Here is a 65,149-nt window from a genome sequence, read left to right on the forward strand (position 1 = left end):
AGGGAGGAAGGAAAGCCCTGGAGGATGCTGTTCTACCTCTTTCCTCATCTCCCTCCTCAATTCTTGGCCCTCTAATTGCCACATGGCACCACCCTCTTAATTCTGAAGGAGAAAACCCTTCCTACCTTTCAGGTGTCTATGGATCTAGCTCTGGTAGTGTGTGCAAAGACTTCCCATCCAGCTGCCTCCTGGTATCCAGCTGCAACAGCCCCAACATCCACAGGACAGACCTGGGAAAAAATAAATATATATATATATCCTATTGCTTTGGGTAAAAGAAGAAGAGTTAAAAAACAACTGCACAGCAAAAGCAAACGAAGAGCATGTATTCTTATTCTACTCACCTATCCCATGTTTTCTGGAGGCTTGCATTCACGTGTGACTAGGGGTTACTGGCCAGCATTTGCCATGGTTTCGTGATTTTGCCAAGAGCAGCAGAGGGTTACAAATGCTCCTCTCCCAGAGCCCAGAAGCCCAGCCTCTCCCCTTCATGCCCTGCTTAGGACCTGCTGGGAGCTGCAGGGTTGCTCAGCATGGAGCACCTCTCGCGGTGACCCTCACAGCCAGATTTGCCAAGCGGGCACCCAGAACCCCATCCCTCTGCAGCTCTTGTGGAGTTAACTGAGCGGCAGCCCTGCCATCGCATTGTTCCACATGTACGCCCTGTTCCGAACCTGCTTCGTCAATATTGGCTCGCGTCTTGCTGAGCAGGGTGGGACCTTGTTTTTCTAGAATAACAAACCGATCTCGCTGTGTGCTGGCGGTGTGCAGGCTCTCAGAGGGCTCCCAGAGACCCGCTTTTAAGCCATTTCTGAAGGTATGATTTTTGTTTAAGTCGCCCAGTGTTGAGTTAGGCACCTGGGAGGAGCTGGGGGTGGGATGTTTGTGTGGGGAGCACCTGGCCTGCTGGAGGCTGCCATCCACATGACAAGGAACGAGTGACAGCCAGATTTAGATGATGGGGACATTAGACAGGGAGATGGACGTGCCATGCCAGGCCTGTCCTGCCCCATCTGTGCGATGGCAGAGAGGCCGTGCACGTTTTTGGGGTTGGGCTAACTCACCCAGCAGTGCTGGGGCAGCTCACAGCAGACCTTGAAAGGTGAAGCTGATTTGGAGCAAGTCCCAGGAGTGCCAGGCTGAGTGTGATGGTTCAGGAGACACTCAGCCTCGCCGCTTTTACTTAAATAGCTGCTTTCCTGCCACGTAATACAGATGCACATTCTTAAAAATAAGAAACCTCTCAGGAAAATGACAGCCAGCCACAAGCTTTAAGGTCTCTGCGTCTGCAGTGCAGAATCAGGACTAATTGATATATGCAATTGTTTGCCTGTTAAACTACAGGTTCTTTTACTTTTGTGCTATGCTCTTCCTGAGGGTTATACTGTAGGTGAATTCCTCTGGATGCCATAGAACTGCCCTTCAGCCTGCTGTGATTCTTTGAGCATTTTTATGGCACAACTACTTATTGCAGGTTAGGAGTGAGTTAAATTTCTCAGCCAGTTTTAAAGGCTCCCCTTAGTCCATTTTTTTTTTTTTCAGGGAAGTGTTTATTTAGACTGAGATTTAGCTCTCACCCACACAAGGATGTCTCTGCCAGTCACTTCCCGTTCATTTCTACTGCTTCATCTCCAGCGGAGGTGGATGGGGTACGTTATACAGAGCATATACCCCAGCAGCTGCACGTGGCCCTGCAACAAAAGTACGGATAATACAGTCAGTCATGAGAAATCATAGAAGAAAATAGCTGGTACGAACAGCAACACCTTCTGAGGTGAAGAAATCACACACATTTAGGGATTCTGTGCAGAAAGCTTCACTAAACTGATTCCTGCTTTCAAGCTTGCTTTGGGCTGTGTAAACCAGCAGTAATTTCTTGGAACAGACCTCATCTGAAGCTGGGCTCTGTTTCTTGGCTGCTCTTGTTTGCTAGAGTTAGGTGAAATGTTTGCTCCCTGCAAAGATTAGTGTTCTAATCTCATCTTAAGTAATCATGAAGAAAAAAAAAAAACAAATAAAAAAAGAAAAACACACACACAAAAAAACCCACCACCAAGTGCTATTCCTAACCAGAGCTCTATTGTGAATGTGTGTAAAGGCCTAGGGGGAGGGAGCACTCATCCCTGCTCCTCTCCAGATGGATTCAACCTTCTCCTGAGAAGGGAGATAATGCTCTTAAAGGATATTTACCCTAAGAGGACTGGAAGAATCCCTTCCTCCAGTCCTCATTGTGGTTACTTAGGCTAAGCAGGATGAAGGGCTATGGTGAGCCATAGCCTAATGGACCACTGCCATCTTTTCTCTTGGAGCAAAGGAACAGAGATGGAAGTCCAAACTAAGCGGTTTGGGTTGGAAGGGACCTCAAAGATCATCTAATTTCAACCCCCACCACACCAGGCTGCCCAACCTGACCTTGAACACCTCCAAGGATGGGGCAGCCACAGCTTCTCTGGGCAACCTGTGCCAGTCCCTCACCACCCTCTGAGTAAAGAATTTCTTCCTTATATCTAATCTAAACCTACCCTCTTTCAGTCTGAAGCCGTTTCCCCTCGTCCTATCACTCCACTCCCCGATAAAGTGTCTCTCTCCAACTGTAGGAGGCAGCAGCGGTATGTGGAGGGCAAGGAAGCAGGCTGAAAAGAAGCTTGCAGGGAAATCACAGGTGTGGCGCATTTCCAGCAGTCTTTCATCTTGGAAGACCGTAAGCTGCTTTGTCAATTGCTCTGGCCAAAAGCAGTGAAATCCAGCAGAAGCCTGCCTGTGTGGCAAAGATGAGAACAGATCCGTGATGATGCAGCACTGATCCAGCGAGCACAAACACACATAAATAATATTGCATGACCAGCAACATGACTAGTTCTGTGCGTGTGGGCCTAAGCTGCAGTTTATGTATGACTTGAATACAGACCTTTTCCTTCCCAGCCTGCATCCTGCTTGGGTTGTACAACACGGAGAGGCAGTGCTAGCCATGCTAACCCCTTTTTTCCTTCTCTCTCTCTCAGAGAAACAAGGCATGACAGAGGACAGCTCCATCTCGCTTACCTTGCACAGCTTACAGCTGCCCTTTTCCAATACCTGGAAGTATGGGATCTTGGCAATAGCCATCCTTTTGCTCCTGGTGGCCCTGACCATCTTAGCTTGCCAGGTGTGTCAGCTCTGGAAACGCCACAGGGCTAGAAAAAGTAAGTACTGGGCAACAGTGCTCAGCAGCCACCAGGGGCCTGTTTCTGCTACCTTTTCCTCTCAAAAAGCAACTTCCATCCTGGACCAGATGCAGGAGCTGAGCATTGCTTCACTAACAGTTATGTCCTCAGTTTTTATGCTTCCAACTGCAAGCATTTCTGTCACAGTCACTGTACCACGCACCATGCCCACAGTGCCCTGACGCGAGGCAGGTGAGGGACCAGGTTCCACTTGCTGACATGATGTGGAGTTGGGGCAGGCCATCTCTCCTGGCTGTCACCTGTAAGGAGACAAACGGGGCACACATTTCAGGACCCCACAAGCATGTCTTGCACATACAGTTATAGTAGCCTTGCTTTGCCAGAAAACCAGCTGCTTCTTCACCAGGCCAGAAATGTATGCATGGCTTCCCCTGTCCCTCCAAGCCCATCTGTTATCGCAGGCCCCAGGTGATGCCAGGCTCACCAGCTCTTCCTCGCTCTCATTCCAGCTCTCCTTGGCCTCCTGTCTCCCAGCCTCAGCAATCCCTCTCTGCTTGGATGGCTTTTACAAAAGAAAAATGATGAAAAATCCAATCCTTCCCTTCCTTTCCCAGTTGCATGGTGTCATAAGCCATGCTACTGAATGTGAGTCACCCCACTTCTCTTGTCTGGGAGCATCAGGCCAAGTGCCATCTGAGCACAGCTTGCTCGACAGCTCCAAGCTGCATTTTTATTGTAAACGTGTTGCAAGGCTGTCCCCAAAAGTCTAAAATATAGGGCATTCACACCAGGAGGTTGGTGTGAAAGTCTTCTCTAAAGACTTTCAGAAATCCCAAATAAAAATCCAGTACTCAGACTTTCAGCCTCCAAACATCATCATCTCCATCCAAACTGGACATCACTCACTTGGCTTTTCTTTATTCCCACAGAGAAGAAATACCACAGTGAAGACAGGGTGAGGATAAAGGCAGAGAATGGCTTTTGGGGGAAGAAGATGCCACCTCTCCTGCTTGACACCTCTAAGCCGAGCAATGTGGATTTCAAGGCAAGTACACTGATGCTAGGGCAAGGTCGAGAGCCATCCCTGTTTGCAGAAACCCCACAAGAGGTGGGCTGACTGACAGCCTCTCAACTCTGCTAGAAAACAAGATGCAAAACCCTGTGGCAAGAAAACTTATAAAGAGAGACTGTCTCCAGCTGAAAGGAATGGAGGAAGAAAAATACCGCTCTTTCACTTAAGTAACAACCTTCATGTGAGGTGCCAGGGCCAGACCTGTCTCAGGGCCACAAGCCCACTAGTCCCTGTTTCCCAGGCATGACCAGACAGTCCCAGAGAGACACAGGAGGAAAGGGGGGGAGCAAAAGAAGAAAAACACTGACACACAGTGACCCCAGTGCAGTGGTTTTACGGGTACTACAGTCTGCCCACAGCCCCAGTGCACTCAGGCCATGTGTGTCATCATCCCTCAGCCTCTCAGTGGGTACTGGGAATGCCCTGGGTGAGTTTGGGTGACAAGTTCAGATTTAGACATCTCCTAAGTAGGGCTGCTAGGAGATGCTCCAGCTCTGCAGGCTGCAACCAGGTGTTGAGGTGTGCAGCAGGGACCTTTGCAGCTAATTCAGGTGTTTTTGGGGCAGTTGTAGAGCCCATGGAGTCTGTTGTTGAGGGAAGTGAAGAAACCCGCCGTGCCATTTCTGGGGAAACTGGTGGAAAACCTCACTTGATCACAAGTTTCACTTCTCCTTGCTTCTCTTTCATCCAGAATTTATCTGGTTTTCTTAAAGAAGCAATCTGTGGGCCTTTCCCATCCCCTCTCCCTCCCCCACAACCCGCTTTCTTCCCCACTTCCAGCCTGTGCCTCTGTTACCGGAGGGATGTGGTTTCCAATAAAACGAATTCCTCAAGTTCCTGCTGACCTCCCTGCAGCTGGCCAGGCCTCGCTGCAGAGCAGGAAGCAGAGCAGCAGTGAGGCAGGCGCAGACGGCTCTGCAGCAGGCAGAGAGCCTGCTCAGCAACAGCCCCAAAATACCACCAGCAGCTGCTGAGTACAAAATGGCTATCGCAGGGCTGCAGCTGCTGGGCTCTCACTGGAGAAAAAAAGCATGGCAAGAAGGGAAAAATGTTTAAAGAGTGGCCATCCTGCACGGCCAGGTGGCTGTGCTGATGCCCATGCTCTCGCCGGTGCAGTGTGGCTGTTGGGCTCCGCCGTGCAGGGTGCTCAGCGTCATGTCCACAGCGCTCATTTTCAGAGAAAATGAAAGCAAAGAACACTTTGAAGCTGCTGGGGATGCCCTAGAGAGGCCCCTGTGGCACAGAGCCCAGCAGAGGATGCTTGCAGAGCAGTACCTGGGGGTGGCGGGAGCTCGAATGCAGGTCCCGAGGGCAGCAAAGCTTCTTCGACCTCTTTCTTCCCGTGGTCTGAACCAGCCCGTGAGGCTGTGCTATGCCAGGGAGCTGGCCTGTCAGGCGCTGGCATGACAGCACGAGCAAAAGCACTAGGTATCAACACACCTTCTGTGTCTACCATTGTAGGAAAAAAGAGGAAAATTCAACACCACCACACTTTAAAAGACCCATCTCTCTCTCTCTCTTCCTCTCATCCTTGTTTTCCTTAGATGACGGAGTTACAAGCAGAGCCGGGCGAGCCACATTCCTGCCCCTCCTGCAGCACCACTGAAGACCCGAGCAGTGATGGGGGACCCCTGCCCAGCTCCCGGGGCAAACTGAAGTTCTCTCTCCTCTACCGCAGAGAGCAATGTGAGCTGCTCGTGAGCAGCCTGGAAGCATGGGGGCTGCCAGGCCGTGGGCACACTGGGTCTGCTGTCCGGGTCCGACTGCTGCAGGAGGTCCCATCCCGCATCCCCGGGCTCCAGTGCGTGGTCCAGGAGTGGAGAAGCCGGGTGGTGAAGAGCTGCAGCAAGCCAGCCTTCAGGGACCATTTTGTCTGCTCCCTGCGGGACGCCGAGGTGGAGAAGAGCACTCTGAAGTTGGAGGTGGGCTGGGGTGCGAGCCCTGGTAGCAGGCATAGAGGTCTTGACCTCAAGCCTCTTGAGGTGTCTCCATCTCTTATCCCTCTGAAGAACAAAAAAAGGGGTTGGTAACTCTCCAGGCTCATTTACCAGGTCCTCTTGGATGACAGCCAGCTGAGATGTTGGCTCTTTAGTGACAGAAATAGGGCCACGGTCACCAATGTCATGTGGCACTGACAGACAGAAGGGTCAGAAAGCCTGGAGATCCTAAACACTTTTTTCAACTGGTTTCGTGGGCATTTTAAGGCTGTAGGGATGGTTTTATTTCCCTGAAATCTGTATTTGCTTGTGTTCTCTTGTCCTTTGTCACAGCCATCCCCTGGTCTGCATGGTCCTGCAGTAGGGTATGGCATAGAGGCTGGGGCCTGGGGTAAACGCATGGTTGCCCCCTGAGCTGAGGGATATCCCACAGTGCTGGCAGGGCAGAGGTAGCTGATGGGGATAACTTGGTGAGCAGATGCAGCTTGAAACCTCTTCTACCTAATTCTTCCTTACCATGGTTTGATAGCTTCAGACTTACCTCACTTAGAGCCAGTTCAGGTCTGCCCCTATAACACTACAGTGTACCCATGAATGCCCAGGGATTTAAAATGTGCCTTGGCAACAGATAGCTGTGAGACACCCTATACACTGGGGTGTATTTGAAATGCATGCTGAGGGGACAGCAGCAAAGGCATCACCAGTGAAATCCACAGCAGACAGGACATTTCCCTGCCAGTCCCACTGTTCTACCCACAAGCCAGCAGTCAGACATGAACCAGCAGTCAGCTGGGGCAGGAAGATGAAGTCTTTGTGCTTTCTTCCTTTTTCCACTTTATACCACGGAGCAATTTCTGTTTCAGAAGGCATCAGTGGGCTAGACAGACCGCTGGTCTGAATGTGAATGGTGATCCCCACGTGTTGCTGCAGATCTCATGTTCCCTGACTAATGTCCAGACTCACATTACTTCAAAGCCCCTCTGATTTGGCCATTACATTTTCCTGTCTCGGTTTTGTTTACTCCTCGTTCAGTTTTTGAGTGCCCCTTTCACAAGCAAAAGCACTTGGCGGGTTTATCAAAGGAAACCACCGCAGCAAAGCAACAGCTCGACATGGCTGCAGCGGAAGGGCAGGAGCACACTACAAAGGGGAGAGCTGGGCTGTGCAGGCAGAGCAAGAGGTGGAAGGAGAGACGGAGGTGGAGCTGCAAGAGACCTCAGGGGAGCAAGACTGCTAGCTGCTGAAGTGGTTTCACGCTGCTCCCTTCCAGACCCTGGCAGATCTGTGCACTGACATTGAACTATAGGCTCCTAATGTGGCAAAGCGACAGCAGTAAATCTGTTCCCCATCAGGCAGCAGTTTTAAGTGATTTCATTTGAAAACTAAAACACGCCTGCAAAAAACATGTGCGCAGAGCCATGGCCACACACTGTGACCGTGCTCCCGAGAGGGAAGCAAGCAGCAAGGCCTGGGAGCTCAGAGCAGAGCAGGGAAACGGCTGCATGCCGGAGAGCAAACTGCTGGGGAAACAGCTGCAGAGGGCAGGCACAAATCAGGACTGAAGCCACGTGTGAGCACATGCAGAAAAGGCCCCGAGCTGGCCCCGAGCAAATGTGGGCAGCTGTCAGAAGACACTTTCTTGTGCAAGGGGATTCCAGCAACCACCCGGCCAGCTGGGAGGGAGCAAACCTTGCACAGAGCAAGGGCAGGATTCAGCAAGGCCAGAGGGGCCAGGCTGTTAGCAGAGGTGGAAGCACTCCTTTGGGTGATGCTACTACATCTGAATTTTGCTTCTTGCCATGGGCATCCTTTGCTATCAGGACAGCCTGGCTCCCAAAAGCCTGGTGCAAGGTTTGCTCCCTCCCGTCCCACACCTCACCCGATGGACATGCCTTTTTCCTCTTTCCCACAGGTTCAACGGTTTGACAAATACTCCAGAAACGCTGCGCTGGGGGAAGTCAGGGTTGCCCTGAGGGAGCTGAAGGCTTCCCGAAGCCTGGCTGTGTGTGCAGAGTTGCAGAAGACCACAAAGGTAATTAATGACTAACACATGGCCTTACCCAGTGTGCCCACACACTGCCAGGGAGCTGCATGTCAGTACAGCCACCCCTTAGTTTTATTAGTGGAAAAGCCCAGCCCTGCATCCCTGGGATCCATCTGTGGGATGCAGGTGGTAACAGACCCCTTCTGCTCCCAGCACTCTGCTCAGGTAGGCTCTGCAGGAAGGCTGGGTGCGTGGAGTTTCAAATTGCCTCTTAAAGGTGAGATCTCCAGGGAAGGATCGAGGCGTATTGATGACCAGGCTTATATTGCAGCACCTTTTCCCTCCTCTACCCACAGAGACAAGAGTTCACAGCGCATTTGGTTTGTTTAGAGACTGATGGTCCAAAAGGAAAACACGTGATGTGTTCCAGTAAAGAATTAATAATGGTTTTTAAATGATAGCTGTGCGTTTTAAATGGTTGCTAACAACAGCAGGGCATAATGTAACAGAGAAAAAGTGGCATCCCAAGTCCAGCAACCGGAACAATTAACTATAAGAAACATTGATTTGTTGCTGGTACATGGGAACTTGTTGCAAAATGTGAGCAACATGAATTTAGTTGCAGTCCTGCTTCTCATAGCACCCCAAAATGTCACAGTCTGCAGCCTCTAGCATTTCCTGTAGCCCTCTGGAAAAAAACACTGTGGTACCATAAGAATTAGTATTTTAGTACCATGAAATCAGCACAAATTAGTCCGTACGGTAGTACCTCATCTCTCACCACCCCTAGGAACAAGAGAGAGCTGAAAGCCTCTTTCGTATAGCCCAGAGCAGCTTGTTTAACTCTGCTAAGTGATGGTTCAGGTACTGATGCTCTGTGGTGACAAACCAGTCTGTGTTTGGTGAGCCTGAAACTCAGAACTGCACCCAGGTAATACAGATGAAAGAGAACAGGGGCCCTTTTGTTCCTCATCAGGAGAAAGAGAAACTGCTACACCGAATGAATAAAGAACCAATGCTGGCAATTGCTGAAAGTTAAAAAACTAAAAGTCAGTCACAATAAAAATGCTGAAAATCAGGGTACGGCCAGAATGCTGCAGTGGTCCTGCAGCCTCGGTTGATGGGCCACTAAGAGCACCCTGGTGAGCTGCAGAAAGGTTGGCGTGTGGTCCCGGTGGCAGCAGATTGTTGCACTGGCTGCTCACTGCATGCCCTTGTGCCCTCCACAGGACATCGTGGGAGAAGTGCTCGTGTCGCTGAAGTGCCTTCCCATCTCTCAGAGGATAGAGGTCGGGCTGCTCAAGGCGAAGACGACTCCCCCTCGCAGCACTGCAGGTAAGAGTAAGGGTTTTATATCCCCTGTTGGCTGGGCTTGTTGCTCCTCTCTGTTCTGCTGCCTGCTACCTTTATCTCACCCACTCAGAGGAGCGTGGGGGTGTTGGAGAAGCAGGTCCCTTTCATGCCCGTCACACCCCAGCCTTGGCAGAAAAGCGCTGCTGAATCAGTCCCCAAGGCCCGTCACACTAATGAAACACCCAGCTACTTCTTTCAGGCAGCGCCTTTCCTCCTCTTCCCTCCATCACAAGACTTGAATTCCCTTTCTCTGCTCTGCACAGACCCCAAAAGCTGGATTTCATTACAGTCCTGTTGCCCTCAGTATGGAGCAACAATTTGCTTTTCCTCTTGATGATGCCCTAGGGTGAAGAAAGTGCAGAGGTACTATGGTGCTCCTCGGGGTTGTAACCAGAGCACCGCTATCATCCTTCAATGTCCACCAACGAGATGACACCTGAGATCAGCCTTAGAGATGCTCTGCATTGTAGATAAGCTGTAAACAGCTCCTTGCCCTGAAAAGGCTGAGGTAGAGCCACCTTTTTTTCCTATAACCCAACATTTGATGCAGGCAACCAGCCCGACTCAGCCACACTTCACATTTTGCACCCTTGTCTTATGTGGATTTCTCTCCTGCACCAAGCAACAAGTTGGAGGACGAATGGAAAGCCACTTTCCCTCTGCAGCTCTCAGCACATGAACAGCACGAAGGCAGGCAGCTCCTCCCCTTGCCTCACTTTGTGTCCTGCTCTCCCTCTTTGCTGTATTCCCAAGGTCCTCAGTCCTTGGGACTGAGAGAAGCACAGCAGACTTTGATATCCCCAGGCTGCTGTCTCCTGGGCTGAACTCTTCCCATGGCCTTACGTGCTCAGATCTCTTATCTGAACCTCTAAAGCCACACTTTTCCATTTCGCTAATTAAATACAGCTAAAGCAATGGCAAAGGCTCCTGTCTGCTGTTTCATTCTGAGCCTTGCTGCAGGTGTTGGGTTTAGCATAAGCATTTGTAGGACTAACAGAAGTAAACTTTCCTCCATCGTCCTGTTCCTACTAACTTCAGAGCTTGTTACACAACTGCAGAGCTATTCGGAGGTTGTCCCTGTCAATTGTGCTTTGCCTTTTGCAGGATCACATAGGTCCTACTAGCTACTTACCTAGTAAGATGCGATTGCCTTGGCCAAGTGGTCTGATTTCCAGCATTGCTGAAGCCAACCGAGACAGACAGATGCTGCAATGCTCCCAGGCACCTCTCTTTCCCTTTCTCTTTCCCTCCCAGATGTATATGCGAGGATCGATGTTTCCTGCAGGCACCACAGACAAAAGCACCAGAAGTCCAGGCCGCGGGCCCACACTCCGCTCATCATTTTCAACGAGACTTTTCTGTTCCACATGCCTGAGCCTCCAGTGTGGGACTGCACCGTGCTTGTCTCCATTTACCAAGTGGGCTCTGACCCCAGGCACCTCATCGGACAGGCCACGGTGGAGAAGAGCAGAGCGAGGGAAGCGTCCGACCACTGGGACCTTGTGAAGAAGTCCATCCAGCAGCCCGTAGCTCAGTGGCACCCTCTCCTCGTTTAGCAGAGCACTGGTTCCTCATGCTGAAGCTGGCCAAGTTGTCTTTCACGAAGACAAAAGAGCAACGCTCATGGCGGGCATAGCTAAAAGATGGGTCAGAGCCTGGAACTGTTGATAAGGCAGAAATAATGATCTCTTCCGTGTTTGTCTCCCTCCCACTCCGTGCTGCTGCTCCTGGCAGGGAGAAGGTTCTCTGCTGGTCCCGTATCATATTTAATATAGCAGCAGGGTTTTAGCACTGCCTTGGGCTGGAGGTTTGCCCATATGGAAGGAAATAACTCCTGCCCTGAGGTGCTCACTGCTTTGGGTGGAAAAAGGGGATGGGGAGGAAAAAGGGGATGGGGAGGAGGAGTCACAGCTTAACATTTCACCTGTCTCCCTGTCCTGGTCTGATAAGAAGAGAACCATTTGGCATTTCCTACACTTCTAGCATGTCCTTCTGACTAATTTCCCAGGCTTTCAGGGTGGCACATTCCCTCACGTGGATGGCAGCAACCATCCTCCCTGCCTGCCTGCAGGCAGGTGTGGTTGGAGCTCCAACCTTCCCTTTTTTACATTTTTTTCTTAGTGACAGTCCTCAAAAATCCTACCTCTGCTCCAGTCACAAGACACGTAAGATGTCACCTTACGAGAAAGCTGTTAAATGTGTTTCTGCACACAGCGTGACCAAAAAAGTAAATGGTAATTTAGGTCACAACGACTTACATGGTGTGGGAAGCAAGTGAAATGAGGCCAGCAAAAAAGAAGAGAGAGGAGGATGCGCTGGTGCTGATGTCCTGCAGCCACCAAGCCTTGCACTGTTCCTCTTGTGTTTGTTTGCCTTGAAAGGTTGCAGCACAGACCTTTAGTTGTGCTGCTCGTGCAAGCAATTACTGAGTGCACATGGCCAGCAGGTCTGAAAGGCCCAAGCAGCTACAAATTTAGGAAGAAAAAAGTGGATTATAAATAAAGAGATACTATTTCTATATGAATATACACATTATACAAAGACATACAGGCATGGATACAGGTGAGCAAATAACTCTGCAAATCCTACCAGGAAAACATCACCAGAGCAAAGCACTGTCAAACAGCAGGGCCATATCGTTCACTTACTTTCCCCATCTCAAGGCCAACCTGCAACAAATAAATCAGCCTCTAGCTCACAGGTGAACACGCCGCTCAGAAGACTGTCAGTGCAATGAGTCAGTGTGTTTATACTGTTAAACTATTAAGATAATTTTAATCCTTGAGCTGTCAAAGCTTCTATAATTAGCCTCCAGCAACTTCAGATTTGGAGCTATTAAAATGAATTGGAGATTTATTTCTGTGCAATTGCTCATCCTGGCTGTTGGCAATTTGGCTGGTTTGGGTGTGCCTGTGCTAGCAGGACTCTGAGCACGAACCACAGGCTTGAGTCCTTGCACAGCTTCTCCAGCCTACCCACGGCAATTACAGACAGCAGCGTTCTTGGTGTCGGAGCAGAATTCCCTGCTGAATTGAAAGGAGAAGTGTTCGTCACCCACAAGTTCCTGAGGAAGGATGGTCCCACAAAACACGCAGTTACAGAGAACATCCCAAAAGCAGCACTGACACAGACAACAGCAGCACGAAGCGCCGGGGATTTCATGTGCTTGAATGTCATCTGAATTCAGAGAGAGATCTTAATTACCTGGAAATACTTTTTTTTTTTTTTTTCTTTTTTTTTTTTTCCAGTCTTTTTGCTTCCTTGGTAGGAAATTTCTCTCTGACAGAGTAAATACTACAATATGTGCAAGTAGCTGTGTGTGTCACTATCATTGCCCTGCACCCCAAGTAGTTACCGTGTCTGAGCAGGGCTTCAGACAACGTCATGCTGATGCTTCCCAAAGTCCCACCAAGCCCCAGGCAGCCAGTGGGACATGCAGTGTCCTCACACCCCCTGTGCCTATGGGGAGCAGTGCCCCACCAGCCTGTACAAGCTCCCGGGGACCTTAGCTGTATTTAAAAAATGAGCTATTGGGCAAGACACCTTGCAGAAATGAGCAGTGGCTCCCATGCGGGCAGGATGCTCACAGGCTGCAGGGCTGGGAGTGTTGGCAGGGCATGTCCTGCCTGGCAGAGCATCGTGCGGGGAGCTGACACAGAGCTGCGGAGGCGGCCGGGCACAATAAATACCTCGGGAGGGAAGGCCAAGGACACCTGCGCCTGCTTACCGGAGTTTGAGGGAAAATAATCGAGAGTACAACATCTGCTGTTTCCTCTCCGCTGCTCTTGGGGCATCGTTACCAGGGTGACAAAGAATTAAGTGTTCCCGTTGCCAAAGCAGTGGGAAGTGCCTGTGCTGGCCGCTGCCTGTCCTGTTCCCTTGGTCGCATGGTCCTTGGGGACAGCAGCCCCCTGCACCTTTGGGGTTTGTCCCCCCGGGCACCATGCACAGCCCCATGAGCTCTCCCTGGCACGTGTTTGAGATGCAGCGGCTGGGGAGGGAGCATCTTTCTCCTTGAGAGAGTGCTGTGCCCCTGTGCCCAAGGTGGGGCCGCTGAGAACTAAAAATAATATCAGCTGCTCATGGATTTGCCCACGGAGAACAGCCACCAGCCAGGCAAAGTCATTCTGGGGGTTGGAAGTCCTGCACTTTAGTGTAGGGGCTAACAGCAATGCATTTGGTCCACCTTGCTCCAGCACTGCGCACAGAACAAGCACCAACCTTCACTCAGGGGTCTGAGCACCCACCAGCATTAAACTGGGCACCTCCACAAGCCCTTTAGTTCTGTGTGGCACCGGGTGCCTGGGCTGCCGAGCCCCTCTGGGATCTGGCTTTTGTTTGGGGTGCTTGCTCGGGTCTCAGGCTCGCTTCGGGCTCTTCCCTTCCCCACTGACGCAGGGGAAAGCCGTCCCCCCGTGCCTCTGGCACCCCTCCAGCCGTGCCGTGCCAGGCTTTCTGGCTCTGTGCTCCCTGCATGGAGCATGGAGAGTTCAAGCAACAAACACAGAGCATCCTCCGGCCGGGGAGCAGCGGAACCGGGGCGGAATTCCTGAATTCAGCAAACATGATCCGCATCTGGCTGCTGTCATGACGGGGATGTGGCAGGAAAAGCAACACTGCAAACAAGGTGCATGCGTGGGGGCTGAGGCAGGCAGAGGAAGAGGTGTAAGCAAAAGGAGGAAATGCTACACGGGGCCAAATGAGACTCTAGGGAGAGGCTCCTTCAGGTACAAGTGATTCAGCCAAATACAGCCTTAAATTTGTTCTTTGATGAGAGGCAAAGACTTTGCTTCTCAGCCCACAGCCCTAGGAGAAACTCTGAGCTTTGGAAATGAACCCTCCTGTTGCTCTTTCCTGCAGCCAGTCCTGCTCCTACAGGGATGGTCTTGCAACCCAAACACAAATTTCTTTAACTCTTTTCAGAGCAAAGAATAAAATTCGGGCAGCCAAACCTCATAATTCTATTTGAAGCACCCAGCACAGAGACAAAAGGTGTCTGAAGGCTTAGCGATGTCTTTTTAACACTTGAGGTAATTCCTAGTGCATAAAGGGGGGACACTTATCTTATCTCCTGGGGATGATAGGCACAGCTTCAGAGCACAGCACCGGCCAGGGACAGCCTCTCTCGGAGGAGTGCCGTGGTCCCCGGACAATCGCAGCACTATGAGTCAAAAATAGCAGCTCCGTCCTCGCCATGGCAACCCTGCAGACACTGAATTCAGCAGATTTTGTGAATGGAATGACAACCGAGTTTCTCACCCAGGGGACAGGTCTCCGTGGGGCACCTTGCACTTTTTCTGCACACACTGCTGGACACAGGGACCCTGCTGGATTCATTTCTTCCCCCAGCAGCTCAGCAAACCAAATGCATTTTGAATTTCTCTTATTCCAGCCCCAAAGAAGTCTGCAAATCCATCCACAAGCCTTATCTCCGAGGGCAGCAATCTGACTTTTCTTTTTTTTCTTTTTTCTTTTTTTAGCTCAGCAAGACTGACAGCTGGAAAAATATATTTAAGCCAGCATTAACAGGTATCGATAAGGAGAGTCCTGGAAAGGATCCAGCTGGTGTGGGCTGCAGCATGCCCCGTGTGTACACAAGGTTCCTGCTACACCAGCAGCTACGGGGTGGTGGCCAGGACGGGGACGTAAAGCAGAGATAGGTGGCCACATGGGTGGGGGAGCTGCTGAAGCAAGATGTTGATGGCTTAGGGAAAGTTGGGATTATGAACCGGCCAAGGAGAGCCCAACAAGTTTTCTGTCTGCCCTAATACTTGTGTGGGGTGCAGCAATTTTGCGTTTGCATTGCCTTAGTACATTACAGCAGCCACCCAGGGCCTGGGCAGCTGAAAGCCATCAAGGAGACAGAGCAATGTTATTGCTTCTGGATTTCCCCTTCTGACAAACCCTCCCCTGGAAACCCCCTCTGGGAAAAGGAGGCTTCTTTCCACCCCTGGTTTGAGAATGGTGCTTCAAGATCAGCCCTAATGTCACCCTCTAACGTCGCAAAGCCTGCCAGTGGAACCCAGCTCCCTTTGCAATATTTCATAAAAATTAGGTCTTTTCTCCTACCACCACAGCTCCATTTTTAAAACAAGGACAAATGCTTATCCATCCGCCCCCTCCCCCCCCCGGTAAGCAGGCACGAAATGGGACAACGTGCTCCCCAGGTGACATCATGGAAACAGAGCTCTGGATATCGTTTTCCTGAAGCACTTGGATAATGGAGAAATATTTCACGGGCCCTCCCATGCCTAAGGAGTTTCTAAAACGCAAATTGAAATAAAACCCGGCTGACCAGATGCCAGATTCAGACTATCCAGTAGCCTGCACATGTCCTTGCAGATTGTGAAACCCCCTTTTGTAAAATAGGTTCTGCTCTGCAGAAACACCCGGTGCTTGCCATGGCCCAGCTGGAAGTCGCTGCTCGGGGGCTGAGCATGTTACATCTGCCCAAGACCCCTCTCTGAGGCTCAGCTCAGCCTTGCCTGCAACACGTTTCCCCCGCTGCTTCGGGGACTGGTGATGGGGATTCTGCTTAAACTTGTTCCCAGAGAAAATGCAAGCCTCAGCGGCGCCCACGTCTCACTGCCAGCTGTGTAAAGATCTTTGCTTGCAGTAACGTTTTTAGAAATATATATGCACCTCTGCTGCCCCAGACTGCTTGCTACCCAGGTCAGGTAATTGTTGCACTTTGTTTACTTAAGATTAGGCTCTTTCATCTGGGTATCCAGATAGGGAAAGGTTACCTTTTTTCTTTCCTTTCCTTTTCTTTTTATTTCTTTCTAATTTTTTTCCTTTTATTTTTTCTCTTCTGTTCTTTTATGTATTTATGTATTTATTTATTTATTTTTAAGGCTTCCTGCACAGGTGCTGGTGTTTTGAAGACAGCTCTGGTGCCTCTGACCAGTCTGGTTCCCTCCAGAGCCCTGCACAGCACAAACCTGTTCCTCACGCGGCCGTTTCCCCAAGGTCTACAAAAGATGGTGGGATTTTGAGAAAACGCCCTCAGCAAGCAGTCTGCAGGCGCCTTGTTCTCACCCATGGGAAGAGAACTGATCCCTTCCCTAAATGAGAGAGAGACAGACTTGTAGATTTGGGTCAAAACCCACATTAAATGTGTGCCCGCAGGCGTCTTCCAGAGAGTGTCCTTGACATCTGGTTTTAAACATATGTTAGCAAGCAACCCCATGCCTCCAAGCAAAGTCACGGTTCCCAGAAGAACGTCTTAATCATTAACCACAAAATACGTTATTTCCCTGCAATTTAGAAAGCACAGCTTGAGATCGAGATAACAGCAAAGGCCACCAGCACAGGCACACGGGCCCAGTAGCGCCCGAGGAGTGGGGAGAGGTTGCAGAGGGCCTGGATTTGGGCCAGAAGTGGGACATGAGAGGTTCCCTGGAAACCCCCAGCAGCACGGCAGGTGCTGGAGCCCTGGCACAGGCTGCTCAGAGGGGGCTCCTCCTTGGGGATCTCCAAAAGCCACCAGGACGTGGGCCTGGGCACCCTGCTCTGGGTGGGCCCAGGGCTCCCTTCCCACCGCAGTCATGCCGTGGTTGTGTCTGCAGTGAGTCCAGGATGGGACTCTGACTGTACACATCCCCTATGGACTTGTTTTGGTCTCTACTACCTGAAAAAAAAATAAAGGTTTCTCACACAAACGCCTCTTGCTAGTCAAAACGTTTTAACCAAAAGCATCCAGACATTGCCAGGCAGGTCTCTGGTTCAGGGAGGCCTTCAGACCTGCCTGTGCTCACTATGTGATGGTTTTACACACAGGAGGAAGGGTTCAAGTCAGCGAAAGGTACCACAAAATGAAGCATTTAAAACGAGCAACTGCTACCCACAAAGTTGTTCATCAAGATGTCCTCAAGCTAGTTTGTTTCTTTTTCTGTATATTCACGTGTTCAGATGGCCTCCTGCAAGTACAGACTGGATACTTTTTGTTAAACAAATGGACCCAAAACTCTCCTGTGGCCCTGGAAGGCAGAGCTCTGCTTGAGTTTCTTCAGGCTGAGGACAAAGGAGCCAGTGAGGGCTGCAAACAGAGGTCGTGCTGTTGGTTTTCCTCACAAGGGCACCGACCTGGGGGCAGATCCTCTCCTGTGGTTGGCCCAGTATCTTTATCAGCTGCCCTACAACCAGCCTGCCCTGCAGCCGGTCACTCACTGCACACACAGAATTTGCTTTCAAGTACTGAAGCTGAAACCAAGATGCTCCAAAGGACAGGCAGGGCCCAAATCCCACAGACGTGGAGCTCCCTGGGTCTCCAGCAGCAGGCGAGGAAATCTGGCACCGAAGCAAAGCAAAGCAAAGCCAAGCCCTCTGCCTTCTCCCCTCTGTTTGCAGAGCTCATGCCGTCCTTTGCCTGCATCTTAATGCAGATTTCAGATAACTTTCTGCTGGAAATCTGAGGCAGGGAGGAACGGCAGCCCAGTAACTAGTCAGCGCCTGCTGTCTTCATGGCAACCCTGCCGTAATAAACCACTAAACCAGCAGCCGTGAGCCGTGTCCAAACCCAAACCCATATGGCACAAGCCCACAGCCACTCTTGCTTCACATGAACACACATAATGACAATCTAAGCCCTCTGTTTTTAACATTTTACCTTTTTCCATCTAAGTGGGTGGCAGCAAGACACATCTGTAGTACGTCTCTTTGCCCCACAGAAGACCTTTTTTTAAATTTAGTGCTTTTCCAAAGCTAAAGGATCAGATATGAGAAGGGCTATAACAAGGTAATTAAATCTGAAGAGGAAAAAAGAGCAAAGTAAACACTTGTAAAAGTAAGTAGTTGCAACATGAAGCCATAAAGCACATGGAAAATATGGCTACAGCGAGCAAAAGGGCAGAGATCAGCATACATTCTCTGGCTCTGTAATAGAGGGAGGTGAAGGTTAAGCCAAGGAAAGCTGTTGTTTTAGCTGGGGCATGGGGAGAGAGCACTGCTGAAAGCCCTCCTCTTCTGAGTGACATCCTCTTCTTCTGCACTGGGGTTAGAAATTCGGCACAAAGGGCAAACGGCCTTCATGCGAGCTGCCCCCAGTTCTTTAGGGAGGACACAGCAAGAGCCACTGAAATCCCTTCCAGTGACCCCAAAGAAGCTGGAACTGCAAGCAGAGGTTAAGCCCAAAGCTCCCCTGAGGAAGGAGTGGGCTAAGCAGAGCCAGGACAGGCAAAGCTCTGTTGCAATTTCTGGGACAAAAGGTGTAAATAAGCTTGTCGACTCCCTGACCTCCAGCTACCACAAGGGGACAAACCAAGCAGTAACACTTAGCTCCACTAGATCCTGAGTCTGGCTCCCTCAGGACCAGATCTGGTGAGCACCAGTTAAAGCTATTAAAATTATTTCTTTCTTCATCATACACTGGAAGGGTATCAAGCTGCACAGGGTAGTTGCTCTCCAGGCTATGGTGACTCACTGGAGATGGGTTCTGAAAGCTTCCTACACTTCCTGCCCTCTGTGTCTGTAACTTCACACATGTATCTGGAGCCCAGCATATCACCACGTGTATTTCTGAGAAGTTGGCAAGCTTGTACTCGCAGAGCATTCAGCTTTTCCAGAGACAAAATATTAGCTGCTTTCCAAAATAAAGCTGTTTGATGTGTATTTATGCCCATGTTACCAGGTTTATGCTGTTCTGCCACTGAAAGAATCTATAATGCACAAGTACACTGTAGTTAAAGTTACTTTTAGAGCAAAATATGCAGTGTGAACAGAAAGTGATTACTGCATGTATTTGGTCAAATCCACACCAAGATTTCTGCAAACCTCCAGCAGCTAGTGAAAGCGAGAAGCCCGGTTTGGGTGTCAAAAGTCAGTGAGGATCTGGTGTGCCCATCCGCGGGGCATTCCTGTCTGGAGGATCTTTGCTTCAGATCCCCACTCCCGCCTCCTGGGCTCCTTGAAAACCACCCCACGTTGTCACCAGCCTTTGCACAGTGCAAAGCTGGAGGCACACAGTTATGAGCATCGTTCTCACCCTTCCAAGAAGGAAATCCTGTTTTCTAGCACTTTCATAAAGGAAAAGGCTGAGGCATCCCAAGACAAAGACCGGTACTTGTTAAGAAGAGTTTTGGGACACCTGGGAGGCCACAAAGCAGCCAGGCAAAGGCAGAAGCATGAGCCAGTGGTGGGGCACCCTGCTCCCTGGAAGCTCCACGCTGCAGGACACGCTTTGCCCACCCAGGTGGGGAGCCAAGAGGTATTGGAAAGGCACAGCACAGCATTCCCCTGCCACCCCCACAGGTACGCACCAGCCACAGGGGAGGTTTAGGGTCAAACCAGTGACTTATGCCACCAGGGCATTTGTGCGAATGCTATTTACAGTGTCTCCAGTTTCGCCCTTTTCTCCATTCCCTTCCTCTTTTTGGGGTTATATTTACTTTTTTGGGAAGTGAGAACGCAAATTTTGACACAAACAACGGTTTCATATCTAACCTCATTGGACCACGTGTCCACAGTGACTGCTGCTTGGGTATGACGACTCATTTTTCTTTTTTTGACTTTTTGATGAAATTGAATGGTAGAAATTACCATAACCATGTGATCTACATGCTCCTCAGGAAATAAACTTGTACATTTATAGGTGTACAAAACCCTACTAATATAAATAATTTATAAAAGCCTGCATATTTATAAATAAGTGTAGGGAAAGGGAAGGGAAAGAAAGGAAAGGGAAGGAAAGGGAAGGAAATTAAGATGTAATGGAAATTATTCATTTTACTTTCAGTTGCTTACACTTTCAAACTGGAATGAAAAACATCTCAAAGTGAATTTCAAAAACCTTGAGTTTTGGGTCTTCACCCAAAGCATAATTTAATGCAAATAAATGATTTATTTTATTTCTGAAGAGAAACCAGTATTTTTCCAAATTACTCTACCAAAGGATTTATGAAATAACCATTTTCCTTTACAGCTGTACCCTTCTAATTAGACTTTCTTTATAAGGTGACTTTTTAAACCCTTCAGAACTGAGACATTACACACAATCCTCTATAATCTCTTCCTGGGGAAATTATTGTATTATTTAATACTCTTTGTCTCGGGTAATTACAGCAGGCTTCCTTCCGCCTTTCTATTTGTTGTTCTCTTTATTTACATCTGCAATAGGCTTATATGGCCATGGTCTATACTGACTTCCAGTTCTCACAGTTCAGCGTGGTGCAGTGAGATGTAGCTATTTAAATAAAAAGAACACGGGCAAAGAGGGATTTTGTGGCATGGAAAATTCGGGTTGCAATGCCCTTTCCTTTGGCATAGACAAGACAAATCTTGCATGGTCGTTTCCTGACAAGCTGCAGGAGGATGTGCAATGGCAGGGGGAAAAACCCAAATGCAGAGGAAAGTCTGAGAGTTTCCAGATGGCAAACACCAGAGCAGAGTTCAGCAAATTTTTGAGATTATTGCAGGCAGAGCAATGACCTCAAAATGTTTGATTCTCTGCCCAATCGGAGGTTAAGCGTGCTACTTGAAGGTAGGAGATGCCCTCTCCAAGCAAGGGCACAGGCAATTGGTAATGTTTTGACCCTTTACAAGGCTCTGCTCTCTTCTAGGCTTGGTGGGAACTGGCAGTTTCTCACGGATGCCATCACAGGCTGCCAGGACTCCTGAGCTCTGCTGGGCACCATTTAAAATTTGCTACGGTGCCACCTTAGATAACAATTGCCAAATCTGACTTTATAGCACCTTGAAAGCTGTAGGTTTCTAAAATTAGGAAAGGATTAGGAAAGATGGCTGATTCCTGGTCATATTTTATTTTTATAATAAGGGAGTAACAAATAAAAATAGCATTATTTTTGGTGTGGCAGCAGAAACAGCATTTGCAAGGCTTTCTGAGCCAGCAGAGTGGGCTGGACCTTAACTGCTGCGTGCTATTTATTCCCGGCTCTGCCACAGACCGTCTGTGACCTGTAACAAATCACACCACCTCTGCTTACCCTTCTGCCTTTTCTAGCACCATTCCTCAGATGAGCACTTCAGTCCCATGCCAGGCTGAGGCTCAAACCAATTCTTTGTCAAGAAGCTTTCTCCTAAGGCAGCGCTGATGCGAGTCAGACCGGGCTGCATTCAGAGTCCATTGGCTGACCCCTGCTTAATGAGAACAGCAGATACAAATCATATGCGTCTGTTTGCACATTATAACACAATCACACTTAACCCCGAGTCAGTAGGAGCTCTGCATACTTTGAAAATGAAAGCCATAAACAGTGAATTTCACATCAGGAAAAAACAAATGGACTGTTTGCCAGTGATCAGCTTTGTTGCCTGGGTACCAAGTACAGTAGCTCCTTTTTGCTCCCTGCCAAGGCCCTGTAAGTGCATGCTGTATTTTATTTCAGTCCAGAACCATTAGGGCTATTTATTCATCTCCGGTGAAAGCTCCATTTGCTGTTTCACGTTGACATAGGCAGGCAGGCATCAGAGATGATCCTGCCTGCATGCAGAGGGAGCCTAGCCAAAGCTGCCTCAAAGATCTTTCAGGGAGGATTTGAATTGTTAAAAGCCTTATTCTTCGTAAGACACAGCAAACTGGGCTTCTCCCCCCTACCTGCTTTTTTTTTGCAAGTCACAGAAACAATACAGGGCTGTGCTGCACTGCCTGGCAGCTGCTGTCAGCTCCCAGCACCAGCTGTATCTCGCTGCTATAGCTGAATTGTGGTGGAGAAACAGCAGCAGGTCAGTTGCATGCCACCTGTCAGACTTGTGATTTTACCCTTCCTAAGAAGCTGTGATGATTTACCATGGACATGGTCTGCAGAGAAAGAAAACTTGTACCTTGAGGCATCAGCAGATCCAGTCACTGTGATTTAACACAGCATCGCTGCTTAACACAAGAGAAAGTACAATCCTTACTGAGAGCAGCACATTTGATTGAGACATGCACACACAAAGGAAGGGAGTGACATGTTCAGATAACTACTTTTCAGAAAGCAGTTTCAAAGAGAAATGTTAAACAGTTGCATTAAGTTTTTGTGTTAGCATCTTCAATGCTGGGGAACAGGGCTTTGCCAGTGTAGCTTACACTGAAAGTCTCACTTTTGTCAGTTAAAAGCAGGTCCTTTCTCCCGTGTCTGAACTTGCAAGGTGATATGAACACTAAGATAAGAATTTGAGTAGTGAGATGTAAAGTTAAAACAGGAAAAAAAGCTCAAGCACAAGTTTTCTCTGCAAATCACATGGATTAATCAGTTTTACATTGCCTGAGATTAACTGTAACTATTTTGAAGCTATAAAATAATTATAACCACTTTTATGCCAAGCCCTATGAATACAGCTTCACAAAACAGCATCTCATTACACAAGTGCTGATACATAGAATCATAGAATATCCTGAGTTGGAAGGGACCCTTAAGGATCATCAAGTCCAACTCTTGACACCGCACAGGTCTCTGGCTAGTTTAGAAGTGAGCTTTAACCATTGTTACAAGACTACCCCAAATTAAGGGACTATAGGAGAAAACAGCAACTACAGCAGTCTTACATGTTCAAAGGAAAAAATGATCTATCCTTAGCAGGCCATCTATAGAAAACTACTATAGAAAATACAGAAAAACTGCACTTGGAAAAAGAGCCTAAGCAATAGTTTCTGCTCACTAGTTTTGATTTACCTGTGTCCTCACTCAAGCCTACCATGCGCCAGGTGTAAAGAACCTCCCCTCTTTAAAACACTCATTTAAAAGAGGCACAAGACAGCATGTTTTGTTTGTCTTTGTCTTTGGTGCCTCCTCCCCTAGAAGGAATACAGCCCTTTTAGGAATAAATACAGCTCTTTTCAACTAGCTTCATAACATCATTCTGAATTGTTTCCATCCCTTCCATTATCCCCTGCCCTTCCCACTGGATTTACTGTATGCAGAAGCATATGTTAAATGAAGCCTTCAGGAACCTTGATAAATTACCCAGATACTCATACTACAAATGCTTCATGTGGTATGTCAGTAAAACAATACATGCTCACAGATTTCGCCTTTGTTTTTAGCATGGTTAACAGGACAGTGTTCAAACCAACCCATTAGCCATTTACTGTAGTTAATGGGACAGGAAAGCATTGAAACCTAAACCTTTAAACTGAGCTTTAGAGGCAAGTGTATAGGTTTAATCTATACTGCCTTTCTACCTCATTCTTTCTAATAGTAATCAGTTATACAATAAATGCTGAAGATAGATTTACGTAGAGCATTTAAGTAGAAGGGATACCCCACCACATTGAGCCTGAAGTTTAACTTAGTCTGCCTTTAAGGTAATCAAGGAAGTACTTCCAAGCACAGATTAAGGCTAGAAACAGCAAGTGGTTTATCCTGCAAATACAATGAAGACTTAAGAATATCAACTATGGCATTTTTAAGTGCTTTATATTTATTATAAAGTATTAATAGTTGCATATGCAAAATGATTCTCTATACTAGAGAATAAAATGACAGCTTTTACAAGTTATGCTATACAGTACATGAAATGCTGCACATTTTCTTCAACTGCTTGGAACAGTATTTGCTATACAAATGAAAAAGGGTAGACTTAAAAGTTTATTGTATTTATAATACAGTGTTAGAAAGCACAAACAACGTTCAAAATAAAACAAGTTCCCCCAAAAATCTAAAGAAATCTTTAGATGACATGTACACAGATTATACTCAAGTTTCAATATACACATTATTGTTCCCCACAAGACGCTCCACTTTACTGGATTGCTGGAACATGAAAATTGGAGGTACAAGAAAAGCACCTCCCAAGCCACATAAGCATTGGATGGGCAGAACAGCAATTTCCTGAAGTGTTCTCCGCAGTCTTTGGCTCTACTGTTCCTTATAGCCATATACTGTGGCAACAAGTCAAGAAGAGAGATGGGCTCCAATTACAAGTATTGTCAACGTCAATCCAGTTGTCTGGGGAGTAGCTAGAGTAATTCAAGGCACTCTTCCCAGTGCTGCCAGCCCACAGAACCCCCTGTGCAGGACGCAGCATTTTAAGAGACAACCAGGTCGGGCTAAAGCATGTTCTCAAAGGATATGGAATGAACAGTTCAAGACAAACTCCTTCAGAATGTCCAGTTCAAAGTTCATTCATACTTCACAGGCACACCAGCTTAAGAGAAACATTCATGTCTATGTAGATAACACCTTAAAGCATAACACTTCAAGGTGTTTAGCTGTTTTATGGTTAAAGTGGTGTAACATATCAGCAGCTTTGAAGATAGTGTTCACGGGGCATGTTGAATCTAATCTCAACAGTAAGATTTGAAGCCTACTTCACAGTATAACAGTTGTCTCCTTTGCTTTTCCTTCTCATTAAGGGGCAGTGTCTACAATGCGTCATTACAGCTGTTCCGCTTCCAACATTCACCCTAATGTCAGCACACCCCTAGAAAACATACTCAGAGTAACACTGTTTGCTCTAATGAACATGGTATTGACACTTAATTGTAAGCTTCTCCCACAATATAAAATACCTTCTAGATTAAAAGCATTTAAAGATATTGCACTGTTGTATTTTTACTTTTGCCTCCCCACCTCATTCCATGTATTTATGAAACTGTAAACAAGTCATTTCTATACAGCCTTCAGTATTGTACACCTGCCTTCCAAGGAACTGGAATTCAGTGACACCTTCGTTACAGATACAGTAGCCTAAGCACAGTGAAAGTTCTGTCCAGCTGCCCTCTTCATACAGTAACCACCAGGCCGCTCCTCTCACATTCACACCTTCAGCTTCTTCTTCTGATCAAAGTATGCATCAAATCTGGATAATGCATATTCCTGGGGAAATAAGGAACGTTCATACAGTGAACAGTTCTGTTTCTTTATTTGGTATGGGGAAACAGTGAAGATATTTGTGTTACTTTAATCCATCATCTCAAGTAATTAGATCTATTTGAGAAAGATCTCCAAAGGTGGTCTCGCTTCTAGGATTTCCTACGGTCTTATTTCAACTCTAACACTGTTAGCTGCTACCAGAACATCAGAAAGAATAGAAATTTTAAAAGGACAGGATTTCACTAAGAAGAATGGCTTCTGCAACAGTTCCCACAGGATTTTCTACATACCTGAAAGTTATATCACTTTGCAGAACACTAAGCATCTTGTACCATGAATTGCTGATTTGTAAGCAGAAGCTCCCTGCCATTGATACTGTTGCACAACAGACATGAACCTGTTACACATGCACTTGGATAGTGTTCACTTCACAAATTCACACCTACTGCATGGTAGCTTCCCTCTTGCATGGGACCTCTTAGTGCAGAAGAATCACTGCACTGCAAGACAGTCATGCCACTGCAGCATCTGCCACATAAGGCTAGTCTATGTAACAATGGCAATCATTTCTGAAATTTATAGAATCTTAAGTGTTATCACGCTAAGGAAAGAGCACAAACTAGTACCGAGTTGATTTAAGTTTTTTGTTACTCCACTTAGAAGTTTAGTTGTGTCAAAAAGCCATTTCATTTACTCTGATGTATCAGATTCCTTAGAGCATACATTTTTAATTAAAACTTTAATCATAAAGATCTTACCAGGTAACCAAATTCAATGGATGAGATCTTTGCTTGTATAATAGACCACAGACCCCAGAAGAAGTGGGATGCAAGGGCAAACCTGAAATAACATGACCATATTTACCAAGACACCCAGCTAGAGTCACAACACTTATTTCAATATCCCGTTACAAATGATTCCATTAGTTCCCCCACTGAGTAATATTTTATGTACTCCACTAAATGCATGTCACATGTCTAATATTTGACATTGACAGATTTTTCTTTACCATAAGGAAAGAGCTTAGTTTCTCCACCCAATGAGGTATACATGCAGGCAGCATGAAAGTTTCAAGACAGAGCTGAGAATGGTAAGTTACCTGTTAACTTCTATCAACACTTCCTCTTCTAGCTTGAACTTCTCTTCATTGCTCAGATTTTCAAAGCCATCATGGAATGCAGACAGGTAACTGGAAATAAAGTGAAGCTAGAAGGCAAGGAATCAGAAAGTTACAAATTTGTCTCAAAACATATTTGACTTCTTTCAGAACTTAGCAGGCCTTTTCATGTGTTATTTACATTTTCCAAACATTGACACTGTTGAAGTTAGTTTTAAGATTATCAGCAACTCCACTAGTTGCTTGGAAGTTTGGTTTACCAAAGGTATATTAAGACAACTGACATTTTGTTACTGCCAGCTTGTTTCAGTGCTGTACTCCCCAACTACAGGATTTTGGTTTTGTGGTGCATATCTACATGGCAAATCATAAACACTCTATCCTGAATGGCTGCTTGTAATGAAGTTTGTAAGGTTTTAAAGCAAAGACAGTCAGGATTGTATCAAGTATTATACATGAGGAAGTTATAGAAGAAAGGGTTTGTGACAAAGCAAGTCCAAACCAGAATCGGAGGGTTAAGATCTGAGAACTCTGGACTCTGGCTTATTACTTATTTTAATGTGCCTACCTGTTGCTTCTTTGAAGGATATTTCAGAACGCTAGCTTTGAAGAATGGATACTTCTCATATGTGTAATCATACATCCATTCACAGAAGTGATTTCCAATGTCAAAACCTCTGAAAAAAAGAAAGCCTTTATTTACACACTAGTCATCTGTTCTTGCTTAAGCAAGCCTAAAATCAAGTTTAATAGCACAAGGCTACTTAGTAGAACTTGCTGCAGTTTTTGCAAAAGGAGGTAGAGATGAACTGCACCTTTTTTGCAAGTTAAGATCAATTAGTAAAAATGAGCAGTTATAAATCAAAACTCTACCATGAAAGTTTTACATCAATGCAGTCACTTAAAATACCCAAGTATGCATTACTTCTTAGAGCTAAGTCAGATGCGTCTAACATCAGCATTCTTGCAGGCAAGATCATACTGATCAAGCTACTTAACACATCCCACTTTTATATTTTGGCATTCAGAGTTCTATTTATGTTTCAACTCTGCTAACATTTAAACATGTGAAGTTGTTGGGATCATTAAGTCATCCATAAACACACGACTGAGATGACTGAGGTAAGAACAGAAAGCATTTTGGGTAACAAAAATCCTAGGATCACTGTTAGCATTGTTTGCACAGATGAGAAAACCATTCGAAAGAACTTCACAAAGTAGAAAAGCAAAGCTTTTCCTATATATATTAGGTACACACAATCCACTATTATCATCTTGCCACTAGAAAGAAGTTTTGATGGGCAGACAAGAAGCTATGTGTGTGTAAACAGGCCCTCTAGTCCAACAAGCTCCAGCAACTGCAACCATGCTGCTTCTGCTATGCCTACACAAAGCCATCAGGACCAAAGCTGTTTTGACTGGTTACATTTCTTGTCCACCACTAAGAACAGAACACATCTCATTAGAATGAAGAGATACTCAGCAGTGCAGCACTTGCTCTCACTGTGTCTTTTAAAAGGCAATACACGTTTGCTGATCAGAAAAGACTAAAATGGGTTACCGGTAATTATAGCTGCTGTATTCAAAGTCAATGAGCATCAGTTTTTGTTTTTCTGAATTCTCTCTGCCTTCCAGAAGCAAGACATTACCTAAAAATGGTAAGATAATATTAAGCAAGATAGTGTTAAGATGTACAGCATATTCAGTGAAGTCACATGAACATTATAGAAAAGCAACACCACTTTAAGAACCATTGTTCAGATCATCCCAGTTATCCTTTACATCCACACAGATGAGCAAAAGGAGTAGTCAAGTTGCACTGGCTATACACCAGCTCACTGGAAGTTGAGATAATTGAGATAAATACTACAGACCTTGTGAAGCTGAAAGCAAGGTTTTCTTCTGTACAGACAGGGAAGTAGTTTCCCCAAGGGTCCTGCTTCTCCAATACAATGTTTAGCTTGCAGCTAAATCAGGTGACACCATCAGCCTTGGCAGCCCTTGCTGAATTGCTTCTTTCCAATGCTTGAGGTCTAAATTATGCAGCACCTCTCGTATGTGCACAGCACTATTGCTGATCACACAACACTTGGGACAGGAATTGCTTTTTAGCAGCCTGAAAGCCATGGCCTTGATTACTTCACTGCTCTATGTGGCACAACAGGTACCCACTGAAAAGCTCAGCCTTCTGCTGTATGACGTGGTTTAACCATCCTTTCAATTCACTGTCACTACAACTCATCTAAAAGTCACTGAGACTGCCTGTGCCAAGTGATAACTTTTTACTGCCAGTAAATCAATTTATACTAATTCTAATTTCTCCAATAGTTTGCCCCCTACCCATATGTACACCTGTCTTCTATGCCCTACCTTTGCACCAACAGAGCAATCACAGTATTTTTCCCTGTGCCTTCAAATACTTTCCTTCTGCCTTGGAAATTTAATTTGCAAAGCTCACCCCAGCCCTGTCATGCTCAACTCCTCTGGTATCACACCTTGCCCACACCAGCAACAAGAGCCTGAACTCCACCACTACTGAGCAGGCTCTTCAGAACTAAGACCAGTGGCTTCCCCCATACCACCACCTCATGCTACTTATCCCTCAGGACAACCCTTTTCCAGGCCCATTCCTCAGCCTTAGCTACCAAGGCTGGGACCCACAAGAACATGACAGCCCCACATATGGTCCTAGTACAGCATCCTTCCAGCTCAGCCCAGCTTACCCTCCGTACAGGGTAAAGGAAGTCCCGGCACAGCATACTCAGCACCTTGAGCCCTGCCTCCTCTTTCCTCACCTCCTTGGAGAACTGGTTCAGAAAATGTATTATTCCCTCCATGACTCTCAGAGAAATTAAGAACCAGACAAAATCCCATTTTCATCAGTAAAAATTGACAACTGCTGACAATCTTTCCACATCTCCATTTTCACCATTCACTGTACTTTTCCATTATTTTTCTTTCAAAAGGGCTACGGGATATCCTACCCTACTCATATTTCAGACCACTAAGAAAGGTATACAGTCTTGATAGGAATCACCCAAGGCTCCCAGCATCAGCTGACCTGCGCTAACAGCAGGTGTTAGTACAGGTCACACGCTTGGTTTAACACAGTTATGACACTATAACCTGTCTCGGAGGGCTGTTAAAGTCAAAGCATTTTGCCTTGCCAGTGCTGCCAGGGCAGTACCAGGATAATGGGACTACCTCTCAGAGAGCAAACAAATGATCAGAAAAAGGCTGAACAATGCATCATTGATCACAGCCGTTAGTAGCTCACCTTCCTGACAGTCATTGTGGCAAAATACAACCGGTGATGGAGTAGCTTCAAGCATAGCTCTAGAAAACAGCAATAGAGAACCTAGTCAGCAACAAATCCTTACATTCAGTTCAACTTCCAGGTAAAGAACAAGTTTTGCTGTGAGAATTTTAAGTACTATTCATTTCTGTCAAGACACAATTTCCTCAATTATGAGCACAAGATCAGAACTGAAGTTGGACAGTGATCAGCAAGTGATTATCAATTTGTAGTAACATTAGACTCAAGTTGGTCACAGAATCACAAAATCTCCAACTTGTCAAGTGAAATTAATAGGGTATTATGCTGTTCAATGTGTTAGAGCAAACGTACACATTTGTAATAAAACTGTGAGGTGGAAGATAGTAGATAAACTTACCTCAGATTTTTCATTTCCTGGGGTAGATTGTAACTGAGGAGTTTGTTCAGTTTCCTAGTTTTGGATTCTCTGGTAAATTTAATCCTCAGCACTTGATTTAGATACCTGTTAAAAATAGAGAAAACAGTACAGTGTTTACGTCATAGACATGTCTTCCCATATTACAGTGAGATTTAAACTAAAAATAAGAAAGTTTAAAAGAGTGACTAAATGAAACGCCCCTCCACCCCCGAAGTTATTTTAAATTCCATGGGTAACTACAGAACATTTTTTGGGTACTCTGCTTACAAGAAATCTTGTTTCGTGTAGTTTAAAGTAACATAAAACTTACTTTTCCATTGTCCCAAAAAGCCACTTCGGTTCTTTATTAAATGGCATTTTCATGCCATGAAATCTAGCCATCTTCTCAGCTATTTCAGCGGATATGTCAGGTAAGCTTAGTTCCTCAGTATTTAGTTTCCTGCTCTGTAATAAAATACAGTATTCTGTAAACATGGTTGAGAAATACAAGTACTAGCATGAGATAGTACTCAAGCAATACACTTTTCTTCCATCCCAAATGAACTTTCAGAACTGCTGCCTTTGGAAAAGCCAAGTTAACTAGCCTACCTTACTTATAACTTAGTCAATTTCCTCCTAGATCAAGACCTGGGGAATATCAAATCTCACACCAAGAATATCCTCAAAGCAGACTGAGCAGAAGCATTTAAGAACATCATAAGTACCTGCTCTTGCTGCTGTTAGAGGAAAGTGTTACCCTATAGCTTCCAATGCTATGTTTGGTATCTAACAGCCTTTTTATCTTCATTTATTAGCCTCTGCTACAGCTGAAGAGGTTTTAGATATCTCTCCCTGGCAAGAGCTATAATTGGGCTCTCCAACACCCAGTATAACTGTATCAAATTACAGCCAGCAATTACTACAGACTGCCAAGTATTCCATTCCCACATCCCTGCTTTTCCGGGCAGTCCAGAGACCTTCTTGTCACAACCAATTAAAACAACTACCAGCCCAATAAATAATCATGAACAGAACTTACGGGAATAAATTCCTCCAGTCGCCCTTGTGGAAAGATTCCATACAGCTTTGGACCAAGAGCTCTCTCTGCAAGAATGGCAAACATAACACTTTCCAAAACCATGGCTTCTGCCCCCTTCATTAAAAAAATGAAATAAAAAACCAAAACATAACATTAGCTGGTGCTTCCACAACAATAACTTAGGTATATGCTATAGCTAAACTGCTTCAGAGTAAGAAATTTTAGGGCTAGCTTCAAGAGAACTTGGCATTTTACTAACTCAAGTTTCCTGACTAATAACAAGTGGTAATTAACATGGCAGCAATACAAATGTTTTACTTTCAAGTTTAAAACTGGGGAGGAAATAAGCATGACTTCGATACCAATACATGGGCCAGGTCAAAGGAAGACTACACAAAAAGCAGACTATTTTCTCCTCCCTAACCTGTGGGAACTCTGCAAATTTATTTCCTGAAGCAGCTTATCCTACTGAAGCACATCACAGAAACTATAAATATTATTCTTAGCAATTTTAACACAAACTTTGGAGCACTGCCTTACAAAAGGACATTTTAATTATGCAAGTGAATGAAGCAAGTGACTGAACTAACCAGTTTTTCATTCAGAAGAATGAATTAGGATTTGTGCCTGTTAAGCACATTTTAGGTCTTTTTTTTTTTTTATTAAAGGGAGAGAATAGTTTAAACTCCTGCTAAGGAGAGGGTGAGTGGGTGTGAATAAGCATTATTCCTTTGCTATCTTCAAACATGCCTCAATCTTAAAGTTTTCCTTAAATTAATAAACTCGTTCTGTAGCTATCACAGGCCAGACAGCTTTCTTCATACAAAGGCTTTAAAGTTAATAGAAATATGGTGTATGTCTCAAACTACTGAAGTACAGCTTTCTTGACATGTAAGATTAGTTTTAAGTAAACAGAAGCCGCAAAATAATAAATCAATACATCCAGCCATTATATCAACAGGCATCCAGCCGTACTTAAATCCTAGAGGTTTGCTAATTCTTCCCCCATTTGTGCAGCTTGCCTCAAAATCTGACCCACAATTCTTATAAGCATAAGCAGTAAGAGCACAACACAAGGAAAGCTCTCAGGTATTCTGGACTACAGAGCATTTTGCATTACTATCTTCACTGCAGATAGTAATAGACAGTAAATAACTCAAGTTCCACTCCCAAGAGAACTTTGGGCAGTTCCATTGCTTTTTTATTGCTGTCCCCTATACTTGTTATTGTGGTATCTTCTAAAGAAAGTCTAGCATTTCATTACAAAGTACTGGCACAACATTCTGAAGTTTTTATTAGAGTTAAAAATGAAAAGGCCATCAAGAATCAATTGAGAGTGTACGATGCCTTGTATATGGATGCATTACATCCATGTCCGCCACGGCTTTTCCATCTCCTTGAGGAGGAATGCACGCACCAAAATATACTTTTAATCATTTCACATGCACTCACCACTATAGCTGTGAACTTTTCAGTTCACTTCTGAAGCCCAACACTAAAGACCAAAAAGCAAATTAGATGTAGGTTACTAAATGTCTACCCCAGTGCCAACAGACACTAAACTTGTGTTACCAGTACAGCTACAGGGCATTTTAACAATCTGAGTAGAGCAATCCTGTTGGCTGTGTCCACTAAGATGTTAGTTCCTTGTTTCCACATCTTACTAGAAGAATCCATGTTTGGATAACAGCAAGTGGCAAAGAAAAGGAATAACCCGATATGACCAGATTTCTCAATTACCCTTCATCTCTGAGAATACCCTATGAGTTCCTGTCACTGCAATCCATTTTCTGCAGGGAAGTGTTTTTCTGTTCCGATTTCAAACTTATGTATTCCTTGAACCCACCTAGTTTGACACCTTAGCCCAAAGAAACTTCAAAGAAAATGTATGATTCATTAACAAAAAAAAACTCTAGAATGGTTTATAATCCTAGTGTTTTTCTATAGTCCTTCACCTACAGAGTAGAACTTCAAGTCATATTTTAATAGCAGAGCTTAGAGGGGCCATGTTTTTCACAAGCCATGTGCCTGTTCCTTTTTAATATGTTCTTTAATACATCAGGAATGACAACCAGAAAGGGTGAGATTTCCTTTTACTTACAGTTCACTTCTGGGTTACTTCTGCCATGTGTCTGCCTAATCCTGTCATGTAAAACACTCTAGAATTTAGAACATTAAAATAATCCAAAACTATGTGCTTGCAAGTTTGTAAACTTCTGTTTCAGCAGTATTAATGACAGCCTCTCTCCATGAACAATCTGCTTCAAGATAGAAGTATAGGCAAACACTACCTAACAGCAGCAGCACGATGACATTTGAGTTCAAATGCTCTGGGGCCTGGCTCTTAAGAGGAAAAAGGTTTAAAAAAAGCAGCAAAAGAACTGACTGCTCTAAGACTGGTCACTTGAGAACAAGGACAGTGAGAGCTCTGGAGTAATATAATCTACACATCTCTGGTGCCAGGGTTCCTCCTTCATAATATGTGATGGACCTCCACTCCACACACTAATGTCAAATACAGGTGTGGAAATAAACAGCTCTCTCCAGAGTATGCCATGGACTCCTATGATCATATCTCACTGCAATTTTTACCTAGACTCAAGAAAATTATCAAGTGCCTCCTGAAAACAATTAAATTCACCAATCCAACAGTGAAGTTCTAGCAACATGGAGCTCCTAGCAGAAAACAGTCTACCAGCACTGATCACATCTTAGAATCACTATTTTCAGGCAACAAATGAAGACAGCTCTGAAGTTCAAAGCCTTGCTTCCTGTACTGCAAAACTTCTGAGTTGCTGGCACCAGGGTGGGGTTTGTTTTCTTTTACAAGTTCAGGAACATTTTTATTGTATTTTAGTGGTGGTGGGTTGTAAAATAAATAAATAAATAAATCACCTCCGTAACTGAAAATTCAACAAAGCTTCAGAAGTAGTCCCTCATGAACAACGTTAAAGCCAGTTTAAGCTGAGTTGATTTCCACTCACTAGAAAATAAATGCTTGAACTGTTTTCAGATGGTATTCCCAGAAGGTAAAAAGCAGAAAAGAAAAAAGCAGCACTTAAATAAGATGTACTTCTCCCTCATCACTACCAGAACTATTACAGAACTGAGAAGAGACAAGGAAAGCATCTGGCTAACATGCCAAAATGATATTTCTTTGGAGAAATATCAGGGTAGAAATCTAAACTACCAAATTCTATGCTAATCAAAACCACTTTGTGCTCAAAATGAAGTTCTCTCCAGCTCCATATCACTTTCCTCAGAAGAGCTGAATGATTATAAAGTATGGATTAGGTAAAGCAGAGTACCAGTATTCCTCTACCACATAAAGAGCCTAGTACCCAAAACAGCTATAGTGTTATAAGGGTTGGAATCAGTAAAAAGCCATTTAGTGTTGAAATAGGGATGTTTAGTGCAAATGTGGAATGCTTAAATCTTTCTAAACTATGTACAGATACTCACATTGTGTCTCTTCTGTGAACAAATAGATTTGTTTTCTTCATTACTCTCTATGGTTTCTAGAAATCCAGCCCAGACACCAGGCTACTACTAACTACTGGTTCAGAATGAGCAGACTCGTAACATTTCTCTATTTATAAAATTCTGTCAAGTAAGCAAATTTAATTACTTACTTGCAAGTCATTTTCCTTCTGAGACTGTACAGACTCTCCTTTATTACAGGACCTCTATGAATGAGAAAAAACAAACACAATGAGAAGATGAAATTTAACATGATTAACCTGCAACCACCAGAACAAAGGGAGTAGAAGTGCCAGCTACAGTTAACTAGATGCCTCAACATTGTCTTGATCTGTGACAACTACAACACTAGTATCCATCTCATCTCTGACCACAATACTATTTCACCAATTCCAAAACCTTTCGAAAGGATGTGCCACTGAGACCAAGCCACTCCCATAAATAGCCCAGGAGCTGGGTTTCAGCTTTTTTCTTCTTGTTGTTTCCCAGTATTTCAGAACTGGAGTTCAATGTATCAGAAGCTTTGAGGAATGTTTTTAACTAAGAGAAAATTCAGTTCCTCTGAATGACATCTAGGATGACATTCCTCTTGCAGCTAAAGCACTTGTGATAAATTACATAGATTACATAAAAGCTTTAGAAGGACTATTAGTAAAGGCATGTTTTGAGGCTTGCAAAGCACTTGCAGCTACCTTATTTTCCAAAATTCTCATGGCTAGGATTTCTTAATTGTAGACTGTCCAGGCTATATGTGCATAGACCACAATGCACTGGCTGTGCAAGTCTAGGATTTTTCTTCAAATGAAATGCCCACATAAGCATAAGTATACTGCAGCTCTTACTGCTGAATCAAGCAAAACTTTGACCAATTCCACGTATAATGAATTGTGTTAGGTTTGATAACGGTCATTACAAGGCAGTTTGAGTTATTACAACATACCCTCAGTACCCAAACCTTCAGTGGCACATACTTTCAATGGAGCTGCACATTTAAAATTCAAGATGCGATAAAAAACCTTGTCCTTTAAAGGTCTGAAGGTAAGGAGAAGAGAAAGCAAGTATTTGCTTAGATTTAGTGACAGTTTGTGGCTGCTACTTATGTTGCAATTCCACCGTAGACTGTTTAAACCAGACTAGGTTCAGAGGCCCATAAAGGTAGCCTGCATCTCCACCTTCTGAACAAAAGCATTTCATTGCCAGAACCGGGTGCATACCTTTCTGTTCCAACCTTCTAACATGTCCAAAACAAGGGTGGAAGTAGGAACTTAATAGAATACAGTTAAGCAACACCAGCTGCCTTAAATACAGTACAACAAGCTAATGATTTACACAAGCTATGCAGTTACAGTACTTCAGAAGCTATAGAAGAAGTATAGTTAACAGGAAACGATGGTCTTTCAGCAAGTACTTCCCATTCCACTAGGACAATAAGCTTAAAACAAGACAGTAGGAGAACTACTATTAGTTTATATTCCTTTCAGGGAAATTAATAAAGTCAAAACATTCACTAAAGCTAAATGTGTAGCTACACAGTAATATTAAAGTAATTTACAGAGGGCTTCTCTGAACAAGCATGTCCTACATCAATACCACTATTGCATCTTACAGATTTTTCTTGAACAGTCAGAAAGTTACTCACCATCCAGGAGTCTTTCCTGATTAATGGTGCTCTCAGAATGGGTCAGTTCATCAGAAGGTAAGCAGATTAGGCTTTTCCCTAGAACCTGAACTGGCATCCGCTTTACAGAAGTCATACTGTGTAAAGAGCTAGCCAGTTCTACGAGTCCACCTCAAATTAGCGTTGGAGATATCCCAATGGCACCTACCGTGCCATTAGAAAGAGGCAGTTAGGGATGTGCACCGCAGAGTCATCAGAAAAGGAGACTTCTGCAGCATCCCTTCCTCTTTTCTGTTCCCTCAGCACAGAGCGTTATTGTCAAGATGAGAATGAATATCAAGTAATTTGTAAATAACTTGAAAATGTGAATGGGAGCTTGGAGAGGATCAGTCTTCACAAGTGGCCATGTACTCAGCCTAGTATTAGGAAAGCCTCTAGTACATGTGGTCAAGGAACACAAAGTAAAGCAGGTTGCAGTTTTATATAGCAAGAATTTTAATTTAAGAATTAAACTCAAACATTTCATACCATGACATTTTTCATCTACATTTCTAGCTTGTGTTCTTGGCTGAAACTCCAATAGCACGCTAACTAAAAAAATCTGGGAGCTATTTACATCTACAGCAATGAGGACATTTTATTTACCCCAGAGAACAATTAAGTAACTCCAGGTTTTTAATCATTCCCTCTAAACAGAAATATCAACTAGTAAGGGGCATGCTGTCTACATCTTTGGGAGCAACCTATTTAAAATAGTTCAGTGTTCTGTTGCTGCAATAAGGCTTATTCTCAAAGCACATTAATAAATCTCATTACAATCTTAGCAATTGAGGATAACTAGATGCACAACAACATCAGAAGTTGTTTATAGTCTCTACAATTTACTGATCATGTACATTGATTTTAAGGCAGCACAATTCAGGTATGAGATTGAAGTCCTACAAGGGGTGACACTCCACATTACCTGATCTCTGACTAGAAAAAGATGACCAGACAGTGCTTACACTTCTGGCAGCTTGAGAGAAAATAGAGTTCTCCCAGCACTTTCTCCTTATTTTATTATTCTCACATTTCTCTTGTAGCTAGATCAACGCTACATAAAGACACCAAATGGCGTGTGACAGAAGAATTCTGTACAAAGGAGGGAGGAACTTTCACCTTTTTCTAAAATAACTGTTGGCTCTGCCTGCAAATTTAATTCTTAGGTTTTAACTCCACTTTTTTGAATATACTCAGCTGTATTTGTGTTCAAGTTGGTCTAAATCAAGGTAGTGCACTATTTTCAAATCCTAAGGAATTACAACACCAAAAGGAACTGCTTGAGAAGTTACAGAAGCAACCTATGCAGGGGAAGCTTTTTTAATTTCAGAAGCTAGTGGAAGACATTTATTTGAACGGGATAGGAATGCAAATTTTAGATTTAACAATACCTGTTTCTTCTCCTGAGGACTTGCCCTTGATCACTGACGGGAACTGAAACTAGCCTGCTGAACTCCTAGAGCATGAAATATTCACAGTTCAAGTCCTACAAAAGCCACAAAGACATCTCTAATCCTCTTCATTTCAAGTTACCATTCTCTTATGAGGGAGCAGAGGAAAGGAAGGGGCAGTATTTTGGTATTTTGTTATTGCACTAAACATTCAGATGCACAGACAGTAGCTGGTGCTACGTAAGCCTTATTTTTAAACAAATGAAATCCAGTACTAAAGAAAATGAAAGCTGTAGAGAACGCTCCAACTTCAGAGATCTCATACTATACCGTGAATCGTGTCTGTCACCTGGAAACCAGAGTGCTCTAGGCACGATCGCATGGGCAAGCCTGCAGCAGAGAACACATGCATATACAACTAAAGTGGTACATTACCCCCAGAACACCCTTAACTCCACCCAACACAAATATATCCCCGTAAGAGGTGCTTGGTTTCTTTCAAGCCGTCTGCCAGTGCCAGGGATTTGTAGTTACTCCATGCTACAAACAGACATGGACACCAACAACCACAGAAGACGTTGATAATTACAGTTACACAGCAGTCTGCATTTTATTTAGTTAAAAAAAATAAAAGGCAGCAAGGCAGGTATGGGAAAAGATCTACCACAGAACAGTGGCAACCATTTATACTTATTCCGTGTCTGCTCACAGAGAAGTTGAGAGAGCAGAGATGAAAATTAGGTACACTGGTTTGGTATTCCTCATTTATATACAAGATTTTGGTTTGGCTATTGCAAAGTAACAGAGCCCCAGTGAATCGGAGTTCAAGGTTCTTTTGACATGTGTAGAAGACTGGGAATCAATTCCCATTTTACCTTTTGATAGGTGAACTTTGAAGAAATTCACCTTAATTTGTGCTTCTCTGTTGTTGACGCTAGCACATGTTGCAATCCTATTGGCATTTCTAAGACTTGGGAATTTTTGATTGTTCTGAATTTAAGTAGAACCACTGCAGTGATCTGTATGAAATCCAATCTTCAAGTCTGAACGTTAAATACCACTGTTGGAGAACCTTTTGTGTCAGTTGTTTTAACTGAACACAGCCAACAGTTATGCCATTTTGCAATGAGGAAGTTTTACTTTCAATGCTCCCCTTTCAATTTAGCTACTAAGCCGGAGCAAGAATATAAGCAGCAGAGTAAGACATTTCCCTTTTTCCAATGTATGACATATCTGCATTGTGCCTCAAACATTTGAGTTTTAATGTGGTTAGTACTTTAACCTGTCACAAGCACAAATTCTTCTCTTAAAAAAAAAAAGTTCTGCTCAAGGATATACTCAAGAGAAGTCCTTGATTTTGAAACATCCATGCCAGTGCGACCATTCATAGTAATGGCCAAGTCAGGTCAGTTCATGTCCCCCCAGCTCCCCCCAAAACATTCATGCACACAAAAAAATTGGCTTAAACATATCAGCTATGACAGAGGAAGGCACAGAGCCTTCCCTGTGTGGCAGCTTTAGCCAACTGGCATGGTTTATATTGGATGAGTTTCATGTACTGACATTTGTGTCTTCCAAGATTCATAATAAGCAAACTGGGGCTATTTTCAAACTGCAAAGAAAGGTTCTTTTAACAGGTGGCTCGGAGAAAATGATGGATTATTCACTCTTCAGTTAGTATCAGGTATCTATTTTTCATATCTATGCTATTCAGTGTTTTAACTTAAACTCATCAACTGTACCTATATCAATTTGGTATGGATTGCTACAGATCTATAGTATTTACAGCAAGAAATAAGAGGAGCTGCTATCACTGTTTTGCACTCCAATTTCAACAGGAAATAAAATGGACAAGAGTTAAAACATGTTACAAAGGCTCAAACAAGCAGTAACTACTAATACCCAGTGGCAGTTAAAGTTAAGTCATTGAGAACAAAGTCTCAATTTTAACATTAAGGTCTCAGAACTCAACTTGCTAACCCGTGTCCCTTAATTTCTATGGGGCTTTAAGCTTCAGTGACGTTAGTAAAAAAAATTATCAAATCACTCCCTTATGACAACAGGCTTGTCATAAGATTCTGCTTATGCCACCTTGAAATTCATACAAATCCTAAATGAGGCTTTCAAAATACCCCAATAAAACAGTTTGCTTATATTTTAATTTGTACTTAAGGTATAGGGGCTGGAAGAGACAAATGTTTATTGACAAAAATTGTGAACCTCAATGCAATCTGAAAGTTTTACCTTGGGACTTTCTCTGCTTACTTAACCTTTAGTGAACTGCACCAACAAGAGCAGTCATTTCACTGCCACTATGGAAATAAAGGAAGTTAGACATCTCAAAAGATCCTTCAACACCAAGAGCAGAAAGGTTAGAAAGTTATGAACACACTTTCAATTTTCAAACCAAATTAGTTCTCTGATTTTAGAGACCAAAATTTTGTTTTGATTTCTTCAGTGAATAGGGGCACAGAAAAGACAAGTTCAGAAAAACCCTGAGGGAAGAGAAGGGCAACCAAACTCTGAAATCTACATTTCCTTTAAAAAAAACAGGAGAAAAAGGAGAAAAGCTACATTTCTTCACAGCTCTTGGGCAACACAAGTTCTATCACTATGTAAGTTTTACAGCCCATGATCCTACTGAAGCCTTCTACATATCAAGTCAGCATTGCATTAAAGCCATTATTATGAAAAAATGTTATCAACCCTAGTGACTTCAAAAAGTTTCCCAAAGTTTTTTTCCTCCACTTTGCTTTTGATTTCTCTTAAGCCAAAGGACAGACTATTTAAGCTGAATCTAATAAATTTCTACACACTTCTCTTGTTTACCAGTTTAACTTCCTCAACACACGTATGGTGTTGTAGCCAAGGATTCCTTGTTATTTCAAGCCACTAGGATCTTGTACATATTTCTGGTAGTTTGCTACCATGGCAAAGTTAGTATCTCACATTACATAATAAAATACTTTAAAGCCAGTTAAGTGACAATATCACTGGTATTTTTGATAGTATGCTTGATCAAGGCAGCAGATGCAGGAAGAATGGGCTGAAATTTCAAGAACAATCTCCTGCAGATATTGGATCAGTTACTCAAAGCAAGTAACTGATAAAGCAAGTAACTTTGATAGATACTGAGTATTGGAAAATATCACAAATTTATAATAGATAATGAAACCAGACCCTCAAAGTCAAATTGACAACATCCAAATGTAATTTTACAAAGCTGCAATTTTTTGTAAGGTTAAACACTTGTTATGATTTATTACAGAAGAATCAAATGTCTAGCAGAGATGGGTAAGAAAAGATCTGCTGTATAGTCCTATAGTAATAGCCTGTAAGCTTTAGAAGAGATCACCTTTACAAAATTGTCTTGATTTTAAACCTTGCAGTTTGAAACGGATTTGCCAACCATTTCTCCTAAGGCTTGACAAATTTCAATGTTATTTCCGTTTTGCTATTTTTACTGACCAGATAAAAGAAAAGGAACAGTGGAAGATTTTGGTAAACGTCTTAAGTTTCTACACCAACTATGGGGCACATCACGCACTTAGGAAAACATATTTTGGAATGAGATAGCTATATGATATTGATGTTTGTGCTTGATTTTTATTCTAACACTACAGATCAAGTTTTCCAGTAACAGTTACTCATGTCCCTGAGAAAATGCTTGAGCATTGTATCAGTTAAGTTTGACAAAAACTTCAATCTCAGATTTGTAAGTGCTACCAAGATTAAAATTAAGCGGTTTAGTCTCTTGCAATCTTGCTAGTTATGCCAGAGCCCTACAATACTGTACAGAAGCAGATTTTAATAACTTTTCTGAAACACCACAGTCCAAACTTAACACCACGAACAAAACATTACTGATCAAACGGACAGCAAATGAGCCTTCAGCTGATACACGCCAGTCAGGATCTGTGTAGAAAGGAGTGTAAGTTCTAGGCAATAACAAACTATAAAGAACTGCCTTAAGCTAACAATCTACCCCACTGCCACTAAAACATTCCCAAATGGATAAAGCAGCACACTTGCAGTGTGTCACAGATGAAGATCTCCAAACATAGCACAATTAAGCTACAGAAGCCCTCCCACTCCCAAAGCACTCTATGTACTCACCATCTGCAGGATTGCACCATATAAGCGCAGGAGGACTTTCCGTGGTTCGTCTGCAACTGTCTCAATGGTATCAGGTAGAGAGCACTGAAACAGCATGTTGCTGAGGCCACCTCTGCAAAGACAAGGGTGATTAGTGATTATCTAATTTGGATGAGCATGTACGGAGACATACTAACATACCTATACACATGACAGATCTACTCTCATGAGAAACAATTTTCCAACACTACCAGTAACCCATAAGACTTCAGGAAAAAGATGGGCAGCCCCATGCTTCCTAACATACAGCTCACTGTAATCCACATTATGGTTTGAGCTATGAACAAACTGTAGTGAAACACATTACACAGCTAAGATGTGGACTTCTGTTAATGTAAATATTTTCAAGACTCCTAACTAGTCTTGTCAGAAATACTTTTTTGCACAAATGATCGAGATGACAGTAGTTTCACATCATGCAGTGCATACAAAACAATTAAGAGCTGGTATCACTGAGCTGCCAACTACAAGAATTAGCTACAAAGATTTAAAAGCTGACTATCTGTGGTACTGATGCAAGTCATACTGTGCTATCACTCTGACTCATTTTAAGAGTAGAATTAAGTTTTAAATTTGAAACAATTCTTTAAAATAAAGAAATCACCCAGTCTTATCAGATAGGACACAAACTGGGGAGACCTGTGCTTCAGTCATTGGGGGTTACACAAGTACGCTGGCTTTTCATATCATCAGGGAAAAAGTGACAGCATCTTTGTATGCTATGGATTTATCAAACAAAATAGATACTACATTAGAGGTGAATTTCCTTGGTTTCTGGTAGTCACATTACAGACAGTCTAGTCAACTTTTTTTTTTTTACTACGTTGTCTAGATGCATCACCATTTTTCTTAATATGATCACAAATACACTTGCTGCAGCAGATTTTTTCCTATTTCTGCTTCCTCTTACAGTAGAGAGTACCACCAGAATGTCTGGTTTACTTGCAGAACAGAAATGCAAATCAGTTCTACTGCAACACTTGTCTCATAATTAAAGAGACACCCTTCAAAAACAGATACAATCCAAACACAGAAGCTACCAGTAAAGGGATGAGGAAGCACAGATTTAAAAGCCAGGTAAAGAAGCATGCTACAAGTGATATTTATCCCCAACCCGATACTCATCTCAACATTTTTAAGTGATTTTCTGGATTCTCTTACAATCTTTGTGGAAGTAGTAAAGACTTTTAGGGGAAGGCTACCAATTAAGTGGCAGACAGTTATATACGGGGAGATGACACAGAAAAGCTGACTTACAGACCCAAAGCCAATGACTGAGAAGGAAAAAAAAAAATCAGGAGAACAGGGTAAAACAGCAGCTGTGCAACACGCTCAAGAAAGCGGGCAGAGGAGAACCAGGTGGCTTGGCAGGCATTCAAAAACAGATGTTTAGAGAAGTAACATGGAGTAACTTTGAGCCATGAAGGTGAACAGGTAGAAAAAACAGATGGAAAGGGTATCAAATGAAGAGCAAAACCCTACTTTCAGAGGGGATCAACACTGGTTAGTTATACCAGCTACACTTTGGAGTTCACTGGAACCATTCCAAGACAGGTTTTGAAAATCATCTTCCACCTTTTCTAAGTCCATAAGGAAAAAATCAGTATTTAAGTAGGAGGGAAATACATTGGAACTGACTTCATAAAAAACACTGGGCTAGAGCTAAACAAACACGGTATGAACACTTAAATTACTTGAACACACACTGCCTGCATTAGAAGTTACCTCTAATCAAGGAAATTAATACAGGAAGGTAATAAAAGGTATGCTCCTTCTAAAAAGTACTCAGCAGCTTAACACAGTTAAAGGACCCTTAGATAGATAAGCTACTAGTTAGTCTACTACCAATTAATGAAGGGTAAGCACTTCCAAAAGGGTCACCTTTTTTCAAAACTATTCATAACCTCCCCAAATAACCACAGCAATCAGGTGTACTTATGTTTGCATTCTGATTAGGCATGGATTTCCTTCATTGGAAACAAAGAATATGGACTGCCTCATCCTATGATATCATGTACTTACTTAACTGGCATTCATAAACATGATTTGTACTAACACAGCCAAAACAGCAGTAGCGACTGGAGAACACACACTGCTCAACTGTTGTGAAACCAGAATCTGCAAACCAACGCGACTGTGTTCTCCTTACAGTGGTGAAAAGGCTTTTGCCAAAATAAATGCAACTACCAGTTCCCGTGAGCTAACACATTCTTAAAGTTCAGCCCATCTTCTCTTCCTCCCAATCAGAAGATACCAAGCAATTTCTCAAGTAGTATTTTAGAGAGGAAGTTTCCAAGAAGCACAGTAGTAACTGTGCTAAAACCTAAGGCTTTAGAAAGTACTAGAGTCACCAGCACAGACTACTAAAGATGAAAACAGAATCAGGCAAGTCAGATTACAGAAATATCAGTGTGGTGGTTTCTGTAGCCTAGGAACACTGCCTAGGAACAGCGCCACTTTTTCTAAAGACTCTCTCCCTTTAACAACTTATTATGTCAGTAGCATTGTCAAGTGAGCAAAAGTACTTTACAAATACATTTTCTGTACTGACTCTTAAGGAGTTAATCATGCTCACATATATATCTGAGATCTTCATCAACAGTTTTATACTTTATCATCACTAACTGGGGGTATTTGCATGTATTCCATGAATACAGAGTAGGATAGATGTTAGGACGATTAGGAAAGCCACATATTTAGAAGCAGAAATGATCAGAAAGGCAAACTCGGAGTGAGCCGAGGTGAATAATGGACAAGTGTGTCCTTTAAAACCACAGATGTTTGATCAGGTGGGATGACTGCGCATCGACACACCACACAGCCTGTAAGCGAAACCCTGAACTAGCGTTGGCTGGACGAGCATACAGGGCAGCCACACCGAAAGGCGATGCAGTCCTGCAGGAAAAAAGGCGAGGATCCTGCACACATCCCTCAGGGCTGCCGCAACTCCCCCACCTCACGCCCAGGGGCTGCCAAAGCCCAGTCTCCCATAAGCTGTCAGCGCGCTGAGTCACGAGCGGTGCTCGGCACGGCCAGAGATGCTCCCCATCCCCGACACACGGCATCCAGCCGCTCATTTCTGCGGCTCTGGGCATCCTCGGAGCCTCTTTTCCCCGGGGGATCCCGGCTGGGGGCACACAGCGGCTCCCCGTCCATCCTCTCACCCCCCGAGATGGCGGCGGAGGATGCAGCGAGGCTGGGGCTTTCCGAGTGTCCGCTCCCCCCCCCCCCCCCCCCCCGCGGCGCGATGGAAGCGGCCGGACCCCAGCGCTCCCTGCCCTACCCGGACCCCACCATTACCCGCCGCGGGGGGTGGGGGCGCACCACAACCGTAGGGAAATAGCGGGGGGGTGGGGGTGGTGGAGGGGCGTGCCCGCGGCGCCCCGGGGGAGCGCAGCGTGGGGCGCGGAGAGGCGAATTTAGGGAAACTGAAGGGAAATAAAGCCAAGAGGCGGCCCCAGCACTGACCTGATGGGGTCGATGCGCAGCTGCTCCTCCCGCAGCCCCCGCCAGGCGCCGGGCAGGAACTCCTTGCACCACAGATAGGCCCTGCGCCGCGTGCGGGGGTCGAGCGGCGGCTCCTCCTCGCGGGCTGGCGGGGGCAGCGGGGAGGAAGGCGGCGGGACGGGCTCCTTCCCCTCGGGCTCGGCGTGAGGGAGAGCCGAAGGGGGCTGCCCACCGGCGGGGAGCACACCACCGCCCCCGCCGCCGGCAGAACCGGGGCTGCAGCCGAGGAGGAGCCCGAGCGGGGACGGGTCGGTGTCGCCGTTACAGAATTTGGTCTTCATGGTGCGGGGAAAAGGCGGTGAGGAGGCCGTTAGGGCGATGAGCTGACGGGCGCGGCTGGACTCCCCCTGCTCCCACCACCCTTCCACCTCCAGTGCCAGCCGCGAATGAGCCGCGCGGCCGCTGCCGGCCGCTTTTTATAGGCGGCGCGGCGCGAGGCCCCGCCCACCTCGCGCTTTTTCTCTGCGTTCTGATTGGCTGAAAGGGAGAGTAGGGGGTGCGCGCCTTCTCCAGGCTTCCGGACGGCCAACCTTAGTGGGGAGGGGAAAGGGGCACGTTGATTGGCTGTTGTCATGGTGATGGGCGAGCCTACCTGAGGGCGTGTGGGGGGTGCAGAGCAAGGTGACTCCCCCCGCCCGCCGCCCCCCACCCCACTCAATGGTCGCGGCCCCGGCCGCCTCAGGGAGGGGGGGAAAAGCCCCCCGGGGGCCGGGGGGCTGCGGGCAGGGGGTTCCCGTCATGTGCGGCTCTGGGGGGCTGTTTCTGCGCTAATCGTGGCCTTGGGGAGCCCCCGCTGCCCTTGGGGGGGGGGAAGCGTTGCCCTGTGTGATGTGTGAAATCCTCTCGTCGTGTTGCTGTGAAGCAATAAATCACCTTTAAACTCCGAGCTGCCTCTGCGTTTCCTTCATTTTCTTGTCCGCTCTCGGTTATCCTCCCTCCTTTGATGGCCTTCTGCTGTGGGGAAGAGGGGCTTGCGGGCTCTCCTGATAATAATTGCCATTGTTTTGTAGGTGGTTGATGAAATGGGATTTGGGGGTTGTGGGGGAGGCTGTGGCATGCTCCTTCCCTCATCCCTCCCCGAACTATTTCTCATTTTGTCTCCGTGCGTCACTGTGGCACTCCAGTGCTGGAAAGCCCCCAAATAGCCCAGGGTTTGGGTTTGTTTTGAGAAGTGGAAGGGCAGCTCCAGAACTGGCTTCAGAACTGCTTTGCGCTTGCAAAGTGGCTTCAGCACCGCTGACGCTGCCACGGCTGAGGCATACCAGGCCCTAGTTTACGGGAAGAGTGAGGTATGGGTCAGGGATGCCAAACTGGAACAGAAGATTCCTTTTTCTTCCTTTTATGCCTCAGCTTTTCATGTGGAAATAAAATCCTGTAATCAGAGCATGGACTAGGGTGCTGGAGAGGGAAGATGCAGTGGCTGCTGGAGATGGCAACTCAGGGCTGGGGGGGGGACCCCTTCTTTTGCAGGCCCCTGTTGAAGTAGCTGAAGACACTTTGAATAGTTAAATATCAAAAAACAAAACCAAAAACCAGTTCTACAGATGGAAAGCTCATTCTGCAACAACCACCAGTGATTTCTGCACGTGCAGGAAGAAGCAGAAAATAAGAGAAAATTTCGCCTTTCAAACTGTCCTTTCTGTTTCCACATGCTTGACCTTCACACTACTTTCTTGCAGCATTGGAAACAGGACTTTTAGGTTTGTTTTCTTTCTAATTAGAGTTATTTGAATGATTTTTTTTCTAGATTGCTTTTAATGTGGAAAGAGAAGGCAGAAAAGTCAGAGAGTGAAATGGCTTGTTTTTCCTCAGTAGAGAGTATTCTATCCACTTTAACTCCGAAAACTCCTGCTTGTTGATATTGGCCATTTCATCGACATTTGTTCTTACCAAGGCATGAGCTTTGCTTTAATACTCAAATAATCTCTTTCAAAGCCTCAGAGAACTTGGAAGGAGATACGAAAATCATGGCTCTGTTTGTTTTATATCCTTCTGATTACAACACACTCACCTTTTCGTAATGTCAGTAACTTAGGCTCCAGTCGTGTAACGACTTCCGTTTCGATACGTAGTCTGGATCCATATGAAGTCTACGCACATATTTCCTAAAGGAAGCAGCTAAAGCCATTTGTTTTGCTCATTACATCATTTATTATTTTAACACTGTGTTAGTAATTAGTAACTCATTGTGATTTCTTGTTGTATGTACGAAAAGGGTGTAGCTCACTTGAAAATCGTTTAGAATGTTTTACAACAAACACAGTCTATCTTCTGGAGAGCCACACACGTGTACAGCGCAATAAAGGCAAAGAACAAACCAGCAGAGGAACACGTGATAGGAATAGAGGTGAGTAATAACAAGGGCTTGCAGGCTTAGTTCATATAAAGGCAAATCAATATGTTACTTCTAAAAAAAAGTCTTTCTTTCATTATTCCCAGAAGTAAATGTGGGTTAGGGAATTCACTAAATTGTTGGTTAGATTTCACAAAACATGAAATATGTCCCCCACAACATAACTAACTTTCTGCTCTTACCCAAGATCTCTCCTCGTTGGGCTTAAGGCACACAGGAGAATCAATGAATGAGAAATTCACACTGCTGTTCTTTATGCAGTATATTTTAAATGGATGAAAAGAGAAAGGTTCTTATTCCATAGCTACTAAGATGGTGTTTTCCATAAGTTTAAAGTGCGTTCAAATAAAACAGTCAGAAAAAATAAATAAAACAAACATCTTCCTTCTACTGGGATACGTGTGTTGTTTTTTTCTGCTACTAAGGAAAAATTTCTTAAATAATACATATAGTCAAATTCAACAAAATTAAGGCTTCTGCTAACATCAGAATATACTGAAAACTAAAAGGCATCAGAAAAAAACAAACAACACACACACACACAAAAAAACAAAACCAAAACCAAACAAAAAACCACAACTCAAATAAGGGAATTAAGTACCGAATTATGAGCTCAAACACTCCAAGACTGAAAATAACTAGAATCAGAATTGAGAACCCTGATTATGTTCTCAGCAGCAACTGATCCCTCTCCCTATTTCCATTTCTTGTGTGCTAGAAGCACCTTGTTGTTAAGTAACACTGCACTATTCTACCCACTGGATTAGTCAATCGACCTGCCATCTTCTTAAGTAATGGAAAAAGGCAAATGCATCTTCATGTTCCTGATGTCAGATTTTATACCATAGCAACCAAGCTGCATTAGCACACTATTTTTGGAGATAGCAAACACAGGTTCTGTATTTATGTTCAATTTTCGATTCCATCTAATAGGTTAATCTACAGTAGTGTCTAATAAATGAGACTTATTAAGAGAATAACTCTTCAGCTGCCTGCATCCCCTGGATAACCTATCTTGTCCTGTGAAGGAAGTAATGCTGAGATAAGTAAGAGTTAGGGCACAGACAAAACACGAGCGACTAATTATGCTGTAAGTAAGGAATGATCTGAACTAAGGTTCCCTGGGGCGCAAAGAGACTCCAGAGTTTGTATGACCTTGGCCATCAGCATGGAGTGACACAAAACTTCTTGTCACAGAAGCCTCCTTTTCCCCAAACAGGAGCTCACTTCTTTTTTCACTGTAATTTACTTTTTCCTCAACGCCCATACCATGACCACATAATCTATTCTTTCAATAGCTGAACAGAATGCAGTGGTCAGTGAGTCTACTATGTCCTGTGAAATAATGAAGATGCTTCTTCACCAAGTCTGGATGGAAATTTCTACTTTTCACCCATTATCAATGCAGTCAGTCAAATATTCAGTCACGAGAGAGCATGTCTTCTTTCTCTCTATGACAGCATAACACGAAACATTGGTCTTTATTAATTTGTGTGATATTCTAAAGCTTTGAAGTTTTTTTCTTTTTCTTTTTTTTTCTTCTTTTTTTTTTTTTTCTTCCCAGTTTTCTGTAACACTTGTATATCTTCAGCAAAGGGAATTGCAGTTGGATTGACGCATGACTTTATTCACCCCAATTGCATTAGTGTGGTAGAAATTGCTTATTGCTCACAAAAGAGCTAAGTCTAGAATTCTGACTCATTGCTGCTCTATTTTCTTTCACAAGTCTTTCTCATTATTATACAGAGAAGCAGCAGATTTTACTGGCAAGATCAAATGCCAGCTAAGCCCAGAACTGCCACATGACACGGGGAATGACACTTGTGCAGAAGGATGCGGATACTTATATCAGCTGAAAAGCTTGCAGACGTCTTAGCAGTTGTCAATAAACATTCTTTACGTACCAGGAGCGGGTTGCTACTGAGATTCTGGATCCCATTTCTGAAACTAGGCTGAGGCCAGAGACTTTGGCACGGGAGCTGTGCACTCGTTGCGAGTGTGGGTGAGAGTTCAAGGCTGTCCCCGTGTCCCTCTGCCTGGCAGCTCACCTCCTTAGGAGGGGAGCATTTTGCTGTGGCCTAATTCTGTGTTCAAATTGCTCTTGGAGCAGAGAGCCTGCTTCAATGGCATGAAGCTGCAACAGGGGAGGTTCGGGCTCAGTTTTTGGAAAATGTTCTTGACTGAGAAGGTGGTTGGCACTGGAACAGGCTCCCCAGCGAAGTGGTCATGGCACCGAGCCTGCCGGAGTTCAAGAAGTGTTTGGACAACGCTCTCAGACATATGGTTTGATTTTTGGGTGGTCCTGTGTGGAGCCAGGAGTTGGACTTGATGATCCTTGTGGGTCCCTTCCAACTCGGGATATTCTCTGATTCTATGCTTTCATTTTTCAGCTCCTTGGTTCTACGTCTGGTAAGATCCTTGTTGAATTTTAAACAGATATTAAGGGTACTGTTTCTTATTTCTTGCATCAACAGCCAAAAAGTGCTACTCTGAAAGCCAGGGATTAGGAGGGTTGGAAGTTGCATTAGCCACCTAGGCAAGATGCAGGCTGCACTGCTGTCCTGGCTTCATCTTCCTTGGTGACAGGAAAGGTACTGGGGTCATGGAGGACAACATCCCTTTAGGTCCAGCAACAATACTATATGGAAAATAGACAATGAACAGCCCGGGCAGAACAGAGTATTCCATCCAAAGCCCTCTTTGCTCATTCCTAATCAGGGGAATTTGCAACAACATCTATGCTTTGACGCTTAGAGAGAATTTTGGGACGAAATTTGAGATGATCCATAAAGATAGGTTGTTTTATGTTCCTTCTGTGTTTGCTTAGCTTCCAGCACAAAATGCAGGCCAAAACCAAGTTGCAACTTGGGACTTGAAGTGTAACTGCTAGAGCATGTACGGGCCAAAGACGGGGGGTTATCCTAGGAACTGGCTTGGTACATATGCCTCCCACGACTGTAAGGGAAGTGTTACAGCAGAAAGCAGCCCTACCAGAAAGATAATATGCTCATTCATTTGCTATGTTGGTCTAAGATAACTACAGAGACCTAGAGCTTGTACAGTGCCAGGTACTCCAAGCAGCATGCTGAGATAACATTACCTGGCTGAGGTTCCAGAGAATGACTTTTCCTGGAGTCAGACTGAGCACACCTTTATTATATTAGAAGTTACTTAATTTGTACCAATTTTGTCTCATTGAATAACCTGGCTGAGGAACTCAGGACCTCAAAGGTTTCAAAAATCCAGTAGGAATTAGCTAAATGTTCTCTTCTGTTAAAAATCCCAGCTTTGAAACTCCTGCTTGTGCAGGGCATGGCGTGCAGTAACAGCGTCAGCCCGCAGAACAATGCACCATCAGCCGAGTTTTGCTTCTAACAGCCCCAGTTTAGTAATCTCTCCCATGAATCCAGGCACTTCAACATCTGTTTTACTTTTGGACGAGAGTCAAACTTCTACAAACCTACCTCAGCCTCCCCCCAAACCCCAGCGAGTTCAAGAGTGCAGCCTTCGCCAAAGGAGATGTGCGGAGCAGCCTCCCCTCCTGGCCCGGGGACTGCGCAGAAATCCCCTCACAGGGGAATCCTCCCAGCCTATGCTCAAAGAAGAAAAGAGTTGCTATAGTAACTGGGCCCCTACCTGCATTGATCTGGCTTCCTCCTCCTTATTCATCATCTCTGGGTTTATCAGGCCAGATTTTGGGGCCGGAGGAGAGGCCTGAGGTGCCCTGCAGGCACAGGGGCACCATCCTGCGCACCCTATGCTCTGCTGGCAGTGACGCTGCTGCTGTGCCCTGTAACCACCCAGCCTGCAGAGGAACAGCCTCTTTTCTTCCTTTCTTGCCTCGTGGGATCACTTGCACATCCTTCGTGGCCTCTCTGGGATGGATGTCAGCCCAACAGCCGAAAAGGAAACTGGATGCAGTCTCTGTTCTGCAACAGCGCCTCTTTGCAACTCTTCCTGTGGTTATAAACGACTGTACTAATTACTGAAAACACTTAAAAGGTTCTAAACGGCACAAAATTGTTTTTCCAATATGCCTCCTCTAGTCAGATCTCAGACTAACAGACTAATGACTTATAATACATTACAAATCCCATGGCCAGGAGCCAAAGAAACCTGCTGTAAGAACGTGCCAGTGCCACCTCCAGCCATCCCAAGCGTGTGACTGCACGCACTGGGACGTGTTCCCCTGCCACAAGGGGCCTCGTGTGAGGCCGATGTGATGTGACTGGGGAGAAAAAAATGTTAGATGCTCTCAGCCCGGATGGCCATAAGGAACCCAAGAGCCTTCACTGGACACTTCTATGGACAGAGCAGGTGCAAAGCCAATTAAAGGAGTTCCTGTTCCTGTTCAGGTTCATGTTCATGTCACTGTCATTAACACGATATTGAATGCTCTATATTTAAATGCCATGCAATAAAAAGATCCCGGAGCATGCTCACATCAGAACAGTGCTGTAATCATGAGCAACAGCCAGCAGTAAAATAAAAATGTGCCTGCATTTCTAACAAATTTCAAAACCTATTTTTTACCCAGACAATGAGGTAGGTCACAGACTAATCTTAAAATGGCTTGGACTTCTAAGTGGTCATTTTTTCCTCCCTTTCGCTCATTATGCAACAAAGTGCTATGCTAAGTATGCATAGCAATGGACTAATACCAAGCTGAAATAACTGATTTGTGATGGAACTTGCAGCTCCAGTACTGCTGGTTATTCAGGCATGCTGCAGTTCTTTCCTGTATTAGGTTTTAAAACGGGTGAATTCCAGATATGGATGCCAGACACTACGGTTTTGACTTGGGCGCTGTTTGTATTTAAGTAACTATAATGACATAGCTGTTATGGCATCCTTGCATAGTTTATTGTTTAAGCCAAAGAATGTTTTCTAGCTGGCTGTCTCCTCGTGGGCTGTCACACCTCTGCCATTCACAGTGGGCACAGCTGGGGCAAGGAGGTAGCAGGGTGAAGTTTCTGAATCTTCTGGGAGCCAAGTCTGCAGATGGGGCTCCACCAGAGGCAAGGTACAGGATCTAGCTTTAGCAATCCATGTCACTCAGACACATTTATTCCTTTCCAGTGATAACAACTAGCAACCCGAGGTTAAAGAAAGGTCATCAAGTCAGAAAACGTTTCCAAATATGCAACAGTAGGATTAATTGGGGAGCCGCCTGACAGGGAAGTGATCGCGGGACTTCAAGTATATGCGTGCTGAAGAGCAGAGTGTGTAAATACAGGAGTATCTGCAGAGCAAAGACATTAAAACATTTCAGAGTGCTGCCTGTGTTCTTCCTGAGAGACTGACTGACTTCAAGTGTGCTAGACAGAAACCTAGAAAATAATAGGTGTTGGCTGTTTTACACAGACACTGAGGATTTCTTAGCTTCTCTGAAGAGTGTTAACTCAACGTTTCCATTCAGAAGGGGAAATACATCCCCCTAAATTTCCTGTGCTGATTTATTAATTAAAAAATTGCTTTTTTTAAGGGTAACTTTATACACAGCCAAAGTGATTTTGTGATGTACCTCAGCTTTGCCTCAGTTCTCAGCTCGCTGCTAAGTTTTACTGGAATCATATCGCACACCACAGAGTTTTGGCTGTGGCATTTTGTAATTATCTAATTATATCCTACTTTTTTTCCATCTTGACTCAGGAGAATAACACAATTACACGTGACAATGAGAAAATTGTCATCAAGTAATTAATCCAAATTAGGATCCCCCTGAAAACAAACCAAAACCCACTGTTGGTTTAACTGGAACATGTGGTACTCCGTTACAGGCATTTGAGAGTTTCAGGAATTGAACACAATGTGCTATCAAGAATTTCCCCTCTCCGCTCTGATGATAATTTGCACCTACTGAATTTATAAACCTGGCTTGTTATGTATTAACCAGTCATCTGGGAATCCTATTGAGTAACAGAGCAATTGTTGCGACACCAGGACTCCCATATAAATCATGCCCAACTCTTAAGCAAATATTGGTTCGCATGAGAGATATGACTGCAGTTTAAGAGGTTACAGGTGCCGGCTGAACTGCTTTAGAGAGAACCGCTCCCTCCATTTGAGATCCGCATCAAAGTCATCACTTCAGCTGGAGTTCAGGGGAACAGAGCCTTGCCCTTCACTTTGGGTATCAACACTCTACATCAGAACCTAGTTTTGATGCTCAGAATTGAAAGGTGCTGTACCCTTTATAAGCTCTACGTTATTTAGCTAGTTACACTGCATATAGATGCAACTTGTGGGAAGAGGGGAGTGAGAGAAGTTATTTTTAGGGGGCACTGAGAACAGGGGGAGAGAGGAACCTGTATTTTTTTCCATCACACAGATGGTGTAACAACTGCTACCCAAAAAAAAAAATACAGAAGAAGGAATTTGAGGTGAAAGAAATATATGATGATAAAATGGAAGAGTATCTTCCACACTTTGGAAAATAGGAGCCTCTCCTCAGTCAGAGGAAGACTCAAGGGAAAAGAATTGCTTGTTTGTTTTCACACTAACACAAGGTTTTGTGAGCCACAGCCACACTGGCAATCTGCTCTTCTGTTGTGATACAGGTATCTCTATCGCTTAGCCTTGAATCCCAATCGTTCTTCTGAGTAGGAGGAATACATCTCCTTTTGGAGGCATTTCACAGTTACGTATCTGAACCAGAATGAGTTTCCCAAAGGCTCCTGGGCATTTATGTCTCAGCAAGTCCTAAGCCAGCAACCTAGAGACAAGAGCATATATGCTGCCTTCCAACCAGTATACATAAGTGGATTGTGAATAATACAAGCCAGCTGCTCTAAATTTCCAGTTCATGTGAATATTCACTTGTAAGAGTAGCTCTGTAATTGCTATATTCACTAAGCAAATTATTCAGAAAAAGAAATATGCATCTATGCTTTGTCTTAGCTTTCAGAGTAACACTGTTTTCTTAACAAAACTACTTGTAAAAGGAGTGGTTGGAATCAAAGCTTAGGTCATCATACCATCTGAGACATTATGTAAATCATAAAATTTGGGAAATAAATACCTCAAGGAGGGAACCTTCTGGGCCTTAATCGTTATTCTTATCCAATACCATCCAGTCACTAAATTCAGAGTAATTAGCCCAAGAAAATATTCTCTGGTAACAATTTGACTATGGTATGCTTTTCACAATGCCATGGCACATGCAGAAAATTGCTGTTCTTCAAACAGTGTCTCCACACAGACTCTGCTTGCCACGTGCACGTCCCACACAAGCACAACAGAGCAGTGTTGGCCTGCAGCATCTGCTGGGGTTGACACCACCACGACCTCCCTGTACCCTGTGGGATGAAGGACAGAATGAATTCAGTTATCCCTCCATTCTTTCTAATTGCCCATACCTGTAAAACAAAATCCTCACTTATATCATTCTCCAGCACGTTGTGCAATTTTAAATCCTTTCCTTACGTTAGCTAGCGTACCGCTCTAAATTGTGCAAGAAATTTTTTTGTCCGCTGCTTGACAAACTAGTTAAGGAGCTTTATGCTATTGCAGTCTAGCTGCTGTGACTAAAACAAAGTCCTCTTGGTTCCCGGCTGGTCGCTAGCCACAAGTTTTTGACCTCTCAAGTGACTTTCAGGGATCTCAGCTCTGCACCTCACCAAAGCGTGGCATCCCTCACAGCATTCATCAGATAATGCACACAGAGATGTGCTCCCACGTCTGGGCAGGAGGATGAGAGTGGTCACAATAAGTTGTTACTCTCCATATATATATATTTCTGTGGGATGTGCACCCCGGCTGCCCAGGACAGCTTGTGCTGTCCTTCATGGAAAGAGCCCTGCTGTGGCAGCGAACAGCGGCACAGGGAACTGGAGCTGTGCAGTACCCAGACGAATGACAGCCACCTCAGACACACACTGAACTGACCAATTTGGGAACTAAATTCCAGCACTGCTGCTCTGTACCAGCTGCAGACCCTCCCTGCTCAGTAAAAAAGATCCCTTCAGCCACTTTGCGGCTCTCGGGGCAATGCTGGAGCAGAGAAAGTATTTCAGCATGGGCTGGTCAATTGTTGTGTAATTCCCTCTCAGCACCTCTCCTGTGCTGAGTTCAGGGAAAAGGAGAAATTTTGTACTGTTGTTACTACAGTTATAATATTTAGAGGATTTTCTCCCTGAGGATGAGAGTTTCTGTGCAATGATGTACCTGAGTTAGCACCTGTGTGTTCTGGGCATGCTTGAGATAGAAAAGGAGCAAAATATATTTCTTATCTCAGCAATTGGTGCTGCTAAGAGAAATAGTTCCAGCTCATCAGTCATGCAATCAAACACTTGTGATTACAGGCCTCCACACTAACAGAGAAAAACCCAACTGAATTCAGACTCCAAGCACAACATCTGTTAGAGCAGTGTTATCCTGAGGTTTTCAGGGGACTGTCTGCAAGAGATCCCAGATGAGAATAAGCCCTTCCAAGCATGAGTAATTAATTTGCCTTAGCCCTGTATGGGGCCATGGTAGATTTTGCCACACATCGTTTTGCAAGGGGTTTTGAAGCCAAGCGAGCTGTTAGTGGACAAGAAATCTCCCTGGGTCCATTTAAGCCTTTGTAAAAGCTTTCCTTCTTCCACACGTGCCTGCCAAAGCTATGGCTCTTGCTGAAGAGACTGTGGTTCAAGAACGGAGAACTGGCTTGTCCTGTGACATTCCCCTCCACCTGGGGAGGTCGAGGACCTGACACTGAGCCGCTTACCGTGTCAACAGACGAGCAGAGCCAGGACGCTCCTTCCTGTTGTTGGCCCATTTGGCTCGGGACTTTGTGTATTTGTCCTTAGGGGACACCAGCGTCCCTGTACCCGCCTGCCAGCTATCATCCCCTGGCACAGCCCCAGCAGCCCCAGTGCACTGGGGAAGTGAGAGGCAGAGGTTCAGCGGTGACAGCCCCAGCTGGGTCAGGCCATTCTGGCACTCGTGCATGACCGTGATGTCTGCATGGCCTGGGTGACGCCACCAGTGCTGCCGTTCGGAAATGCTCCTCATGGCCACATGGCTCCCGGCCACAGCCAGGGGCTGCTCAGTTAAAGTTCAAACCCCGGCTGAAGTCACAGGAATGGCTCCTGCTCCCTCCCTGCCCTGAATCAGAATGACCTCGGAACAAACAGAGTGATCTCAAAAAAACAAAAATAGAAGTGCTATTCAAACACCACCTGCCTTCCTAGAAAATCCAATTGCCATCCTTTTCACCTACCGGGAAGCCCCACGAGGGCTTTCTATCGGCACCCTAAGGCCTTGCTGTCCAGCAAGCTAGGCCTGACATGGGGGACTTGCTGCCTTCCTCTATATTGAATTCTACATTTTTCCCCATTCAAAACTCTCTGTGTAACCTCAGTAGGGTTACAACCTTAACAGGACTTTCTTGTTCTTAGTAGATTGTTCATTTACAGTCTTCCTGTGCCCCTTATCTTCCTCTCATGGTGAAAAACAACTCAGCCCCCAAGACCTCCTCAGGTTTGTGTGAGACTTTATTGCGCCATGGGTGGGATTTCACCACAGACATCTGCCTCTCAGCTCAGCTCAGACTCTGTGTATGGTCAACAGCATCAAGGGCAAGGCTCACATCTTCCTGAAAATTCTTCAGACAAGCACCGATTTCTTTTGTTTGGCTATTAAAGGAAGCCAGACCAGGCAGCTTGGGTACACATCCGCTTTGTAGATGCCTGAAATGAATACCACCCCAAGTGACTCTGAATTCTGCCTGAATCAACATTTACCTCTTGACTATTTCCACACAAAGGAAGCTGAGCCATGCACCCTCAGCATGCCAGGAGCATGTTCGTTTTTCCAGTAGGAGGGCCAGGCCTGCTCTTGCAGCAAGGTCTCTTTCCTAAAAATGATGCCATAAATGAATGAGATTAGATCCACCTAAATTCAGTATAGTCCTCTACATCTTGGGAGAGACAGCCTCTTATTTCCTTAAAGAACATCTGCATTGCAGAGAAGTTCCCACACAATGATCAGTACCCACATTTTCCCAGTTCTGGCCCTTATAGGGGCTTTTTGGTCAGCCATGAGTCCTTTCCCTTCCTTGATTTGAAACTTGGCAACTTGTCTGCAACAGGGGTAACCTAAGGATTCCCTGTAAAAGGCAGAAGACTGATGAACACATGAAGGAAGAAGGAAGACAAGGGAGCAACTGATAGAGGCAGATACAGGCAGCTCAAAAAAAACTACTAGCCCTTAATAGCAAAAGCAAGACAGAAGAGAAGGAACGTGTTACAGGTTTGCACGAGGAGGGCAGGAGACTGTCAGCCTGCTGGGAAGAGGGCAAGAGGCTTGTTCTGAGGTGGTGGCCAAGCTTAGGTAGCCCAGGTCATCTGGGGCAGGATGGAGGTCTCTGTGTCCCCTTATCTACTCAGGAAAGATCTGGAGAGGTGTCAGTGCGTTGGCATGAAGATTCGGCGCACGTGCTGCAGAAGTAGAAGAGGTGACCCTTTCTGTTCTAGCCTGGCTGTTGCTGTTGGCTGCTAACCAGTAAAAACAAAGCTTTCCTGTTGTTATTACCACGTTTGAGGGATCAGTGTGAAGGACAACCCTGCCATCAGGCAGAGTAACACAGTTGAGAATCTAATAGCTCTCTCCTATCCTTTTCTTTCAGACTGTGTTAAAATGATAACACTTACCTTATCTGCAGACTAACAATAGCTCCACTGCAGCATAGGAAAGTTAAACAAGCCTTAAGTCAAGGGGATGTAGCCATCACCCCCAAGCACTGACTGATGCTACAGACCACGTACTCTTCTAGGGGAAAAAATGCAAAAGGAAGAGTTTTTGAGCTGGTACTGATCTAAAACTACAGTCACAGAGTCCACTGTGTTCCCTCCTATAAAGAACTCCCCAGGTACTGAGTACAGGCTATCAAAACCAGAGACTTTCTTTAAATCAGAACGTAGCCATATCAACAGTAGATGTTATAATGTTCTAATGTGGGTTGTGAAAAACAAATATAGTTAAAAAAAAAAAATGGCAAACCAAAACATCAACAACAATAAAACCTGACATCAAGCCAGTCATTGACAGACAGACACCACAAGGTGACTGAACTAATGTGTCCCCAGGGACTGCACTGCTACAGTGCAGTGCTATAACTCAGCTGCATCACGCCAAGCAGAGCAGGATCCCTGTGCATCTGGAAAGTTTTTGTGCTATGAGTTACTGAAGTCCTGGTCAATACACTTCCCATGGAGCACACAGCACTCGTATGATTATCTTCCCATGTTACACCAATTTAATTAAAATATTACAGACTCCTGGGCAGGGCTTTGTTCGTTCCAAGCTGTATTTTTTTCATGTGCTTAGCTTTTCTTTCAGTAAGGTGTGTTCTCCCACACCCACCCTCTGGCCTTGAGAAAGCCAGTCCCTTAAGAAACCACTCCACGCTCTGTTTGTTTTAGTAATTCTTACCCAGGGTCTTTATCTCAGAATCCTGTTTGTGCAGCTTTGGACAAGATTCAGCACTCACTGGGGAGGGTGAGTGAGGGGGGAAGGATTTCTTAGTGCCTTTAGTATTTAATATGTTATCTTCCCCAGGACTGTTAAGTAGATGATTTACAAGCTTGTTGGCCCTGAGATGGTGTGAATCTCTACCCCTTACAGTAGGAATAAACACAGCTCAACACAGCAGCTATGGGGAACTGCAGATTTTGGAGCACGCACAAGGCAACCAGGAAACCTGAGACGAAAACACTGCAGTAACTATCCCACTGCAAATCCTCCCACCTGCTTCTGGCAGGTCTGTTCATGATGGCAACAAACCAAAAACCACCTCCAAATCCTCCTGCAGTTAGTTGCACCTGCAAATTCACAGCTTGTGGCACTACCAGGTAGCAAATTTGCTAATTAGAGCAATGGATCTGAGAACCAGCCAGCGTTAACAACATGCACGTGGCTGAATGAGAGCCACTGGCCAAGGCCAGGCTGCCGTAGCCCAAGCAGTATCTGGAGCTGTGTGAGCTTAGCAGCACAGTGCAGGAATGCCAGGAATGCTTCGGCCAGCAGGTACTCAGGAGATTCCTCTCTAGGAAACGTCTGTGCTGCTCATAGAAATAGGCCTCCTGCCCCTGGCCTCCCGGAGACAGCAACAGCGGCCTCCCTCTTCTCCCCTATAAGCTTCACACGAAGAAAAACCTCTCCAGTTCAGCTTAACCTCAGCTCCCCTTTCCAAGGCAAAAATCATCATGGGAAATAGAAATTCCACAAGTCAGCAACATCCTGGTGCCTTTCCAAACATGCTCAGGGGCTGGGTAGGGCCTTGGAAGGCAAGCTTGTTTTTAGAGGATGGTCTCCTCCACAGCAGTGAGTCCAAATATCTGCAGTCCGTCAATTTAACAGCTTCCAACAGCTGGAAAAATGTTGCTGATCTGCCTGTTTGAGATAGGTGGAGCTACCATAGTTTTAGAGAAGACCAATTCTGCCTTTGCAATAACCATCCGTGCTCTGTCCTCATCTTCCACCACCTCCCCAACACTGAAATACCTTGGAGACACCAGAAAAGTGCTTAGTCAATTTGCCAGATCTTCTGATTTTTCTGGCTCTGCAAAGCAATGTCTGGTAAAAGAGGCTTGTCCCTACCACATAACCACCAGCCCTGCACACACCACCAGGAAGAGCAGGAACACCAGGGATTGCACTACCATGTCTGGGGCTGTTCTTGGGAAGAGAGACGCGAAATGCGGAGCCCTTCTCTCTGCCATGTCCTAAAGATGCATATTTTCATAGAAAACAATGTTTTAAGGGTGAAACACTTCTGTCTATCAAATTATTTCCTATCACTCCTGGACAGATAATGTGACTGGCAAGAAACGTCTTCTGCTCTTTTATAATTGGTCAAGAAAATTCACTTCTGCAAGGGAAGGTTGTGAATCACTGTAGCTGGCACTGAAAATGACATGAAGTGCAGATGTGTCAAGCTGGGGATAGACAGAAGCAGAGCTAGTTGCCAACTGAGCAGTGTAAACCTCTTGTGATAAGGATTACACCTGCAGGAACAAATGAACCAAACAAAAGACTGGCTATTCCAAAACACACCGCAGTCACTGCATGCAAGCAGAGGTTTCCTAAGCAAGCTGTATGTCTTATATATAGGCAGGATAAGCAGAATTTTCTGAAAGGAGAATTAAAGCAAGCTCCAGCATTGCTTGCACAGTGGTAGGCACAGCTCATTGACTAGCTGAATAGAAAATATTCACTCAACGCATAAATAGGAGAGGAAGAAAGGAAGAAATTCACTTAACACAAGTTTTCTCTGGGTTCAAAGGAGAGAAACAGATTCCTCCAAGGTTCATCCTTACCATCAACTTCTAGTAATGCCAGAGGGGGCAGCTCAGCCCATCCTGGGTGTGCAGGGCACAGAAAGCCTGAGTAGGATGCCTCCATTTCGGTATGATGAAACCCATCCGAAGACAAGTTGCTTCTGCTCAGTGTTCAGGAGGAAAGGGGCTCTGGCAAAGGACTTAGACCAAGGATCCTTAAGAGACAAAGCTCCAGCCCTCAGTTGAGGAGCCTGTGCCCTGAAGTTGCAGTCCCAGCAGCAGCAAGAGGTGGGGTGCTGCTTCCAGCTGGAACATTGAGGACTGCAGCTTATGCAGCTTTAGCATCATATCTAAGTGATAAGGGCTGGCTGCCATTGAAGAAATCACACAAGGAAAGGGGAGCACCCAAGAGAAGCAATGGGCAGCTCTAGCACTTTGTATTCAGGAAATGTCCACTTCTGTAAACGGCTTTTAAGGACTCAAGAAGAAGAGGTAAGGGAGGGGGAAATAAGATTCAAAACAAAAGCAGGGTGAAAAGCAGGTTATCCTCCTGACGAGAGCTGTTCGGTTATGATTACACACTACCCTACATCCTTTGATCCTCCAGCACTGCCGTGCAGTAATTCAGTTGCTTCCCTATTTCTTCTCTCCCTGCCTCTTGTTCTCTACTTAACTCCTGCAGTTTTTCTTCCAGGGTCTCAGCTGAGATTGGTAAGGTGACCCTGCTCACCCAAAGCACACGCAGCTTATTACTGTCAGCACACACCTTGGTGCTTACTGATCCCTTTGTGCCTTCCCTTCCTATTTTGTATCCTCTTTGGACACCATTTAATTCCTGCCTTTCCTTCCCTGGCCCTCTTTCCTGTGCTATTTCCACAAATCCCAAGGATCTTATATCAGTACAAAGGAACAAACTCACTCCTCTTGTGCAACTCACCCTAACAAAGGGAGAGCTCTAAGCATCTCTATGTAATCCACTTACTACTTTAGAAGCAGCCAATGCTGTGGAGTAGTAAGGAACCCAAGTCCAGCACGTCTCTACAATAATTCAGTTTATTATTTAGCAGATAAGGCCAACGATTTTCTTTTGTGCTCACAGCTTGTGTAAAACCCGTGATAATTAATAGCCAAGTTCTGTTAGAGCCTGCGGTGATCGGTAACTCCTGGGCACCAGCTCTTCAGCCGTCGTGGAACAGGGCCTTGCTCCACCAGAGGGTCTCTTTCCGTAGACCAGGATCTAGTGAGCCTTTGTACAGCAAGAGGCCAGAGATGGAAATGATTCAGATTAACAGAAGCTTTCCTATCGACTTCCAAGGCTTGAAGTAATCGCAAAAGCTCAGCAAAGAGGATATAGAAAGTAAGGGGGTAGTCCTCCACGATTTAGTGAAAATGAGCGTTTTAATAAGGGAAAAGCAATCTGTGCCAAAACTCACAAACAAACAAACAAACAAAAAAAAACCCACCTCATCTAGAGTGACAGGTTTTTAAGCCTTGTTTTAAGCACCCCCTCTTATGCAAAGTAAGTAAAAGGAGCATCTGCCAAAGCTGTTAAGCCAGGAGAACCGTCTGTTCTGAACGAGAACAGGCCCTCACTGAGGTCACTCAGGTCCAAGCAAACCTCCTGATCTTGCTTTTAAGAAGCACCTGGCCTAAGGCAGCCCCAAAGTTGCAGAACCTGGCTGGAGTTCATGCCAGCTGTCATGCAGACCAGGGCAGGCTGAGAGCTGCGACCACGTCCATACAGGACCCGTCCTGCAGGAAGGCATGAAGGCAGAGCTGCAGGACACCGATTTCACTCGGTCCCACCATTGCCTGAAACTTCAAAGCAGATGAGAAATGTCACCTGCTTGGACCCGCTGCCCTGCTTGCATGGACAGTGACCCAAAGCTGCGGGGGAGGGGTAAATGTGCCATGCCTTGGCTTGCATGGAGGGGAATTGCCTTTAAATCATTACTGCTCCACCAGCTGTAAAAACTCAGATTTCTATTTCTGCCCAACAGTTCTCCAAACAAAGGCATTATATTGACATGTTTAATTCAAATCCACATGCCGGGGAACTGCAAAATTGCTTGCTCCCTCTGAAGCAGTAGCTCTTGGAAAAGTTGGCAACCCCAGAGAAAGGGTGAACTCAGCAATTTGGGAGAGAAAACAGAAAACTTTTACTCATAGATTTCTGCTTTCCACTACATACTGCATGTGTTTACCTGCTTCACTGCATGAGAAAATGGCTGCACAGATGCCTGGAAATCACAGTGCAAGGTCCCTCCTCCTTGGTACAGTTTAGTCCCTTCATCTTTCCAAGGCCTTCCCTCTCCTATTGCATTTCCATCTCCTGGGCCACTGCTTCCTATTTTTCCTCCCCTGCCAAGGTCACTCAGCTTCGTTCTTGCCCCAAAGCCCTCAAACCCAGCTGCTGGAGCAATGTTCCTGCTATACCTCTAGGCATAAATGTTGCTGTCCTTCTGAGCTGGGTGAAGGCACATACTGCAGGTACTGGCATGGAGAAGTGATGCTCATTCACCGACCAGGATCTGGCTGTTGGTATTTGCAGCTTTCCCCCTGCATGCCAGGTTTAGCACCTTAAAGCACCACCCCACAACCCTCTGGGCACACATTTTGCTCTCGGAGCAGGGGTGACGCAGGGCATCCTCTCAGCGCCCCGAAAGGAGGACGAGAGCCCAGGGTTTACAGAGCCCGAGGGGACAATTTGCTGGAGCGTGTAATGTTGGCCTGGAGCTGCTGCCGAGCTGCTGCTGGAGGTCAAGGACGAATCTGGTTTATGTGGCAGCAGTTACACCAGTTGGTAATATAAAAACAAATAATTAAATAAAAAACACTGCCCTTGGGCTGCTTTCTCTGTCCCCTACTGCAATTGAAAGCTTCTTTCAACTCCAGCCCTGCAGAGCAGGCAGTCAGTAGGGAAGAGCCCTCCAGACAAACTCCCTCCTGTCCCTAGCAGCACTTCCAACATCCCTTAACCAGGTTCCTCTACAAAAGGAGAGGATCACAACCCACCTGAGGCCTCATCCTAAATGTCAGCTGAGCTTAGCTTCTTGCAACAGCTTATCCTGGTTGGTAGTTTCTCCTCTTTGTTTGAATAGGCCCCCAGACTCAAGTGAAAAAGCTGGTTGGAAGGCCATCTGAGAAGAACTCAAGGCACAAAAGCGAAGCAGCACAAAGCACTAAATGAAACATCCACGAGATAGAGAGGCGCTGAGATGGAGCCTGAGAAGCTTGCCAATGTCAACAAACAAAACCTGCTGCACACCCAGCCCTAGGAGGAAGCAGGAATTCCTTGCCCAGAGAAGAAACTCCTGGAGATAAGCTCCGTGAGAGTGTTGGCCCTAGGAAGATACCTGCCAACGGGGCTACGGTGAGATGGCAAAACAGGTTCCTCTGAGCTGAGCTGGCACGTGCAGTTATCTCAGAGCATTTACAGCTTGCAGTCCAGGCAGGCAGGGTGCTTATATCAAAGTTCAAGCCATCTGTGTTTCGGTGGACATGTCATTCCACAGTCCTTCTGTGATCTTTCAAGCCTGGGGAGGTCCAGAGTCTAAGGTCAGGCCCTCATAAATGGGAATTTACTCATGCTCAGCTGACTCTGATGTTGCCCTTTGAATGGACACATCAACAACACGGGCTGAGCTGTCTCACCCACTTCCACCTCCCCTCCTTTTCTGATGCCTTTTTGTCAATGCAAACTGGAAGATGACAACTCAGACCTGCTGTCGTGAACTTTGGCTGCAGTGTGAGCTGTTTGCCTTGACCACCCGGCAGTATCGCCCACCAGGCTCCAAAACCAACATGAACTACACGATCTGATGGGCTTAGATAACACCTGCTAACAGCAGGCAGGGCGACACCAGAGAAGTAAACCATCCAACGACTCTGCCTTGTGAATTACAACACAGTGCAGGGGTAATAAATACACTACGCTATCCAAAAAAAAGGCACACACAATTTCGCAACCAAAATCCCAAAAAAAGTGTGGGCCTAGATGTGTTTAAGTCAGAGTGCTTTCTGTACTGGGGCTGCTCAGAACACAGCATTTCTGCATGCACTGGATCATGCCTACTTGTACAAGCCTAAAAGAAACTCTGTGCTCCTATGTTTTCCCCTCTTCCTGGCTATGCCTCCAGCAAAGTCATCTCCTTGCATTGCTGCTGGCACTGATGCCCTGTCCTGTCCTCCTCATCCCGTCCTTCAGAACTGTGCCCATTGGAAAATTTCCCTGAGTGGGAAATTTCCA

The 65,149-nt window shown here is 45.0% G+C and overlaps 2 protein-coding genes across 2 annotated transcripts; one reads left to right on the forward strand and one right to left on the reverse strand.

The window, feature by feature from the left end:
* Nucleotides 1-654: 654 nt before the first annotated feature.
* On the forward strand, nucleotides 655-15,485 carry LOC311210141 (synaptotagmin-5-like; the record flags this gene model as incomplete). Its single annotated transcript, XM_084287930.1, has 9 exons — nucleotides 655-712; nucleotides 2,598-2,609; nucleotides 3,003-3,182; nucleotides 4,094-4,209; nucleotides 5,781-6,158; nucleotides 8,086-8,205; nucleotides 9,387-9,492; nucleotides 10,615-10,624; nucleotides 10,697-15,485. 9 exons carry the CDS (start codon nucleotides 655-657, stop codon nucleotides 11,064-11,066), a joined length of 1,350 nt encoding a protein of 449 aa, XP_084144056.1. The 3' UTR covers nucleotides 11,067-15,485.
* Nucleotides 15,486-23,847: 8,362 nt separating this feature from the next.
* CHKA (choline kinase alpha) lies at nucleotides 23,848-45,657 on the reverse strand. The gene is made up of 12 exons (XM_084287844.1): nucleotides 45,244-45,657; nucleotides 41,737-41,848; nucleotides 34,725-34,778; nucleotides 31,093-31,206; nucleotides 30,385-30,518; nucleotides 30,054-30,158; nucleotides 29,657-29,715; nucleotides 27,941-28,028; nucleotides 26,948-27,056; nucleotides 26,362-26,468; nucleotides 26,021-26,102; nucleotides 23,848-25,265 (listed from the first exon to the last, which is right to left on the reverse strand). Exons 1-12 carry the CDS (start codon nucleotides 45,561-45,563, stop codon nucleotides 25,206-25,208), a joined length of 1,344 nt encoding a protein of 447 aa, XP_084143970.1. The 5' UTR covers nucleotides 45,564-45,657; the 3' UTR covers nucleotides 23,848-25,205.
* Nucleotides 45,658-65,149: the final 19,492 nt, after the last annotated feature.

Source organism: Netta rufina, assembly GCF_964035555.1.
Source record: "Netta rufina genome assembly, chromosome: 5".
Taxonomy (NCBI): domain Eukaryota; kingdom Metazoa; phylum Chordata; class Aves; order Anseriformes; family Anatidae; genus Netta; species Netta rufina.

What these genes read in the sequence shown, in the direction of transcription:
- CHKA (XM_084287844.1), bottom strand. Translation starts at nt 45,563, where the DNA reads ATGAAGACCAAATTCTGTAACGGCGACACCGACCCGTCCCCGCTCGGG. An exon ending in ATCCTTCAAAGAAGCAACAG is followed by an intron (nt 26,469 to 26,947) that starts GTAGGCACATTA and finishes CTTGCCTTCTAG; the next exon opens with CTTCACTTTATTTCCAGTTA. An exon ending in GTGTTGATAGAAGTTAACAG is followed by an intron (nt 26,103 to 26,361) that starts GTAACTTACCAT and finishes ATGTTATTTCAG; the next exon opens with GTTTGCCCTTGCATCCCACT.